At 39.0% G+C, this 71,605-nt stretch overlaps 5 protein-coding genes and 1 pseudogene across 9 annotated transcripts; 4 read left to right on the top strand and 2 right to left on the bottom strand.

Annotated features, from left to right (window-relative positions):
• Window positions 1-17,530: 17,530 nt before the first annotated feature.
• On the top strand, window positions 17,531-18,785 carry LOC148843144 (uncharacterized; annotated as a pseudogene). Its single transcript, XR_016103694.1, has 4 exons — window positions 17,531-18,070; window positions 18,153-18,268; window positions 18,402-18,436; window positions 18,480-18,785. The product of XR_016103694.1 is annotated as an uncharacterized LOC148843144 (transcript).
• Window positions 18,786-24,435: 5,650 nt separating this feature from the next.
• LOC148843142 (uncharacterized) lies at window positions 24,436-27,982 on the top strand. The gene is made up of 5 exons (XM_088959451.1): window positions 24,436-25,041; window positions 25,138-25,920; window positions 26,028-26,107; window positions 26,202-26,273; window positions 26,594-27,982. The coding sequence occupies exons 1-5, from the start codon at window positions 24,715-24,717 to the stop codon at window positions 26,781-26,783; spliced, it is 1,452 nt and encodes a 483-aa protein (XP_088815577.1). The 5' UTR covers window positions 24,436-24,714; the 3' UTR covers window positions 26,784-27,982.
• LOC148843143 (protein DMP9-like) lies at window positions 27,168-27,982 on the top strand. Its single transcript, XM_088959452.1, has one exon. The coding sequence runs from the start codon at window positions 27,168-27,170 to the stop codon at window positions 27,807-27,809; it is 642 nt and encodes a 213-aa protein (XP_088815578.1). The 3' UTR covers window positions 27,810-27,982.
• A 2,709-nt stretch (window positions 27,983-30,691) lies between these two features.
• LOC148843141 (uncharacterized) lies at window positions 30,692-31,126 on the top strand. Its single transcript, XM_088959375.1, has one exon. The coding sequence runs from the start codon at window positions 30,692-30,694 to the stop codon at window positions 31,124-31,126; it is 435 nt and encodes a 144-aa protein (XP_088815501.1).
• Window positions 31,127-31,650: 524 nt separating this feature from the next.
• On the bottom strand, window positions 31,651-43,259 carry LOC148843140 (haloacid dehalogenase-like hydrolase family protein). The gene is made up of 12 exons (XM_088956459.1): window positions 42,798-43,259; window positions 42,573-42,709; window positions 41,948-42,043; window positions 40,673-40,792; window positions 39,935-40,024; window positions 37,216-37,389; window positions 36,804-36,959; window positions 34,010-34,159; window positions 33,827-33,928; window positions 32,429-32,538; window positions 32,212-32,330; window positions 31,651-31,864 (listed from the first exon to the last, which is right to left on the bottom strand). Exons 1-12 carry the CDS (start codon window positions 43,006-43,008, stop codon window positions 31,773-31,775), a joined length of 1,557 nt encoding a protein of 518 aa, XP_088812585.1. The 5' UTR covers window positions 43,009-43,259; the 3' UTR covers window positions 31,651-31,772.
• Window positions 43,260-53,080: 9,821 nt separating this feature from the next.
• On the bottom strand, window positions 53,081-61,751 carry LOC148843139 (uncharacterized). Of its 4 annotated transcripts, none has more exons than XM_088958183.1 (7): window positions 61,415-61,743; window positions 60,637-60,782; window positions 59,188-60,165; window positions 58,857-59,030; window positions 54,848-54,990; window positions 53,512-53,622; window positions 53,081-53,390 (listed from the first exon to the last, which is right to left on the bottom strand). In XM_088958183.1, the coding sequence occupies exons 3-7, from the start codon at window positions 60,163-60,165 to the stop codon at window positions 53,294-53,296; spliced, it is 1,503 nt and encodes a 500-aa protein (XP_088814309.1). In that variant the 5' UTR covers window positions 60,637-60,782; window positions 61,415-61,743; the 3' UTR covers window positions 53,081-53,293. The 4 variants fall into 4 exon arrangements, with proteins under 4 accessions (XP_088814309.1, XP_088814310.1, XP_088814308.1 ...); XM_088958184.1 differs by having other exon boundaries at window positions 61,218-61,691; XM_088958182.1 differs by lacking the exon at window positions 60,637-60,782 and having other exon boundaries at window positions 61,415-61,751.
• Window positions 61,752-71,605: the final 9,854 nt, after the last annotated feature.

Below are 71,605 nucleotides of genomic sequence, written 5' to 3'. Positions count from 1 at the left end.
TACTGATTTATAATCCTTAGAACCCTGATACAAGTGAAGACAAATACTCCACCTATGTGGATAAACTTCCTCTACCCCTGCAACTAGAGGATCTATGGCATGAAAAGGTAGACCTAAGACAAATCGGATTTGTTCCCTTTGCCAATATATGATGATAAGATGCGCTGGCCATTTTATCAAAAGTTATGCAATGGGGCCCAAAGTGGGTCTTATCTCTTTGGTTTCTCTCTGTGCTCTCTGCCTTGGATGGATATGGCTAATCAAAAGGAAAGGGTTGACATCACTCACGAGGTAAACAGTCACTAGTCATAGACTCATAGCAAAGCTAAAGCTATGTTTTAAGGTTAATTAAAAAGCACAAGTTGCCTGTGACTGCAGTTGAAACATTTGACTGGAGCCTGAATGCAGGAATTAATCAATACCCTTTCTGTTTTGGTTGCTTGCTTCTATCCTCATCCAATTGCATAAAGCTTTATTTGTTTGGTGGTGGTTAGCTTTCAACAAAAGCCGCCTTAATAAAGTATCTAATTAGCTCTACCACGTCACTTATTTGTCATTCTCATGGTTACTGCTCAATCAAAGCTTTTGCTGTATCTATCAAACACCACCCCCCCCCCAAAAAAAAAAGCAAAACCTTTGCTGAGTAAAAGCCCTCTGAGCACTTCATCTCATTTTAATTCGAAATTCAAAAACTACTACTTTTACTTGTTAGAATAGACATTGTGTCAGACTTTCAGGAGTTGCTTCCACGGTTTTTCTTCTTTCAAGCTTTCAATGGTTTATCAATTTTTCTTTTTCCTCTTCAGCTTCAGCACTTTGAACTTTAAGACGCAGAGATGAAGTTTCATGACTACTGGTAATAGAATTAGAGCCATCACATACGCTTGTTTCAATTGGCTGGTTTGGAATTCAACAGACTTACAGACCCCAGTTGTTAAAATGTTTTAGTAATTGATGTAAAAGACCCAAAACTATGAAGGTTGATTGATGATTATTGATTATCAATCCAAACAAGCGCTATTTTTCAGCAAAAATGATATTAATTCAAATCCATAGCTTTCTGCAAACCACCCCTGAAGAAACAATCACGGCAATTTAGATTCCTGAGGGGGAAGATTCTGGGCTACCACGCTACCATGTGCCTCCCACAAGCCTGAATCTTCCTTGAAATAATCTCCATAAACAACATTCAGATTCCATGCAATGAGAAGTCTGAAGCCTGAAGACAGGTCTTAGAACGAAAATCTGTACAGGCAATATTTTGAATGCGGACATTCCAATACCAACAATGAGTGAAGATAAGAGAAGAACGAATAGCCGTCGGAGATCAGAAAAAAAACACCCACATTCCTTCACCCTTTCTTTGTTTAACTGCAGGCGGTAATCTCCCTCGCTATCACGGGCAACATCACTGCTTTAGCCGGCGACAAGGGCGGAGACGACGGCAACCGGGCGGAGAAGTTTCTTAAGGGGAACTCATCGGCCAGGGTTTCTTCAACTCCCTCGTCGAAATTGAGGGCGTAACTCAACGGGTCGTACCTGAAATCCGCGGAGTGTCTCCGGCCTTTGCCGAACCGAGAGATGAGGTGCCGGCACTTCTCTTTGAAATCCGGGAACTCGTGGGCTCTCGACCGCAGCCAAGCCGAGGAGGCTCTGATGAGTCTGGGCTTCTCGTCGGGGTCGAGGGGCTCGCGACGGCCATCGGGGAAGCAACAGGAGAGGCAGAGCGAGGAGCGGAGCTTGTGCTTGAGGGAGGAATAGGAGTCGCGTTCGTCTTCCATAGACTCAGAGAGAGCTCAGGGCAAAAGTAGAGAAATCGAACCACAGAGCGACGGAAACGGAAGGGAAGGCGTATTTATAATTTATGTATGTTTGGAGAGGCGGGTGGCGAGAGAGGCGAGGCGCAAGTGGAAGATGCACAGAGGGCGGATTAGGACGTGGTTTTAGCTCTGATTCTCCGGGCCTGAATCCGTGGGACGTGCGTGGGAGCGGTTTCGCGGAGGGTCCGTGTGATGTGGAGAGTGGGTGGCTCCCTGCCTGGGTAATTTCGTCTTTTCATTAAAAAATTAATGGAGCCATCGGCAATTTGGACGTGAAATGCGGATTTTCTTACCATCCATCTCCCAGCCCAGAATAGGCGTTCTTGAGCCCCAACTTGCCACCTGTCAAACACATTAAGTATCGAGAGTTGGGACCCACCATTTTGGACTTATTTTACTATTACTAAGCCCCTGTTTGGGAGTGTTTATCTGCTAAATAAGTGCTTATTAAGGAAACAAATGCTTATTGAATAAATATTTTCTTAAAAACGGTTCTTTTTTTTTAAAGAATAACACTTATCGGAGCTTATTTCTCAAACGCACATAAGTGTTTATTTCTCAAACGCACCCTTGTTGAGATTAAATCCGGCATCTGCTTAATGGTGTGGTCCCGGCCTTAAATAAGTATTTATTTAAATAAACACTGCCAAACGGCCGCTGAAAAGTATATAAGGGGCGCGGGGAGGAGATCTTTACTCTTTGGGTATTACAGAATCTACGGTTTCTTGGTTTTGCAAGAAATAACAGATTTGCCAGTATGAAAAGAATTGACCCGTATGGGCCCTGGTGGGTTGGACTTTGGTGAAGTGGACCTGATTCTATCAACATTTGGAGGTGTAATGAGCTGGAATTTCTGTACCGGGCACTGGATGTTGCGATTGGTGATCATTGGTGGAGTGGACTACAAAACAAAAGGACTGGGTTAAAGAAATAGTAATAGTAGAGACGCCATTAGATAAAGAAAAAGTAATGGGCCACAGCCCATTTTGTGGGATATAATATGGATATAGTAGATGTGTGATGTATCGTAAAGATGAAGCTTCTAAACAACCAAAGAATCTAAAATGTGGTAGCTTCGTTGGACGGCCCAAAAGGGCCCACGATTTTGCATCAGTACACCTATTAATCCATGGAGCAAGTTTCTATCCAATATCTTTGCAAAAGCTAAATTAACTTACCTTTAGATATGATACCTGAAAACTTTTGATCATTCCACTGTAATTATAAACATAATAACTAATTACGTGTTATTTATCAAAATTGATGATGAGTGGGTTTTGATTGGCCAAAACTTTTTTCATACTATATCTTTTTCGCATTATAGATTTTCTCAAATTTTTAATATAAAAAATGCAAAATTTTAGATGACAAAACGTAGAATTAATTACACAGGCCGAATGCTTGTAAGCAACGAGTTTGTGCTTTGTTTTGTCTTTGCTACGATGTATCATAAACTTCTTACTAGGATTCTACTTGAGCCTGGATTTGACAAACTAACGTCTCTACAAACAACAACCAGCTGGCATTCATTTATTTAAATAATTAACCATGTCAGCAATTTAACAAAAAAGTATGGAAGACATATATTTGTTGATATTTGATAGGTGACCCGAATTGGTTGCTCATAGGGTGCTAACGACGAAGTCACATCTGCCCCCACAGACTGCGCCCAAAAACGTCCCACAATACATCTCAACCGTGTATCTGGAACATCTCCCAGTGATAGGTATGGAAGATCTCAATGCACGTTGAGATGTGTATGCAGGGCAGATATGATCTCGCTATTGGCAGGAACCCCACAGCACATTGCAGTCACACATCAGAAACATCTTCTATATTTATATGTTGTTGTTTATAAAAAATACTGAAAAATACGGACAGGCCTGATGCAGATTTGTTCAGACCAAATCAGACAGTTGAACGGTTAAATTTTTTTTGTTCCTTGGTTCTTACAAAATGTTGACTTGGTCCAATTTAAAAATTATTATTTTAATCTTATTTTGATGTAAAATGGCTTTAAAAGGTGTTAGGGCCATATCCTTGCCAATCGGGCCGCCACTTTTGGAGCATTTTGGATGGATATAATTCAATTTTTGGACTGTCCAATCAGTTCAATTTTGTTTTAATTTAGATTGGTTTCAATCCAAACTCGATCCATTGATGCCTATATTCTTATCTTATATCAATGGATCAGATATTGGCTTAATTCAGCCCAAATCCAATATAAATTTATTATAGACTAACTAGGTCAAATACAATTTAATAAATATTTTGGACTGAATTAGTCCAATATAATATGTCTTGTTGGTCCGTTCAAATTGATTTTGGACTGGATGAGATCCAATCCAAAACTGGTCCATTGACACCCTTAGCCAACATGTCCTAGGGCGCCCAACATCCTTGGCCATCTCAACAGGGTAGCATGTCATGCACTGGAGTTGGCAGATAGGCCTATAAACGGTATTCAAAAATCCAAATTCGAATCCAGGATTCGATATAATCGAATTGAATTCGGATTATTCGAATCGAATATTCGGTCGAATTGGAAATACATTAATTCGATCCGATAAATATTTGAACCAATTATATATATATATATATATATATATATATATATATATATATATATATATATATAAAGGTTAAAAAAAATGAAAAATAACTAATGACTGAGTTCAAAAATCTCATATTCTCAAAATCGAACTCTCGAACCTCCTTACCAGTTACATCTCAAAACTCTAATGTAAAACCCTAACCCTCCGTCACTCTCTTCACTGCCGTCGGACGTCGCTCAAGCAACCACCATCGGTCCATCACCGGTGACTGCCCCTTATAGTCCAAGCAACCACCAGCCTTTCGTCGGACGTCATCGTGTCGTTGCTCATCTCAACTTTCCTCTTACCTCTATCTCTCTTCTCTTAGAGTCTTAGTGAGACAGTGACTCACCACCCAAGCAACCACTATCACCAACGACAGTGCCAGTGGTCGTGGTCGAGCATCGGTCACCGGCCATAGCTTAAGCTCAACACTATCTCCTTCGCCCGTTTGCCGCTGCTCAAGCTCAAGCAACCTTCAGGCATCAACCGTCCAGAATCAATGGCCTTGTGCTGCAGCCCACAACTGCTACCGAGAACCCATCACATTCGCATCGTCGGGAACCCACACCTGCTGCCGTCACCACCCCCTGCCTCTTTTTCTTAAGGTAATTTGACAGTCTTACAGATTGGTTCCTCTGCTAAAATTTTCAGATTTTTCAACACTTTTTCTAATGAGATAGAGATTACAGCCTTACAGATCGTCTTAGTGGTTTTCTCACAAGTCCTCTCAGTGATGAGAGAGGAGATTCACATAACAGCCCAATCTCTCCAGTCCCCAGTCCTCACTGGCCATAGCAGAATCATAATTTGCTTATTACATCCTATTTCATAGTACATTGCCTTGCTTGAACTGAATAACAAACACCTCCAAGAACCATTAAAACTTATTTCTATACTGAAATTAGCTTCAGCCATAAACCATAAGCCCATAGTTTTGTATTTCTGTCAAGAAATGCTCCCTAGTAATACAGGAATGGAGAAAGGCAGAAATGAAGTGAAGAAACAGATGCATTTAGGAAATGTTGTGGCAAAGATGAGCAGATTGCCTGGTTTGGTGTGGAAAAAGATATGGACGGTTGGTCGAGAAGATCCGTGAAGAGTCATTCACTCTTTGAAAGTTGGGTTGGCATTACACTAGTCTCCCTATTGTATCTGATGGAGCCACTATTTCAAGGAATTGGACAAAATGCCACTTGGGTCATTGCATTTTTCATTGAGTATATTGCAAATGAGTTGGGTCACATATTTCGACAAAGTTGGGTTGCTGTCTATAAAGAAAATATTTTTGGTAATAAAGGTTTAGGAAATTGACTAACACTATCAGTAGTATCTTAAAAGTATATCTATTTTTTTTTTGGTAATTCGGGCTGTTCATGGGTCGGACTGGTTCGGTTTTACATTTTTTGTCAACTGAACCGACCATCTCGGATTGACTTATAAGCCAATCGGAACCGATTGAAGTTAATAAAAATTGAGTAAATTTTAAATGTGCTTAAGTTCGGTTTAATCGGTTTAAAATTGAACCGTCATTCTCATCTTTTTAAACCCAAGTTAAAAAGATTTTTTCAATTTTCGCATATAGCAACTGTCTGCCTTTGTCAACAATTTTCTGCCTTTGTCAGCTTTTTTATTTGTAAATTATTGTTTAACATCTTTTGGCATTGACAATAAATATATTATCAGACCTCATTAATGTAACCTCACTTATTTTATTAAGAATATCAATAAATGACACTTATTTTATTAAAAATATAAGTCAATGATAAGTTGGTGTAAGCTTTTGTCAGCATTTTACTTTTTTAAGGTCTCTAAAACTACCATAAGTATATATGTATAATTGTACATGATAGTGGGGTCAATTCGGTTTTTATCAGTTCATACACTATCAAACCGAAATTGACCAGACCTCTCGGGTTTTTTACAATTAAGGAACTGAAACCGATTAACACTATTTAAAAATTAGTTAATTTGGGTCGAGTTGGGTTGGATTGGTCAGGTTGGTCAGTTTATTTAGTTTCATGAACAGCCCTACTGACAATTTATTAATTCCTCCCCTACCGATAACTCTTTCAAAGGGTATTTTTCAAAAATACCGTTAAGGAATTTTCCCTTTTTATAAATATGTATTTTTATTTTGTTTTTTTATTATTAATTGGATGCAAACTGCAAAATCGAAATCTAATTACATAAACATCTCATCCACATTGAGTTGTGAAGTTACAGGTATCATTGATAGGCCCATCTATTTTGCTAGATTTTTTTGTAATGTTTTATTTTTTTTTGGTGTGTTTTTTTTTTTTGTTCATTTATCAAAAAAATATAAGATTTAAATAGAGGGGAATGATGTGAGTAGTTCAATTTACAATTTAAACGTCACAATTAAATAGGGACTAAATAAAAAAATAAGTATTTTAGTCAAAAGAAAGTTTCATAATCTTATTCATAATTTTAATAGTAGTGTAAATATAGAATTATAAATGTGTTCATTTCTTTTTTACATTTTTTGTAATTTTGTGTGTAGAAATAATTTTGATGTGTCACACTTATTTTTTGTTTAATATGATAATTATATGATATTATACATGTGCCTAAATGTTTTTCCTTTTTTTTTGCAAAATTTATGTATGTTTTTCATTTTTGTATTTTTATATTTTATTAATTTTTATTATTTATTTATGACATTAAATGTTAACACATTTGACCCAAAAGTTGAACTATCGATTTTGTTCAAACAATAAAATAATTTCATTTTTGGTCAGTTCTAAATTATTTATTTCATTTTCATTATCAATAAAAAAAAATTCTTGTTTATTACACTTATTGTTTTAATTTGATTAATAAAAATATCATAAATGTGTCTAATTTTTCTACAATTTTTTAATTTTCCAAATTTATTTTTATTTTAAAAATTTTATTACCTAACTATGACTTTATAGGTTGACCAAATTGATTCGGATGGTTGAATTTCTTAGCCGCCACTTGGACAAAGAATGATTTTGTTTTTGAGTATGTTTAAAAATATATGGGTTTAATTTAAGCATAATACTTAATGAGAGGGGACTAAATGAGGTCGAAAGTAATAATTGAAATTACATTTTCAACCCTTACCATTAGAGATGGACTAAATACACAATTATGAGCATTTTAGTAGCCATAAAAATTGGCATTAAAATTGTAATAAAATGACTTTTATACCATTTCTCAAATAAAGAAGTAGAGGATAATTTTAGTTCAAAAAAAAGTTTCACATTGCATTCCCACTTTTATATATAGTATAGATTAACGGTCTGTACTTTTTTAATATTGAAAAATGAGAGAGTGGTTGATAAGTATTTATTTAGTGTTGTTTGATAGCTAGGTGCCATCAAACGCCATTAGGTGCCACATAAGCCCAAAGTAAATAAACAACTTGGTGCTAGGGGAAACCTTAAAAATGGTGTTTCACTCAACGATTGACTTTCACACGAACTGAGAAAACGCTTATTTAATAAATAGTGTTACCAAATAATGGTATTTCCCCCGATGTCTACATGGCGATGACCTAACACCGTTATTCAAATAAACAACCATAGAGCCAAACACCTTCTTAATTGGCTTTCAATTCCATTTCAAGTTGAGGTGGTTGAATATAGGTGATTAGGTGTACTATATATCAATGTTTTCAAAACCAGACCAAACTAGATGATCAGACCAAAAAAAACCAGGCACAGATCATCTGACCGGTTCCATTTCTCCCCCAAACTGCTTTTTGGCCAAAAACCATTGATTTGGTCAGTGAACCGTCAAACCATCTACCCAAATAATGGTTTTTTGCCATTTTTATTTATTTATTTATTTATTTTTGTTAGAATCAGACCAGATGGTCAAACCATTCAACCTAAAAACCAGTCCCCATAATAGTTCCCTGTCCGGTCCAGTTTTGAAAACCTTGCTATATATGAGACAGGTCAGGTCTGGCGTTCAGGTTTGGGTTAATGTTGCTTTGGATTGATCTCGTGTAGTAGTCGTGTTAAACAAAACTCATGCCAAACCGACCTATTGACATGCGAGGAGTGAGGACTAATCTATTCTACAAGCATTCACCTTCTAATTAAGCTTTCTAGTTTTATGTCCAATCCGAATCTAACCTGTTCTAATTACAATTTGAATAGAATAATTGAAAATCTGAATTATCCAATTTTAATTTGGACCACGGGCAAGTGTAATTGAAGCATTTGGTAGATGATTCATGCAATGATCCAAATTGTCAAATGGAATTTCAAAAAAAAAAACGTCTTATCATGTAAACAGACTATATAGTACACCGGTTCCCAATATTCACTTCTACCATCGCCATGAAAAATGGCACCAGTTCATTGGTATTTTCTCATAGAATTTGAAAGACTGATTGGTTAAATCATTTATTAAATAAACATTTGTCTCACTTTGTGTGAGAGTCATTTTTGGGAGAAGATTCATTTTTATTTTCCCAACATTAAGGCGTTTTTTTTTTTTCATAATGCCGTGTAACTGTCAAAAAACATAAAAATATATATATTTTTTCAATCATGTTTTCATTTTTCAAAATAAATATCATATAAAACGTTTATTAAATAAATGTCAATGAAACCAAACAGTCCCTATATTATATATAACCTAACCATATCAGTGTTTAATATCCGATATGGATGTGAAATAAAAAAAAATAAGAAAAAAAAAAACCGATGTTTAACCACCTTTTTCTGCAGGATCCACCGTCCGGATCAATCCATGATGTTATAGTTATAAAATTTTTTAAAAAATTAAACTGATAATCTATTGAATGGGTCAGACAGGTCAATCCATTGAATGGGTCAGACATTGCAAATCAGTTGGATTACATTGCAAATCCACCGTCCGGATCAATGCATGATGTTATAGTTATAAAACTTTTTAAAAAATTAAACTGATAATCCATGGAATGGATCAGACAGGTCAACCCATTGAATGGGTCAGACATTGCAAATCAAGGTTTTGAAAATCGGCCCAAAAATGGAACCGTTTTGGCCACCATTTTTCGGGTCAGAGGTTCAACCCTTTAGGTCGACTGGTCCAACCCGTGATGTTACAAATAAAAGAGAAAACATAAAAAATATTTATAAATTCTGCAAATATACCGCAAAATATTATAAATAATGAAAAAATACCAAAAAATAAAAAATAAATACAAGATAATGAAGCATATCAGGTCGGATCAAGGTTTTGAAAGTCTGTATGATGCCCCATATAACATAAAATATGACCCACAAATTGCTGCCCAAGTCAATTCGATTGCATGAGTCAATAGTTCTTTGACCAATTCAACTTTTTTTTTTCAAAAAAATGGTCTAATCCAAAATCAGACTCAGAGCCATAATTGATTCCCAACTCAAATGGCAATGTTTTCAAATCGCCATTGATCCAGACGGTCGGACCATTCGGCCTGGGAACTGTCCAGGCAGCTGGTTCCATTTTACCCTAAACCTGGAATCGGATAAAAAACCGTTGAAAAAGTCAATAAACCATTGACCTGGACAGTCGAACCATTCATTTTTTTTTTAATTATTTTTAATTTTTCTGTCATAACAGACTATCCGTTCGAACGACATGATCGGGCCGCCAATCTGAAAACTGGTGGCTAAAACGATTTCGTTTCTAGGTCGTTTTTTAAAACATTGGTCTGACTATTCGGTTAAGTCCAATTTTTAAAATAGAAGAGAGAGAGAGAGATAGAGATTTATGTTATTATCTTACAATTTACAACCACCACCACCACAAGTGAGCCCTCTTCAATAGCAAGATAAAGATATAGATGAGTGGCTAGTTCAACTTGCAAGCTGCTAGATTCCCATTCGATACTTTTTCTGGAGGACATGCTTTACTTAGAAATTTAAAAGAATCTCATATCAACCATTGATAGGTGCTGAGAATATTTTCAATTTGCTGAAAATGACCTGTCCTGTCTTATTTTTACCACATGGTTGGATGATGTGGCTAATTTGATCCATATACAGGATAGGCCACTCTGAATTAGCCACCTATTGCCCTATAAATAAAGGGATCGTTTTCAACATGTTGCAAGGGCTTCTACGCTGAAATTTGATCCATTGACAGACATTTCCAAGAGAATAACATGTAGGAACGTTTTGGGCCCAAAGGCCAAAGCCAACTTGCCACGTGGAATATCCCTTGGTCTCTAACTAGAAAAACCCTACCTGTATATATGCATTTAAATTCACTTAATTACTATGATTTCAAATTTAGTAAGCTTCAAGCCTTGTTATTTGTCTTATTGTAAAAGTTTCTTATTGTTATCCACTTATGTGCCTTGGTTGAAAGTTTCTTGACAAATGCCAATGTGGTGGATTTGAGCCCACATATTTGGTTTGGCTCAGCAGAAAATATCAGGTTTGAGTTTGGTCTTGAGCTCAATTCGAATTAGACAAATGAATTTGAATTCAGATTGACTCAAAAGATCATATGTTCAAGTTCAATAATCACCCAGACTTTATATAAAATATAAAAAGAAATTATACATGCAAAAAAGTTTATAGTAAAAAATTATATATATATAAATTATTTATTGTTATATATATAAAAATTTTAAAATATTATATATAATGTAAATTCGATTGAGCTTGTGAGCCTCATTAACCGATCCAAATTCCCTATGACCTTGATAGATGATTTGCTGTAGGTTTTATATAGTTGTCCAAAATGGGCTTGTTATAGCTATTCTTAGGATCATACATAGATCTCTGATCAGTAAACAGCTTTAACTCATAAAAATTTCAGCAAGACATATGGGCCTCTGGTGAGCCACTGCGGCCCATTTCCTAATGTCAATATAGCCATACATAGCATGGGCTCTACGCTTGCAATATATTGCCACCTAGCCCATGAGTAAAGAAAAGAAAGATAAATAAATCCCATGTTCAATTTATCAATCCTAGGCCGGGCTGATGCAGCGAGCAGCGACAAAATTGAGTGAATATTGTCTAAGCTGCGTTTGGTTGCACTAGTATAAATGCATGGGAGTACAAATGTAAAAAATGCAAATTTTTGTTTAATTTTCTTTTGGATTTTACTTTATTCTATTTCATGTCTTAATTTTACTTCAATCAAACAAAATAAGTTAAAATTTGAAACAAAATAGGTCAGAATTTATACTCAAATCATTTGCATTGCCATGGTTTTGCATTAGAGTAGATTTATTTGCATTGCAACCAAACAGAACCCTAGGCTCAGTTTGAAAAGATGCAAATACAAATATATATAATACAAAAACAAGGTTTGGAAATACAAAATATAAGATTTTGCATTGAACATATTTGTATTTAAATTTATAATTTAGGGTAAATTTCATAAATTACCCTTATGGTTTAACTAATTGAGTAACTATATGCATATTATTTGAAAATTGACTGATGCTAATCTTACTGTTTCTGACAATTGACTAACTCTATTCTTAAATACATTAGTCAAAAACAATGCAAAATGACTAAACTATCCTTCGAAGTTCAGATGTTGCTGCTGCTGGGTAGAGTTACAGAGCAACGGGTGGAGTTACAGGGCAATGCCGCTGCCGTCGCCCAGGAAGAAGAGAGAGACAGACTTTACAGTGAATGTTAAATATTGAACCGGCCGCGGTTGGTTCTTCTCTTGTGCATTTACAACAGTTGGGAAGATGGTTCGCAGTGTTTGTTCGGTTGCCCTAATTTATCGGTTGTTCTCTTCTCTTTCAAATCAGACCAGATCACAGTGTGCATTAAATCGATGATTTGTTCAGTGTGCATTTACAACAGTTGGGAACATATCACCGGTTGCCCTAATTTACCGGTTGTTTTTCCAGCTGCATTTACAACCAATGATCTGTTCTTCTCTTGTGCATTTACAACCGGTGATCCAGACCAACTAACTTAATGCACAAGGTCTAAGATCTCTGGTCCGTGATCTGGGTCTTGCGACAGAAGAGGAAAAAATGTTAAGAATGTTGAGGTGAAATCTTCAATCGAAGAGGAGCTGACGAGCGATTCGATAGAACCTCTTCTCGAGGTGGAGCCCATATTGATATTGGGAAACTCGCGGACATAGAGGATCCGAAGAATGTTTTGCTACTATCTGTAGGAACACAGGAACCTACTGGTGACTAGTAAAACCTGCGACAGAAGAGGAGTCCAAGAACAATCCGATACAATCTATAGAAATAGAAGAGTCCAAGGAGCTCAACGGTGATCCATTGAAGCCTACTACAGAAGAGGGGTAGAGGAACAGTTCGGTTCCTTAAGAATTTTTTTCCGAAGGTGTTCTCCTCTGCGAAGTGGCGGATGCAGACAGAAAAGAAACCCATGAAGAACAGAGCCGTCAGGAGCACCACCACCATCATAGCCATGGAGGAATCGAAGGTTGACATGGGTAGCAGGGGTTTTCTAGCTGCCACTACCGAGGCGATGGTAGGGGTTAGTGGCGGAACCAGGTAGTAATATCGGGGAAGAGACAGAGATTCGTCGGGGTTGGGGGCATCTCTGTCGAGAAGTTTCCGGGTGTGGGGTTTCTTCATCAATAATGGCTGACCATCTTTTGGGTGTGGGCTGTCGAGGAGTTTCCAGGTGTGGGGGGATTCTACATCAATGGCCTGAGACAAATTTACAAGTTGGATTCTCAAAGGGGTGATGGCAACATACACAGAGAGGCTTCGTGACATGGAAGAAGTGTTATTGGTAGACATCTTTTTCTATGCGATTGAGAACAGGGTAGAGTTAGTCAATTATTAAAAACAGTAGAAATATGATTAATTAATTTTCAAACAGTAAAGATACATTTAGTCAATTAACTAAATAGTTTAAGAAATTTTTGTATGAGAAAAAAAAAATTGAAGAGAGAGAAAGGATTTGGGCGCTGGGTCTCCATTTGGGTATAGGTCATATTTACATTATTTATCTTTTCATAAAAAAAAAAAAATTCTTAAACTATTCTGTTTAGCTAATTCACAAACTGTACTATACCCCTATCGTTAGGGGCCTTAATATTCCGTCAATACACAGATGACACCAAGTGACGTATAACAATTAACTAACTATACCCTTCGTCTTCTTCCTTTCGGCAACTGCATATCGAGCTTCGCCTCTGCCTCCATTTCCGTTTCCATCTCCACCTCCACCTCCACCACCATCCCCGTTCCGATGGGATCCACCTCCATGTACGTCTAAGACAAAACCCATTTCTACATCTCCAAATCCCCCGAGCCACCCGCATTTGCAGAAGCATAGCAAATGATAAAGTGCAGCTCCACTTTGAGAAAACCCTAGAGAAGAAACGGGCCGTCGATCTACAAAAAAAGGAGCTTTGGAAGCTCTTCCTTTTCTTCTTCATATTACCCATTTATACAATAAAAAAACCACTTCTGTTCTGTCGACACAAAGATGTCGAAACTCGGAAGAGGATCGTGGCCGCTGGAGCCTACCCGCATTTGCAATTAATAAAGTGAAGCTCCACTTTGAGAAAACCCTGGAGAAGAAACGAGCTGTCAATCTACAAAAGAAGGAGCTTTGGAAGATCTTCTAATTCTTCTTCATCTTCCTCAATCTAGTGTTCGCCGCCAGGTCCAGTCACCCCGCCTCCAATGTTGGCACCGGCACTGCTGGGTCCGGATAGGGCTCCTCACGCTTTCCCACCTCATCTTCTATGTCTCCATGGCTCAGACCCTCCTTTGCATCAATGAATTCAAGTACCGATGGAGATGCCACAAGCTGACACTGGGGCTGGCGACAGAGAGGTTGAAGCAGATGAGGGAAAACACCTAGCTGGCCAATGACACAATAAAAGGGAGAGTCGATCAAAATCACCCCGCCGTTGCAACTTCCAACAGCGGCGGTGATCTTCTTCTTCCTCCGCCCCTTCTCCTCTTCGTTCTCCCTCTCCACCTCCCCTGCAAGCTAGTAGAGTAATTGGAACCATCAGACGATTTTTTGCTACATGGTTGCCTGGTAGCAAAGCGTCCCTTGCTGCGAACCCTCGATGACCTGTTTCACCTTGTTTTTCAGAATGTCCAATTACGACATTGCCCTCTAACAACATTTGGTGGCTCCTTCTCAACAGAATCGTCGTCGGTTCCTCATCCCAGATCTCGTGACAGGGTTTGAAAAGGTCTTGGTCATGAGAAGTCTTGATGAACCCACAAGTAAACCGCTCATTGTTTGTCTGCGCAGGGAGTTATTTCTCCGTTCTCCGTTAGCTCCGGCAAGGGGAAAAGTTGGTCCCCGACTCATTCTCTGGTCAAATCTGAAACTTGGTGAAGGCGGTGGATAGTTATAAGCTCCGATCCCAGTGGCAATCAACCGCTCCGCTCTTGGTATTCTAGGCTCTGGTTCCTAAAATTTTTCATCTGTTCCATTTTATTTTGAAAATTTGAAGTATAGGGGAGGAAAATCTGCACGATAACAATTAATTAATAAGGGTATAATTAGTCAATTAATTAAAAAATTTTGTCCTTTCATAAATTAATATTTTAAAATATTCTATTTTGAATTGAATTGGGCCGACTTAGTTAAGACCCAACTCAGGTCAATCAGGTCTACGGTGATTTGCAAGTCTATGCAGTAACACCATTTCATTTGTTATTTTTTTCACTTCTTTATTTGAACGAGTTGAACAGTTGAATTGGACGATCGAACCGTCCATCCAGTGACCCAGTCACTAAAATCGTTCTATGTCTGGTCCAGGTCTGAAAACATTGATAAAACTACTATCTAGCCCATCATGAAGTGGGAAGTTGGAAGAGATCTGATAATAATTGCTACCCTCAAGAGAAGGAATAGAGGATCCATTCTCACTATTGAACAATAAGTATTCATGTCAATAGAGTACGAGATTACTTGAAACGGACAAGGTTTAAAATATTGAGATGCCAATAGGGGCGTATAGGGCAATATCGATATTTTTATTACTTTTTTTTTTTAATTTTTTTTTCAAAACAGATTTCAGGAGGACTGGTTTAGATTTCCTCCACCCCTGAACCGGTCAGAACCCTGAGAAGAGCTCTTTGAATAATATATATCAGCCGATACAAATTGATGTATCGATACTTTAAACCTTAGAAACAAATTTGTATTGAGATAACATTGAAAGTACACGAGGCCATGAGCCCCTCAAAATACAACTCCTCAGTTGAAACCGAGAATTGTCAAGTTATATAACTTGGATAATTCCAATAAACAAGGAAGAGTAAAATGTTCAAATTTTGGGAATAGTTCTAATGGCTAAATGATCGAAGTAAACTTCATGGATTTTGGCCAGACTTTGGATGAACCAGCAGGCTTTAAGCTCCCTAACCTCAACAAATGTCTCTAGTTTGGTGGTGTATGAAGCTATAAACTATAATCCTATTCCTACCTTCTTAGAATCAATGTACCCTTCTCAATCCCAATTTGAGTTGGCTTAGGCTGAGGACCATTCAACAGCTTGATGGAGTAAAGATAGCAAAAATGTGGCATACCCCATCTAGGCCATGGACCTCTCATGTATACCCCATATTCCCATTTAGGACTAAGGCCCAGCCTCCGGGTCTGAGCCTAGGTTAAGCCCATGGCTGACATGAATCCCTACATACACGCACCTAGAGAGAGAGAGATTAGAATGGCTACAATTACAATCATGATTACCAGTCCAATTCAGTAATAGAAAGGCTTTGGAGAGCATGCAGAGGTTAGCCTAAAATACTAAAACACTACCCCTTGTGCAGGAAAAGTTATCAGATCAATGATAGAAATCTTCTTTTACCTTTCCTCAACCATCAGTAGTATTTGATCAAAACATTAAAAAAAAAAAACACTAGTTGTTGCAATTCCAATGGTCCACAAAGAAGATTGAATCAGGAACTATTCCATGGCCAATACTAAATCAAGGCTAGCTGGTGGATGATAAGTAGAAGCAGGAGTGTGGAAAGAATCTGGTAAGTCTACATGGCTCATCTTATCATCTTCATCTTTTAAGCTTTTTCCCCACTGGGTTTGGATTTCCTCATAGAATGGTATCCACACCCACCTCACACTATGTTACAGCTGCACATCGGGAATATCTCCCGTTTTCATTCATCAGAGATGTTCCCAATGCATGGCTGTAAGTGTTGTGAGGACCATTCTATGAGGAGGAAATTCAGATTCATCACAACTTTATAGGAATTTGGATTTTGCTCTAACAAAACTGTCCTCACAGCCCCTTACAGCTGTGCATTGGAAATATCTCTCCATCAATAAAAACATGCAAATATGGAGATGTTCCCAATGCATAGCTGCAAAGGACTGTAAGGATAGTGTGTGGACAAAATCCCAACCATATGGGGTCTGCAATTACATGGGATCGGCTACATGAATCCTGTTTTGCCATTCCTTTTATTCTTTATCAAATCCTTTGTTAAATTATGAACCTTCTAGATCATCTCTTTCTATTTCATTCTGTTTTGGCACCATCAACACCACAATCCTATTTTATTCTTCTTTTTTATTTGTCCTTATATAAATATTTTATATCCAATAGCCCACATCTGATCAAAATTTGGAGGATATATTGTAGATGATTCGACCCAAATACATACATGAATTGGATATTGATCTACCTTATTGGATCTGGTTACATTCGTAGCCACTAAAGCTCAGTTTGAAAAGAGTATAAATGCAAATATGTAGAGTGCAAGTACATACAAAATACAAGGTTTTACACTCTACATATTTGTATTTGTATTCCTTCCAAACTGAGCCTAATGATCAAAATTTTGATAAAATACATCTCGTATCAGGCATAACATATCGTTCAAAGTACTTATACGCCTCTTCTATAGAGATATATTGATACTTTGAACCGTGCTAAATACATACCATGGATGTGGATCTGGATTCGAAGACTCTTATCGCCTAGGGGTGAGCATTGTTTGGATAATTAAACCGAATTAAAAAAAAAATCAATTTTAGCTTTTTTTGGTTTTATAAAATTTGAGTTTTTAGGTTTGGAAATTCAATTGATCTAAAATATCGAGTTAACCAAACTTTATTTTATATAATATATATAATACATTTATAATATCTATAATATATATATATATATATATATTAAAATATATATATAATGATAACATTTGGTTTTAATGGAAGTAATCAAAAATAGAACTGAAATTTTATATTTTGGTTTGATTTTTCATTTAAAATTTTGGTCTATTCGATCGATTTAATTTTTCATTTAAAATTTGGATTTATTCGGTTTGATTTTTAACCGAATAAACCATGTCCTCACCCTAATATCCCCTAGATAATCTATGTCTATGCTTCACTGTGTTGTTCACAACTCACAACTGCCATTGGGGAACAGCCTTTTTAGGAGAGAGAAATCAAACAATATAAGAACTATCAGATACGAAACATAAAAGTGGTTTATTTTTATCTATATATACATAATTCTTTCTTTGTGTAAAATCATTTGTTTGGGTTGCTTGTGCCAATGGCCGGAATGCTTCCTGGCGTTGAATGTGCTCGAAGGAAGCGATTCCATCAAGGAGGAAGCTCGGCGGAGCCACTAGGCATAGCTGGACACAACCGGACGAGGCGCACGTCTCTCTGTCTATACACAAGCAGCCATGAAACCCATCTCAATTCAAGCTCTTCTCTGGTACTTATTTTTGTTTTTCTTTGTTAGTTGGTTGAGATTTCAGTTGATCTAAGTGCTTCAAATGATTTGAACACAACCCCAGCAAAGAACCAGGTCGAACCAGAGTCTTTTAGATGAGAAGCTCGAGGGAGTGGCTAGAGAAGCCAAGGAGAGATTGGATAAGAAGTTGAGAAACCCAAGAAAACCAGAAAGAAAAAGGTAATTAATGTTCAAGCAAACATGGTAAAAATTCTGAGGCCTCAGTATCAGTGGTTCTGATTTCTGAATCTGCATGGATAAACAATAAAAGCTACTCACTACCTCCAGTTTGTTGTTTATATGCTAAATGCAGGCATGACAGTAAAGGGAGCTTGAAGTGTGAGGATGGTGGCCATGGTTTACACTGTTATATTTGAAAGTATGCAAACAGAAATGTTTGGATTGAAGACAGGCCACTCGAGAAAAAGATTCATTTGAGCCAAGTTGGGATGGAAGTCCTCAGAACAAGACCAGTGTGTAGTGTGCTTAGAGGCTTTCATGGCTGGTCAGACCCTTGTTCATCTTCCTTGTGCACATAGATTCCATTCGAGATGTTTGGAGCCATGGCTTGAGAACAATTCTCATTGCCCTTGTTGCAGGATGGGAATCTTATCTTAGGGCTTGTACCTCTCTTGTCTGTGAAGATATCTATCACAGTTGTTCATTACAAAGAAATGTATATTCAGTTTCACTTGTATCCTCTCTCTCTCTCTCTCTCTCTCTGTGGTAAAATCTATTAAGGGTATCCTTAGAATTGCTAATGTTGAAGTAAAACTATCTCATCTTGCTTCTAATCTTTTTTATTACAACAAATTTTGAGCACTCTAAAAGAAAAACCTCCTCAGAGGTGTAGCCACTGGATTTACTTTTCCTGCTTTTCAATTGTATTATAGAATAAAGGACCTTTTCCTAACAACCAGCTTTTCATCTGTTGTTGGGTGTGAGGAAGGAGAGAGAGAGAGAGAGAGGCATTACCAGTTAGCAACTCTCTATCCCCGTTCAATGTGCCTTTGTAGTTCAGTGGAGATGAGTGGCTCTAATGGCTCTAAAGATCACTCTCCCCTACGTTCTTTCTGCCTTGAATGGGGCCTGTTCAGAATTGGATATAAATAATGTACCAGTTTTTCGTAGGGCTGGGCCCAGTGCTCATATGCCTTCAATTTTAATGGCTTCTACCATAAAATATGATCACTGTTATTGCCTTGCAAGAAGAACAACCAGTCAGCAGTTCCCTGGTAGAAAATTTCTTTGACTGGAATTTCAGTTTGCCAATGATGTTGAGCATCCCAAGGAATATACTTGATAAAATAATTAGAACCACCTAACTGGGTTGATTTTTTAGGGCATTTTCTAGAGAAAGCCTGCCCCTTAACTAGGTCAGCAGTGACTGAAATTTTGACCAAGCCTTGAAAGTTGAAACCAGAGTCACTAAGCAAGTTTGGTCCAGTCCGACCATAGAAAAGCAAGGAGCATTTATGTGAAAATAAGACAAGGAAACCAAAATTTTGCTTTAAATCTAAACTGGTTTTCAATCAGATAGAAACAATCCGATAAACAGGTCTCTTAGGTAAGTGGGTTCCTAGTGCAATTTGCTTCAATTCTTTATTTGAAGCATGAAAGGTCTCATTTTAGTTCAACTTGATTTGCAGGAATAAATCCTACATTTGTGGTATTAGATGTAATCTTTCCAAGAATCTTGTCTACAGAAGATTAGAAGTTTAGGTTAGTTATTTGTCTTTCTCTTGAAAATGTTGTAAGAATTAGAGATTCCCCGATTCCCATAACTACACAACAAGATAAGAATTGTGAAAGGATATTTTCCATGTAGTAGTTTTGATAATAGTTGTTCGATGTTTCCCATCTCTTTCAGTTTCTTCAGTTTGTATCAGATTCTACAGTTTGGTCACCCTGGCATTATTCACTCTTACGTGAAATGCTGGGAACTCCTCTCTTCCCACCAAAAGAAGGAGATGTATCTTGTTAGTACTTAATTACACTTGAAGTGTTGATTTCGGTTGGATGTTGTTCACAAGGCAGAAGAGTCAATTTCAGGAATTTAGTGAAAATGGAAGGGGAAAGAGCAGCTGCCATTATAGACCTTTGTCTTCTGTGTGTCCTCATCTTACCTCTTGATGTTGATGGTACAGAGGCCTTACCTATGCATTGATTTGAAAACTCTGAATTGGTGTCCGCAATTCAAGAATCTACTGGTGAATAACAGCAGATCTGAAAGGGAACTCTTAAGGCTCCTAGGGCCATGTTCGTCACATGGGACAAGCATGCAGTGGGGGGGAGTAATTTTCCAAAAATGCTCAATCTGGAATGGGAAAGTTTCAGCTAGAGGCTCTGCCAGTAATCAATATTTATTAGGATCCACCACTTAATAATTTCCACTCAAGAGATTAACTAACCAAAGTTCAATTTGATTAGATGATTGAAATTGAGTAATTTTGAGTGTCCCATGAACAATGGGAATTGGGAAAGAAATCAGCTGCAGTCAGAAAATACTCTACAAGCTAAGATGCTAGAAGAAAATCCAATCACACTGAGCTTTTGTAGTGCCAACCTTTTAAATGGAACCCTAATGAAAATACTCCAGAAAACAAGGCCCTTTCCCCTTCTTTGGGGCAGAAAAAGATGAAAAGATGAGATGAGAGTCCCCTTTTTAATCACTTGATTAGTCTTTTCATGTTGGAGCTTTAGAAGCGCATGGGCACAAAAATCCAACTGTGATGAAATTCAGAAAATGCCCATAATACCCTCCAAAATTAATACAAAACATTTTTTCATGACCACTAGCCCCCTATAAGTTATTTTAAAACATGAAGCACTACCCTTTTATAATTTGAAAATGACTAGAGCATCCCCTTTTTAAAGAACCAGTTTTATCCATAAGGGCACAAAACCTCCCTATCCATGTGGAAGAAATAAGTTATGAATGAGCTATGCCAAAAGCAACCCGAATGGTGTTGCATGGCACAAAGCTCAAAGTAGAAGTGTTCTGTTTTAACCTAAGACTTTTACAATGTTACTCATCAAACCCTTTATATGGAACACTGAAACTGTTCTAAAAAGAAGATTTAAAAAAAAAAAAAATCTATGTATCTGATAGTTAGAGATGAGTTTGTTCCTTTCCTCTTTTCTTATCTTGTACATTCATGTTTTGTGTTGTTGAAGAGGCTGAGTAATCACACAAATCTTAATAGGATTGTCTTCAGCAGTTGTATCATTACTACAGTCTTAAAACAATTGTCATGGCCCATGGGATTATTCCTCATACCTGAATTACTGGGGGGAGAGGGGGTGAAGGATTGTACCTATCACTGTTTGTTTGATGTGAAACAATGCCTTCCGCTTTCCATGTTTGACTTGGAGGACAAATGAAGAGAGCTCTAAAGATTAGACTGATCAGTCAAATTCTTTCCTTGATTCTCTAAAGTGGAGAACCCATTCAACCACACCATCACAAAGATGAAACGATATCCCTTTACTTGTCTTCACCTATTCCCTTGTAGGCCATCACTCAACTCATCACAAGGCTAGTTTTTAACTCCATGTAATCTTTCTCAAGATCAGATCAACCATTTTCAATGGCCTCTTAACGCTTATGCCAACAAGTTATCAACACTGCCAACACTATGTCAATGGATCTCATCTCAACCTGGTTAATGCATGTGTGTGTGTGTGCTAGAAAAATTGTTTTTAAGTGTTCTAATAAGACTGTTTTGTCATCATTTGTAATTCATCCACCGGATTGGTTTTTGCATAGAGGATTAGAACCTGCACTCACTCACCTGAGTGAGCAAGTTCAGTTCACATTTGATAAGGGACTATTTTGAACCTTCAATGGTGAAGGCTCAAACAAATTGGACAGTACGCCAATATAGTAAAACCAGGCCCTCTATTCCTATTTGGTTTGATCAGAGAGAGAGGGAGAATATCCACTGTATCATATATAGTTTTCTTGTACACACCAACCCTTTTAATTCTCATAAGTATTTAGGAACTGTTTGAAGAGCTGGAATGACTTGAATTGAATGATTTATTGTTTTGTTTTCTGATGAGAAAGGGGTTGTGTGGTTTACCAAAAAAAGGGGTTGTATTTGATAATGGCTAGACTTATTTATTGCCCCCTTAAAGTCAAGATATTCTTGTTCTCTTAATGAGGAGAATGAAGACATTAACAATATAATATTATCATCATCATCATCGTCATCATCATCCATCTTGTCCCGGCCGGTTACATTAATACTATTTCACCATTCCGTTCTATTCAATATCATATTCATTGTTAACCATGAAAAGACAAATCAAGATATGATCATGAGAGTTAACAGAAGTTTTACAAATGCGTCAGTACTCAGTATATCCCTAGAAAACATCAGAATAGTCCTTAAGGCTGCATTTAAAAATGATGTAAATAAGTGTGAATGCAAATATGTAGAGTGTAAAATGATTCATATAAATTGCAAAGTTGGGTTAGTTTTGTATTGACAATTTTATCTTCTTATCAAACAGATTTTTACTTGTAATGGATGCAAAGATGAAAATTTTACTTCTTTTATTGGATGCAAATTTACTTCTTTTTTGTTGATGTACTTTTGGCTTAGTTTGGAAAGAGTACAAATGCAAATATGTACAATGTACATGCATACAAAATAATATAAAATATAAGATTTTATACTCTACATATTTATATTTGTACTCTTTCCAAACTGAACCTTTACATCTTATTATCAATGTAAATATGCATTGATCTATCATTTGTCAATGCATAAATATAATGTTGTCAAACATAAGCAAAAGTGAACAGAGTGCAATTTTACCCAAAACCTGGATTTACACTCTATTTGCATCGTTTCCAAACACAGCCTAAGTTCCACCTACATCCATTGGAACAATGTGATGAGATTATATTGAGTTATCACTATACATATAGATTGATGACCGACTTTTATCTACACTTGAGTGTGCTCTTTGTAGTATGAAATTATGAATTAAACTAAAAAATGTGTAATGGTGTGGTGTGCTTCAAAGCCAATCAATCCACAGAATATCCACAATATAGAACCTTGCCTAAATTACTTATTGTTTTGTCTTTTAGTGGATATGATAGTTAGATAGTAATACCTTCTCTCAGCCTGCAGACAAATAAACAAATAATAAGTCATTCAATTCAGCCTCTTCAGCCATTGTCAAACAGCTTAGGTCGATTTCTATCCCTCTAAATGTTTATCCACTCAAAGACAAAAAGTAAAAGTCCTTCACTTCAGCCACTTGAACTGTTGTAACTTGTAAGGATAAATTACTTATACCTCCCTTAACATTTTATTCAAACACTAAGACCTCTCCTCAAGTTTACTTGTTCACTTTCCCCCCCCCCCCCGCCCGACCAAAAATTTCCTGGAGATTTATTAGAAAAAAAATAAGAGAGAGAAAGAGAGAGAGAGAGAGAGAGAGAGAATCAGAAATAAGTACATTTATCAAAATACCCTTAATAATAATATTTTATTTTTCCTCAAAAATGTACATTTTGATATTTATGAAAGTAATTATCTATGAACGCCAAATAACTTATTACCATTTTCAAAATTTTATCTTATTTTATTTTTGTTAAACACATTTTCACTAGAACATTAATTTGTCGAGTTTAGGTTTCCTACTCACACCCACCTTACAAAATACATTGCTGGCTTGCAGCCACACATTAGGAACATCTTCTATAATTGTATGTTTTCATTTATGGAGAGATGTTCCCAATACAAGATTACAAGTGACTTAACCCTAATCTACAAAGGACCAGATAAGATCTCTAAGACTAACCACAACACAACACAAGGGCCATTGGTGATAGGGATGAGCCCGTTCCAGAAATTTTGGGCTTCAACCTGGGTTTTTTGGGGGTGCAAATTGGATGGATTTCGATTGGGTTTTTGTGAAAATTTAAATAGGCCTGGCCTGAAACAGTGTAAATTCAGGCCAACCCGAGTTGCACCCCTATTAAGTTTTATGTTTATTTATTTAATAACATATTAATATGTATGTACATACATACATATATACATAAGTACCTAATATGCATATATTCTATGTATAAAAATAAAATATTATACATCTAAATATAATGAATGTAACGAGAGCCCCAAAGCCTGGCCTGGCCCGGCTGATATTTTAAGGCCTGGGTCCGGCCAGGCCCGGTCCGCCCCATGATCACTGGACCAAATAACCCAATTGGATTTGATCATTTGATGCACCGCACAGCGCGCACTGCACACGGATTATGGCTATTTTCGTAATTGCCCGCAGAGGGGGTTTCATTTTAACGCATGGTAGAGTGTCGCTCGAGTGATGCTCAACGGAAAGCCCTACAACGGCTAGTTCAAGTTACCGTTGCTGGTACTATTCAAAAGCCAAAACAAAAAACAAAAGAAAAACGAAAAAAATGGATGACCTCTTTATAGTACCTCTCTGCACAGAAAGAGTTTTTTCGTTTCAGAGAAGAAAATTGTATCAGAGAAGAAAATTGTAGAACCAAGACAGAGCAGCTCTGCAACTCGAAAATCTATCTTTTCTCCCCTGTAATTTAATCGATTCATCAAACTAAGAAAAGCAATCTAGGATTCACAATGTACTCCTACACCCCAACTTATTATTCCTCTGTCCACGACACGATTACTTCTCTCTGCAAAAACATTCTCCCCTTCTCCATGAAGAAGAAACGCTTGACGGGTCTCACTGCCGATCAGAGGCTCGCCAGGCAGCAATCGGAGAATCTCAAATGGCAGCAGGAATCGTTTCACCGGATTCTCAACCTGATTGGTCTCCACAAGGAAGGGATCATACCACAAGGCGAGGTCACTGCCTTCCGAACTCAACTCCTTGAAATTCTCATCGCTTCTCCAGCTGATCTGGAACACCCCACAATCATCAGAGACAAGCTGCTTTTCTTGCAGGTAAGACCACAGATGAAAATGGTATCTGGTAAATTTACTACATTTGGTGGGGTGAAATGAGTTTTGAGTCTCTAGCTGTTTTTTGTTCTTGTTCAGGAGCTGTTCTACGCCAAATGCATTTCTATGGACGAGTATCACTCTTCGAAGAGGCCTCTGCTACAGAGACTAGCCGTTCAAGGAGCTGAGATTGAGGCTAGAGACGTAATTGTTGCTAGTCAGGCAGAAAATTCAGAAGAGGAGTGGTCTGTTATCGAATTGAAGGACGAGGAATGCTTGATGGATAAAGACAGATTGCAATCTACAACCAAGACCAAGTACAGGTCCCCAATGAAACCGATCAAAGAAGCTGCTTCCATGATTGGTTTCATTATTCCTCATAAATCCGGGAAAAGCAAGGGAAAGAATCCCAATGGGAACGGTTCTGGGGCTCTGAAAGAGAACTCATTTTGGGATTTCCCTTCAAAAGAGAAGGGAAGTGAAGCCAGATCCGTTCTTATGCCAGAGAGTTCGTCACGTTTACCCATTAAGGTTGAGAAGGAAAGAGAAAGCACTGAGAAGGTGAAGAAGAAACCGTTTCGTACTCTGTTTCAGAGAGAACAGAGAGACGAAAATGTGGACGATTTGGAGCCAGATCCGGATGAGAGAGCATCAAAATCAGCAAAGAAGCAATGTGGATTTGATGGGTTTAAGAAGTGGAAGAGAAGTAATCCAGAAGATGAAACAACTCCTCTTTCTCTGGGGGAAAGATCTGACGAACACCATGCCTTTTCAACTCCTTGCCCACTTGTTGATAGCCCAATTGGGGAGGGCCCAGACACGAAGTTGATAAAGAAAAAGATACACCCAGATGGTTCTGCATCAGATTTCTTCATCGATAAGGTAGAGAATTGCAGAAATCAATTATTTTTTTTCTCGTTTTTCCTATATCATGAAAACCATTTTCTGGAGTGCAGTTAACTGTAGTAATGGTGTAAATCTCTATGAAGGTATTGGGACAGAACATAAAGAAAGAGCTATCGCGAATCCAAGCAGAACTCAACACCACAAATCCAAACCTACAATTCTCGTAAACACCAAACCCACTTTTTTTAATGTCTCTTTTTCTCTCTGAAATGCTTGTTTTTCAAAATACTCACTCTGTTAACCTCATGGATCTACAGGAATGACCAAATTGAAGCAATTTCCACCAGGCTGCCAGTCGATAAAGCTGACCTGAAAAAATTTTTCCCCAAGTAAGCACTCTTTCTCTTTATTCTATTCCCTTTTGGAACAATTTGTTCATAAATATTCGGTTGTTAAGTAGGCAATGACGAAAACATGGTCTAAGATCCCCACTCAGTCCATGACCGTGTTTCAAACCCACGAAGCTTCTGCAAGTTCTGATCGATAAGATACTGTATGCAGACTGAAAGAGCATATCTGCATTCACTTGCACACACTTTACATTTATATAGCTGAGATTTGAGATGGGTTTTATTTTAGTTTAGATTTTGCACAAATTTTATGTTTCTTTTAGATACTTATTGCCTGTAAATTTTTTTTGTTTTGTAAGGCCATGGTGTGACAGATACGGTGACATTGTACTGGACGTCGTGAAGAAGGAATTCAAAGATCATGTGGGTGAAATGGAGAGCATGAGAAATGCTGCCAGAGAGAGACGTGGGAGCTTGGCCAAGTGGGTGACATTCGAAGAAAACAGCGAGAATTCTCATCCAAATCTCTTTTCTGGCCATCGCTTCTGATTCTTTATGTAATTATGTGTAGAGATTCTAGAGAGCTTATTTCTAGTTTTTCAGGGATCATGACAGCCTCACCAGCCCTGTATGAGGCTCACTCTCCCACGTTCAGTTTCCTAGTAAGTCCAGGCACGAATAATGAAAATTTCTAGATTTTCTCCTTTTCTGATCATCTCTGATAACTGTATCCTGCCTAATAATTCAAGATCAACCCGAAACATGGGCGAGTTAGTTTCCTGCAGTTGCAGAACTTCACAACTTCAAAATTGAAATTCAAATCGGTAATAATCCGTCTATAAATCTGAACGCAACCATCAAACGAACTCCTTTTACGCCCCCCACCTTCCAATTCCTCTGAGTTTTCTTGGCGAGTTGGAATCTTGCCGGAAAATGGAACAAGCAGAAGGAATTGGAATCAAAATCTACGATGCGGCTCCGCAGGAGACACCCTCACGCCCCTCATCTCCGCAGTTGGTCCCGGAGACCGGCCGGCGAAAGCGAGCAGTGGCGAAGGGAGTGCAGAAGACCCTGTCCAAGACCTCAATGCTTGTCAACTTCCTCCCTACAGGGACCCTTCTCACTTTCGAAATGCTTCTGCCATCAGTCTCCGGTGACGGCCAGTGCTCTCCGGTAAACACCATGATGATTGAGGTCCTAATGGGCCTCTGTGTCCTCTCATGTTTCTTCTTCCATTTTACAGACAGTTTCAGAGGGCCGGACGGGAAGGTCTACTACGGGTTTGTGACCCCAAGTGGATTATCTCTGTTCAAGTCAGGACTGGGTGTGGAGGTCCCCAAGGACGACCGATTCAAGGTTGGGTTTACAGACTTCGTGCATGCGATCATGTCTGTGATGGTTTTCGTGGCCATTGCCTTCTCTGATCATCGGGTGACGGATTGTCTGTTCCGGGGACATGTGAAGGAGATGGATGAGGTGATGGAGAGTTTCCCTCTAATGGTGGGTGTGATATGCAGTAGCCTGTTTCTGGTCTTCCCAAACACTCGCTATGGCATAGGGTGCATGGCAGCCTGAACCCTTTTGGATGTCTGTCTGTCATCTCTGTGTGACTACTGACTGTGTTTGTAGAGCTGTAATTGCACCACACTTGGGCTAGTGTTAGGAAGATCTTCTCATTGATTTCTTGGGTCAATGATGTTTTTGTTTTGTTTGTATGATTAATAAATCTGCTGCTGCAATTTCTTTTCTTTTTTCTTTTGATCAATCAGTTTCTTCAAGACTTCAACATCCAGGTTTTTGTCTTGTTGGTAGTTGATGTTGAATTCCATCATTCCATGCTCTACTGAAGCCTATTGCATTCATGTGTTTACTGAGGGGTGTAAACGGGTTATACGCGACCCTATGGGGTAATGGTTTAATGCTGTATCGTAAAAATAAATACAAGGGTAAATAGCATTTAGGGCCCGTTTGCTTTGTAGTCGGATTAGGAATCGTAATCCGAATGATCTATTCCCTTGGTCTGTTTGGTTCAGACAGAAATGGGAATAGAAATTGAAATCAGCAGGAATGGGAATTTCACTCCCAAGGGAGGGGCAGGGAATGGCCATTCCGATTCTGATTCCAGACCTCTATTCATGTGAACCAAACAGCACCTGATACACCAAATATGTACAGTACTGCAAACACAAATATGTACTGTACATATTTGCACTCTTATGAAATTGAACCTTAAGCTCAGTTTGGAAGGAGTAAAAACACAAATATGTACTGTACAAATATATACAAAATAATACAAAATGTAAGATTTTGCACTTGTATTTGTACTCTTTTCAAATGGGGCCTTAATTTGGTAAAAAGTACAAACACAAAAAATAACAATACAAAACCTTCTATATTTATATTTTTAAACCTTGTATGATGGGCCCATACACTACTTCCATGATTGATGGAAAAAATTGAAATTCTGATGCTATTAATGTTATTAATTATTATCGTCATCCTCACCAGTTATTGTTATTATCATCATTCTATTTTGGTAAAATCCATTCTTCCCCCTCATTCTTGAAAATCAATGTGGATTATGAGTTGAAGTGGTAAGTATGATGGGAATCAATTTATACTAGGAAAATCTATGATATGAGAAAGACATGGTATTGGAAGAGTTTTGATCAATTAAAACGCACCCATGAATTTTGATAAATAACACCCAATTGGCTACCAAATTTATAATTCCAATTGATTGATTATTAGTTTTTCAGATATCATTTCTTTCCAATATAATAGAACCCATACTTTATACTAATAAATAATATGAGATTTTAGGAATTATTTAGCTAAAAAGTGCTTTTTTTTTTTGCTACTAATTTAGTTAAAAGAGTTATATGCTGAGAATAATCACTAGTAGAACAATGCTGATTATTATGCTTAGCATTTTTCTCAATAGTAATCAAGGGGTAAATTTGTCCTTGAAAAATAAGGAGACTCAATTGCTTGCTTCATACTGATATAATCAGATCCATTTCTTACTATTCCTGTCCATGAAAACCCATCAATCACAAATGACCTCTGCCTGCATAACAAGGAATTGGCCAACTCATCTTTCACAGCAACCAAAATGTAATTTAACCTCACATTGATAAAGTAGATCATCCTTCTTCCTATCTGATAACAAGAATTCTTGGCCTCCTGTCGACATAAAGGAAAAGAACAGAAATCAGTTGTGCTTTCATCCCACCTGATGAGATTATCCACCAGCTATGAAGCAATCGTCCAAGGTTCAAGTTCAGAGTATGTAGTAGTATGGACTCTTTATATATCAGAACGATTAGACCTGGCAATAGGGTCAGGATGGGTTTGAACCGGTCGAGGCATTTTTTGTGTCATTTAGGATCAGGTCAGCTTTGACATTGGGCCAGCAAAGGTTAGACCCTAACCCTAAATATATAGATTAGGGTTGACCCATTGGTCAGATGGGCCAATGTTTCAACCACCTAGGTCAATGGTTTTTTATCAAACCAACGGTTTGAACAGTTTAACCATCCAAGACATCACCAGTTTGAAAACATTGGCTTGAAAATAACTGACCCGTGACCAATCTGAAATCTTTTTTGGTTGGGCCCGGTCAGACCGCCTTCTAATTTAGGCTGCTACATTGGAGACCTTAACCCACTTTTCATGTTGGGTCAGTTCAGATTCACAAATTGGGTCGACCTTTTGCCAGGTCTGTGTGTTATTGAGTTCAAGGATTAATAACTAACTTAAGTATGATTTCAACTAAAAGGTCGTAGTAGCATAAAGTCCTCATATCTGACTCTGAGAGAGAGAAAGACTGTCACATTCACACAAGTTCCAAGCACACCTTCCACAGAGAGAAAAAATCTCCAACTTCAACTCCATTCACGCTCTGATAAGTGATAATAAAGATGTATGGCAAGCAAAACCCACCCCGTGAACAACCAAACCAGTTGATGTTTCAGTCCTGTCATTTACAGACAACGAACTACCATTAAATACCACTTTTTTCCTTTCATTCTTTCACAACCACAAGGCACAAGCTTAAGCTTGAGGCCTAAAACACTCTGAACCCTTAGTTTCATGCTCTACCCATGTCGACATTGATCCGAGCCTCCACTCCCAACTATGCAATGGCTTTCTCAAAATCTCCTTATCTTCTTTATCTTATTAACTGTTCACTTATACGCTCCTTCCACCTAAAAATGCTCCTCTTGAGCAGTACTATTAATTGAAATGGTCTATTTTCAAGAGGAATGAGTAGTTATCAATACAACAGTACTCATAATGTCATTCATTTCTTTCTTGTGAGTTGTGACGATCTTGTAAGCAATTTTCGACAATAAAAGACATCAACGAGTGGAGCAGACAGTCCTAGATTCAAATATCTTTCCTATAAAACCAGCCCACAAACTCACCAAACAGCAGCTAGTCAGCTACTAACCATGGCGTCAAGAACCAGGGCAAGGAGGCTGTCCTTGGACTTGATCCAGAAGGCGGTCTCAGACATGTCTTCTGAAATGGGCATATCCAAGTACATGGACCTCAGGATCCCCTCTCAGTCCGCCATTACCGGTAACGATGTGAGAGAGGTCGAGTGCGAGTGCTGCGGCCTCTTTGAAGACTGCACCGGTGGCTACATCCGGCAAGTTAGGGACCGGTTCTGTGGAAGGTGGGTATGCGGCCTGTGCTCAGAGGCTGTTAGAGAGGAGTCTCAAAGAATTGGCCAAGCACACAATTTTATACATGAAGAAGCTCTATATGCACACATGCAAATCTGCCAAAGGTTCAACAAATTTATCAGAGCGAACCCAGCCATGTCCCTTGCTGATTCAATGACTCAAATATTAAAGAAAAGCTCCAGGAGGAATGATGTTTAAGCAGTAATAAAAGTAGCATCAAGAGGTCTGTTACAAACTAATAGATAATTAGATATTATTTGACTACTAGTTTTTTCTCCTTTGAACGTTTGGCGTGCATAAAGGAGTGGAGGATTAATATTGTAAGAATGTTTGAAGGTGCCTTGGCCCTTTCTTCTTCTTTTTTTTTCCCTCTCTTTTTTGCAGGTTATTCAGGATTTGATGCCCCAAGGGTGCTTTTTTAATCCTTGAATAGTCCGTAAACCCGTTGTTTTGAGTGTGAAGATGTAATAAATATTCAGCCTTTTTCTCTAAAGTAAGCTTATTGTTCTTCATCCACACTGAATTTTAACAAGCAGACCCTACACAGTGACAATATGTAGCATAATTTTCAGTGTAAATAAGATATTACTTTCTCACAGTAAAACCCATTTATTGTGAATTGCAATCAAGATCAATCCTTAAAGTATGTAGCATACGTTTTCTGAATAAAAAGTACCGATGAATTTCCATCAGGATGCGAAAGCTTTTTACAACCCAAATTCCCTTCTTAATCTCCAACAGTAAAACCCATTTTATTGATAATCAGAGTTCTTTCTGTCTGTATATATTTTCCTGTTGTCTAGAAATAACCAGTCAACTATATTACAAAAGATCATACATGGTCTCAGATTTCCAAGAAGGACCCAACTGTTCTAAACCCATGATTCTCCGGAAGAGGTCCATTTCCTGGCCGGATGGAAATTATCACTTCCAAACCTGAAACATGGAATGGAAGCCAAATATTAACAAATGGAAAAATCTGAATGAAAAGACAAAGACCACCTCCTCCACCCCCACCCCCCCACCCCGAATTTTATAAAAAATGCAACTAGCTCATTTCTGACAAATGACTCTAATGCACATAAGGTCATATATATATATATATATATATATATATATATATATATATATATAGAGAGAGAGAGAGAGAGAGAGATGGTTAAAAATTGTTCTTTTTACTTTCCAAAATGAGAGCAAATTCAACATTTTGAAGTCTGAAAATTAACCTACTATATAACACGACAATAATTGCTACACAATGAAAGCCACCAGTAACACATTACCTGTTGCCTTCGCGGCCACTGCTTCCTGATACACATCTGTTACAAATAAGATCTCAGAGGGCTTGTCTACTCCCACCGACTGGGAAATCTCAAAGTAACTCCGTGCTTCTCTTTTGTTTCTGCACAGAAAAGTAAAGGATAAACCAGTTACATTGAATCAAAGTCCAAAGTATCAGACATGCACCTTAAAACTGATAAATACATTAAGCAAACCAACCCTATTGTGGTATCAAAATATCCACATAAATATTTTCTCAAGTCCCCGTAATTTGAATTGCCAAAAATAAGTCTTTGAGCCTCTCTACTGCCACTAGAATATATGTACACCTGAAGGAAGAGCAACAGTAGAGATAATAAATCAGCAGAATAAAAGTATATTTAACCTATATAAAGTAACAGAAAGTTTAAAGTTTTCAGTGAAAGTCATTCATCTAACTTTTTGCTCCAAATTTCACACAATCATCAAACTATAGAAAACATCAGTCTGAAGAAAAGGCTTATATTAGAAATATTAGCACCAGTAGAAATACTACTTTTAGAAAACTGAGTAAATTGAAAAAGAGAAATCAACATTTAAATCTGAACTAACAGCTTAAACTGTACCTCCTGTCATACCTGTGGACAAATATGAGTAAAAATAAGGCTAATGGTGGTTTCACCCCATAGATGCGAATATAGTACTGGACTAAGAGGGTCAAACCCTCATGTAGGGTTGCAACTTGGGTCGACCTGGGTTTGAAATTTATGGCCCATTTGGGAGGGCTGAGCTGAAATCAGCTAGGCTCAAGATGCTTTGAAGCACTCCAAATAAGCTATTTAAAGAGGTTAAAGCGGACAGCCAAGTTGGTCCCTCCCAATTGTTTACCAAACATAGCTTATAGGCTGTCCGTGAGGGGTTCACCAAAGAAAGCTAGAAGCAGCTGTGCTTCATTCCTTACAAACGAGCACTTATTAAAATTTGAATGGACAAATTCCTTCAGATCGGGTACCCAACTTGCAACCACTACCCTCAAGACATGTATTCCAAAGAATGACCATATAGAAACAAGGTAATGCACAGAACATTCCTGGGAGAACAAAGGAATCTATTGATAGACAAGGTTCAATATTGACAATTCATGTTTGTAGGCAAGGCTGGAAAACTGTTTCATATGGAATCAAATAAAGCAAGCTAGCAGAGTTCTTTATCCCTTATTTCCCTTTTCACCTCTCTAGCAAAGAAATAGTAACACGGCATTGCAAATGGGAAGTCAAAAATGTAGAGGTGCAACTTGGGTTGACCAAGTTAGCGTTTTACATTGCTTCAGGTTCGAGCCTTCAGGCCTGGCCCATTCAAATTTTGACAAAAGCCCAACCCAAGCCCACCTAAGTTGCACCCCACAAAGATGACATCCCATGTTGAAATAAGGACAATAAAAGTTGAAATAGTTAATGATGATCCATATAAAATGATATAATAACAGTATTTATTCATTTCAAGTCATGAATACCATTCATATGTAAAAGTTATAACTTCCTAGTATTTCAGCATCCTAATATCATCATTTCAGTTCCTTGTTTATGAAGATAAATGCGACTAAATCAACGAAAAAGGATTTAGTGAAAATGTGATGACCTTGATGCCCAAAGCATGCCACTTTTCAAGAGCCTCTGGTACATCATCAAAAACTATTCCCTTCAGTTCATTATTTTGATATCCAGTACGCCATATATGACCCTGCAGACAAATTATGCGAAAATAAAATCAAGATTCTAATAAGCCCTTCGGACTGGTTTGATCAAATTGTAGTTACTTTACCTGAAGTTGCTTCAGGGCAGTAACTTTCCTGTCAGCCTTAATCATTGCTTCCACATTAGCAACCAAAGATGCAATCACCTCCTCCTTCCCTGCATCATAAGGGGGAATAGGCACAGCACCAACAGCACCTTTTTCCAAGTCATCTTCAACCTGTACAAAATGTTAAACCCATTTAGCATCCGTTATTTTAAATTTCCAGTTCTGACCATTACATTTTAACCTAACATTTAAGCAATGCATGAACCAAAAACTCTTCAGTGGTTTGGCCTACATCTGAAGACTAACATACCAATCGAATGGAAATTTGAATTAAGCATGGGACTTTGCCATTTTTGTGCAAAACAAAGCTCAGGGAAACACATTTGAACAACTCTTGAACCAAATTAGGTACTAACAACAAAATGAATGCAAAATGACATGTTTGGTGTGAGTAATACTTACAAGTTCAGTGGAGATGGCATACATAGACAATATAGGCAATGAATTGCATACAGCAATCAGGAGAGAAATGGTATATTATTCTCTTCTGTATTCCCCGTATGAACATATTTACATAAAAAAAAGAAAAAAGAACTTTTGCAACTTTTTAATCCCATTGCTATCCTCAGGGAAGAGGCAGTGTTTTAAAACCTAGCCCAGAGGTTGAACAATTTTCCGTCTGGATCAATAGGTCAGTGGTTCAACCATTTAGGTCAATGGTCAAATCCATGATGTAACAGGCCTGGGCCCAGGCATTCAGGCCCATGATCTGGGCTGGGCCAGGCCCAAGCCTTATCATAGGTGCTAAGCCCGGCCCATGAACACCACTACTCTGGGTGTGAACTACATGGCACACAAATATAATTGGTAACCCACTTATCAAATATATATAAAACCCTATACCTCTTGCTAAGGTTATCCTCTGTTATGTATTTGTCTAAGGCAGTTGTCCATAGCAAAAAGGTCACTGGCAACCCTGCCTTCCAAACTGTGCTGGTGAGGAAGGAAACAAAATCCACAGGTTCCAAATTTCTCAACATGACCTAACAGGAAAGGTCCCCAAACTCTCCGTGGCCCACCTCCAAATGCCTGCTGTCTCAAGTTGGGATCTGGCTAAACAAGCCAGCTGTAGGAACTCCATGAATGACTGAATCTCCAAAGGTTGGCACTTCTTCTGAACTTAGGGCACCAGGATACTACGCCAGTCAATCTTGTAGCAATCCACCACTTTCGCATCCCTGATGCAAGCTACTGCAAAAAGGGTAGGAAAGCTTATGTTTAAACAATGTTCCCCCACCTGCCAAAATCTCACCTTGTTACTACTACTAACCTGGTACCTAACCCCTTCTGAAATTGACCATAGCCCTCCTGTACTCCCTTCCACACCGCAGACATAAGAGGAATTTACTTCACCAGGATCCCACTCCATATTACTGGAACCATATTTGCTCAATATGAGTTGTCTCCAGAACCATTTGCTGAGGAGAGCTAATTTAAACCATCGTTCAAAGTACCGATACACCTCTGTGTATCGGCAGAGGTGTACCGGCACTTTGAAGGACACTCCCCCCTTTTCCTTAGTGTTTTTTTAAGTTTTAGTTATATATATACACCACTGCCAGCAGTTGTTGGCATATTGTTTCCAGTTTGAGATTTCAAAAATGGATTAGAGAAAATCATGAAAGCAATAGCTGTCTGTGGACTTTTAGAGCCCTGAAAGGGAAAACAAAAATAATAGAGATTGTGACAGAGAGCAATGCCTACATCATTCAAGTATGGATTAGACAAAATCATGAAAGCAATAGCTATCTGGTGATTTTAGAGCTCCAAAGGAGGGGAAAAATGTTATAGAATGTTTAGACACAGTAGAATCCTAGAGAATCATCCACACAAATCCTAATTTCCTGAACATACATGGCTTACTAAAGAAAGTAAACCATAGGATTCTTCAGAAGAACCTTAAATCCAACCCTAATTGTTCCAGCTCTTTAAATTCCCTACTTTATTGTTGAACACCCAATGAATGAAGCTCTTAAACCCTAATCTGTTAGGGCCCAAACTTACACACTGTACTAACCCTATATCACCCTTTTGGTAGTCAATGGTGTTTTGTGAAAGTTTAGAGCAATTTCAGAAATTTCTTCACAATCTTCAGCATCATATATAAAGTGAAGTAGTACTATTTACTATTAAAGGGAATCCCAGTGCATGAGGCCCCCACCAATGCAGGGTCTGGGGAGGGATAGATGTATGCAGCCTTACTCCTGAACATACAGAAAGGCTGTTTCCAAGATTTGAACCCAGGTCACCCAGGTCGCAATGGAGCAACCCAACTGTTGCACCAAGGCCCGCCCTCACCACTATTTACTATTACTTATAAAAAATCAGGTCCCTACTCCCTACTACTAACAGACCCTCAATTGCCCAATGTCTACACATATCTGGAGGCAAAAAGATGAGTCCAGAGAACAATCTGTTCAACAAAGCACAAGGTCAATAATAGGATCAAAAACAAAACCTATGGTGCAACACATATACCACTGCCACAGTTGGACTCATGTATTGGGGTTTGGGAAACTTTTGTTAGTTCTCTTCTTGACCTGTTTTTTTATGTGTAACCAAAGGCTTCTAACATACCCTTGTACATATTTTATATTTGATGCATTTTCCAGTTAACAACCAGAAAACAAACTACCATAATAGAAGCTACATAAAGGGAAGCCCAGTTTATGAGACTGCCACCAATGCAGGGTATATTAGCAGCTACAGAAGAACCATAAATTAAACAGCAATAATGACATCAATAGAACCTTACTTGAGCTCGCAGCAGTTTAATATCATCTTTAGTTTCTTCAGCTTCATATGTTGTTGTTAAATGCTTCCTCACGTTATCTCGGGCATAGGGAAAAAGAACATCCATGACAAATGATATAGGAGTTGTTGTCCCTTCAATGTCAAGAACAATATAACGCTGCATACAACAAACCAGCAAGATATTAAAGCAAAGCATAACTTCAACTCTACAAACTATTAACCAAACAGATAAGGACCCCTAACCGTGTTTACTAAGGTTTGAACCTTGCATTGAGTACAAGTTTAACAACTAGCAATTAGCAAATGCTGATTAAAAAAGTCTAACAATTATTAAAACTAAAAATGGAGTTAATTATATGGTCCATAGAAGATTGACATAACACAAAAGGAAAAGGATGGTTTCTGAAACTTACTCGGGATGATTCAACTGCCTGGTTTAAATTCAAAGTCCCTGCCTTAACAGCCATGTTTACACTCCTATTGCCACCCCAAACTCTATGAATTGGACCATGACTTGGGGTTGACCAATCCAGTCCCAACTGATAAAGTTTGATAGCAGCATCAAAGAGATAGTGATAACACTCAGCCTGATACGGTAATTCACAATTAGAATAACAAAAACACAGCAGCCAGTTTCCTTGACATAAGGTAGCAAACTACATCATTGGACACATGTGGATTTACTCAGTTTCTTATATACAAACTAAAACACAGTTATATATGTATATGTGTAGGAGTATTTGTAATTTCAAATTATATACAACCATATATACATAATAATTAAATAAGTAAACATTTCAAATATGAGCTTTAATAAAAATCTTCCAGAAAGGCATGAATAAAAATGTGCATGCAAAATAAAGAATATAGTCTTTCGGATACAAGGTTCTTATTTGAACATGCATGCCATTTCTGAGCTGGGAGGAGGAATCTTCCTAGGGAGGTCAAGGCATTCTTCTCAAAATTCTTACCTAAAACCCATTTAACTCAAAAAATAAAGAGCAACATCTGGCAGAGTGCTATACCACAAACCAGCCTTCATTTCCAGTATTTCAACATGCATATATGATGAGATCATATATAAACATCATGTCCACAATATCACAAAATAAACACACACAAAACAACTATATGATGCAAAAACAGTAAGAATATAAGCATCATATGCATATATATAATAATATATTCTAGACGAAATATTGGCCACAATATTGATTAAAATGGAATGGTAAAATAATAATTATCTTAATGGAATCATAGAGAACATCATATATATTGGAAATTGTGTTTGTGCAAAGAGGGGTATTTCTGTCTTTTGAATTAGTCTGATATGTATGAAGGCAGTTAGGTGTTTCTATCTTCTCATTCACTTCTTTAAAAAAAAAAAAAAAAAGACAAACTTTCATTGCAAGACGAAAAAGGAGGGAGGGGTGTAAATTAGATGATTTGCAAACAAAAAGAAAAAGAAAAAGAAACTTCCACCTCAAACTTGGTCAGAGCATAATGATTCAAGTCCCTTGGAGTCCATCTGAGAACAGTATAAGGGCGCTGATAATTCTCTAATTTCATTGAGGATTTAGCAATAAACAAGCCCACAAGGAGAGCCCAAATCACAATGCTCTCAGAATTGAGAAATAGTCCCACTAAGGACACTTCCTTCCTTCCTTTCTTTGCTATCCATAAACTAAACCTGCTTATTGAAACTTCATGACATAGGTATCATAGCAGGTTTAAATATTGAAATTTATCTAAGAATCTACTTCTCTCATCATCTGCTCTTGGAACCTTCGCTTATCTGAATCTGAACATATATTGCATAGGAAATTCAAATCTGCAATTCTCTTTCTTCTTTTTCCTTAAATCATGGTAACCATAGATGACTACAAAGTGATGATCATGGTGGTGTGAGACCCTCTACTAGAAGTTATCGAAGAGGTCTAGTGTATGCTCATGATAGGGATCTAATTTGAAGGCTTGGTGGAGATCACCTGTATTGGTAATGCCATGTCAGTTCAGTCATGGATTGTGATGGTACCCCTAATGTATAGAAGAAAGAAAATTTTTAATTCCCTACTTAAGCCAATGGTATATTTTTATCAAAGGTAGATGGGTGGGAGGAGCCAAAAAGTACATAAAAATCATTTCATAAAGTTTACATAATCAATTTCCTGATATGATCATCTTAGGGTTGGCCAATAACATCATCTTCTCATAGTCCACCCATCAAGTTTTAGAGAAAATTGCATATACAAGAATCTATACAATAAAAAAGATCAAGGTTCCAACACAAAAAGATTCGAAAACAAAATGAAGGGAAAACAAAGATCATATCCCAAGAATTACCATGTAAGACATAATGTCCAGGAACCCAAGGAAACAAGTATGGAGTTACAAAACAATAAAAGAAAGGTATGTTTTCCTTTTATTTACCTCTAAACACCATTAATTTATATCAAATCAATCATAACACTGTGAAAGGGTTGCTTCAAGCATGTCAGTTGAAGCTACTCTAAAGAATGGTTTTTATGTGCCTATGGTTGGTTTACATTAATTGATAGTAAGTTCAGGACTGATTAGTTTTTAATTGTTTTTCCTCCTAAAAGAATGCCAATCTTACCAATATATACGTAAATAGTGAGCATTCTACTATTCCCCAACAGTGTAATATATATAAAGCTTGTGTATGCCCTTGGAATTCACATAAACATGCAAAGCAGCAAGGTTGTCTCTTCTCATGGTTATCACTTGCAAGTTTACATTCTAGTATTACTCTAATTATTTGTGAACTTAAGTTCAAGATGAGCTAATCTTATCGATGAATTATGTATAATCCATGCTTAGTTCACCAAATGCTGCTAAAAAACTTGACACAGGCAACATAGACATATACAGCTATGTAGTTTCTCCACAAGAAAACAAATAAATAAATAAAAATAATATTTACTCTAGAATTTTTTTGGAGCATTTAGAATTTCTTTGACTCCAGAACTGATAGTTAACTAGTAAGACTTCAGTAAATATTCAAAGTCTAATTACATAATCCTTGAGCAGTAGGACTAGATAATTTGAATTGAACAATAAAGATCACACAACTGGATAACATCATTAAGATTTTCTCTAAGTTGACACAACCTGAGTCTTAGCACTGATCCATGAGTCTCCCCATACATATATCCCATGGTTGCGAACAAGTACAGCAGTTGCTTTTGGATAGGCTTCAATCTGTAACACATCAAAGGTTGGTACAATAACTCAATAATGTTAATTCACAGATAACTATTAATAATTGGAAACAATAAAAGGTTGATGCAAGGAAAAGGAAGCACAACTTCAAACAAATGGGATTAATATGATTTTCCATAGACATCATGTAGTTCAAGATTCTATGCAATTACGCATGACAAAAGCAGGACAGACACCTTTTTTCAATGTGGAATAGAAAATGGGTTAGTGGCCAGTGGTTAGTTGTTAGAAATCCCATCCTCGGTAAGTGAAAACTTTGCTAAGTGTGCATATGTGCATTTGATGTTGAATTTTTCCAGAAGGAAGGCTGAATTATAAATCTATCATGCAATGCACAGTGCTGAACCAGAAAGAGTTAGTCAGTTATGTTAGGGTCCATTTGATAACTGCTGAAGTGGCAGAATTGAATGACTTATGGCTTTGTCTTTTATTAGATAAAATAATTTTTTATGGATTTAGTAGATAAAATAATTAAATAATAAAATGTTCCAAGGGACAATAGTGGTAAAGACAAATTTCAAGAATTAACCTTCGACTGCAGTTGTTAGTTAAAATAAAACGAGGAAGACAACAGATTATGCATATAGAAAATAAATATAAGAAAAAGAAAAAGAAAAAGAGACATACTGCTTGACTAAGAGATTCTGTGAGTTCACTCTCACGAGCAGTATTCTCTATTATTGGGACCACAAGCTCATCATGATAACCATGCCCTTGAATTCCTTTTATCATCTCCATATGAGTGATCTGCAAAGTTACAATGGAAAAACTAAACGAAGCACAAAAGATGAAAGATGTAGCCAAACACTAGTTGACAAGACAACCATGAACAAGTACACCAACCCTTAAGCTTTTTTAATCAATTTAAGCACTGAAATAAGGATAAATTAAAAATCCCAAATGCACAAAGAAAAAAGATTCAGAGAGGAAGAAGTTCAGGAGGAGAAGACAAGACGTTCTCTCAAACTAAAACAAGTAAAGAATCTTGGTTAAAATATTTGTCTATTTTGTAAACATAAAAATATCACACTGCTGCAATCCAGGCTTTAAAGAAGGGGGAAAGATAAAGTAGAATTTGAATGAGATGATTTTATAATTTACAGTTACATACCATAAGGAAGGAAAAAAATCTTACATAAAGCAACAAGGTTAAAACTAAAAGTACTCAATTCAACTCAACAAAGCCTCATCTTAACCATATTGGTCGGCTAAATGAATCCCAATTCACCATTCTGCTTTATCGAGGGAAACACCCATTGTTAAATTGTGAGCACTCAAATAACTTCTCACTACCTACATTGCATAAGTTCTGAGTCCGGGTGTCAGGTTTGGAGCATGTCCAAGTTTAGGATCTGCACGATAGACAGATCCTAACAGTTTTGCCTCTACAATGAATTGCCCTATACCTATATCCATGTCCAAGTGTCCACGTCAAGTGTCAACATGGGTACCTTGGGATAATAGAAGGATCTGGGTAAAACAGCTAACTCCAACCAAGTCACAGGATGCTCACTTGGGCACCCAGGTAATTGCTTAGTCTTGCATATTGGAACCAAGATGCCATGTTCTACATGCTTTCTCCTTATTAAAAAGCCTTTACTTTTCTTGAATTTCTTATACTAATAATGGAAAAAAGAAAATTGACTATTTTTCACCACACCAAAGAGGGCTACCCAAGTTGAAAATTGTTAAACAGAAAAGGAATGGCATGGAGAAAAACATGGCATGTGAAGGCTGTAACTCAGCCTGACGTATATTCATTTTCTTTGATAGGCAGTTATTTTTCTTCTTTTTCTTTGCCCGGATATACCTCCATCTTCATCTTCAATATAAGCAATAAAAATGTCTTGATATTGTAAGCAATCTAATAATAACTTTCAAAATAAAAGTGTAGAAAATTACTCGGAACTCCTTTGAGAAGGGATCGATCATTGTTGCAAGGCAAGCCTCCATTCCATGGCTGTGGATGACTGCCCCAGCATTACGCATCTCATAAGCCTGGAAAAGAATATATATATATATATGTGTGTGTGTGTATGTATATTCAGGTTAGTAGCCGAAGAAGAAGAATATAAAATTCATATGAACAAATCACCGATGACGAGAAACACTGGAGAAAGTCCAACTAGGATCATGCTTCCAGATTGAAGGAAAAATAACAAATCAAAGAACTAACTTTTCAAGCTGAGTTTATACAGACTTCTTCGTGATGGGGGTTGCCCACATAAACAGATACCTTCCACTTAATTTGATGTTCTCACCATCATTTACATCATCGTGTAATCTCGGTCATCGCTTCCAATCACACATCAGTAAATCCCGTTAAAAACCATGAGAATGTCACAGATAGTGTCTGTGACAACATGGTTTATAATTTTCATGCTTTGGAAGTAGCACTCAAAAGAAACCGCTTTAAGACAACATGGTTTATAATTTTCATGCAATCAAAACAGAAAAAAAAAAAAAAAAAAAAAAAAAGATATAACTAAGATGAATAAATAGAAGTGCAGAGAGGGAGATTAGATACCTTCATGAAGAGGGGAGCACACTCAGAACACTTAGGAGGCTTGTGGGGATAAGGCTTTGGAGAAGGAGCGGAGAGAACAGACCCACTTGAAGAAAGCACATACATGTCCTCGGGAAGCATTCTTTCCTTCTGAACACCTACTCATTGATTAAGAACAAACCAGAGTTACATCAATTAAATTCAGTTACAAAGAAGAAGATGGTGATGACGATGATGAGTAAGTACCAGATGGAGACATGACGACGAGCTGTTGGGGTTTAGGAATGGAGTCATCATGGACCTTGATGGTGATGCTGCCTCCGGTGCCCGACACCCACCCAAGCGTGTAGAAGTGGCGGCAGAGCTCGGACACCAGAGCCCTCGTCTCCTTCGCGCCTTTGCTCTCCAGGTATGCCTGTGATACCCCGTTCACTACTGCATCTGAGTTTGCAGCCATGTCTGTGCCTTATTTCCCTCAGTGAAGCTAGGTGCTGGGACCAAAGACAATTTCGGCCGCTCTCTCTCTCTCTCCCTATTTGTTCAAACTGCAAACTTATATGGCGGACGCGAGAGAGAGAGAGAGAGATTCGATGCCAAGATCAGAAAAACGAACGATTGACGAGGCAGAGAGAGAGAGACAAAGATGCTAGTGGCACGAGTCACTATGCGTAGGTAATTAATTTGCGACGACAAGCGTCGTTCATTGGTAGGCGTCCACGGTCCGGCTGCTTTTTAACTATTCCGTTTAGTGTTAAATTACTGAAATAGACCATTGTTTTAGTGAAATTACTTCCAGAGACTTTCGGGTTTAAAGGTGTAACTCGGGTCAAATTTTGACAAATGCTAAAACCCGAGTCCCGAGCCCGCCCAAATTCCACCGGTAACTCTAAAGTTTGTTCAGAAAGCTAAATAAAATGACATTTTTCAGGTCTCAAATCTAAATATGGTAGATATGTTTCTCTGCTCCGAAAATATTGGAGTGTTTGTGTTGGGTGTCCATTCAATATTTTATAATTGCTTATTTTATCATTTTTCCCTTGCAATTCAGTTGATGGGTTTTTTTTTTCTATAAAATCAAGGAAAAAGGGGCTATAAGCACGTCCCCATAAATCAAAAGAATTAGCTACTTGGTTATTATCGGCCCGTATTGTGATAATTGTTTTTCGGTATGTCTCTGTATCGGGTCAGATCATGGTTCAGAGGGTAGTCGGGACTTAAATTGATATCTCTAAATTAATTTTAAAAGAATAAATAAAACATAAAAAAAATATCAATACAGGTCAACACGTGTGTAAATACTTTAAACCTTGGGTATGACAATACTTCATTTCACCATCCAACTTCATGAGAAAAGACCTACAATCTTCAATTATTGATTTTAATCTCTATAAGAGCTTCAATCGGTTATTCAGACTAAGGTTTAAAGTATTGATATGTATCAATCGATATGTATCGTACCAATGGCTTACCAATACGCCCCTCCAAGGGTTGTATTGGGTCAGCCATCAGTTCAAAAGGTAGCCAAGCCTTAAACTGATCCCTCTAAACCAGTTTCAAAAAAATAAATAAAAATGTATTGACACAGGCCGATACGCCCTACCGGCATATCAACCCGCATTGATAATTAGAATCTTGATTCAAACAGTTAATTACCAATTTAGTATTATTGTTGTTGAAATTAAGAGTCACATTATGGACTTCCAAGTAGCCCATGTTTTAGCTGAATCGATGGTAGAAGAGCCAATGCAATAAGCCTTAAAATCAAGGATTTGGCCCAAATGATCCCTATACACACAAACAATAGCATAAGATCCATTGATGAAAGAGGCATTAAAATTGATCTTAATAGCACCCAATCCCGGACTTATCCATCTAATTGGAATACAAGTTTTATCTTTGTTAAATCACGGATTAATGTCCATGTACATGACCAAATTTCTAGAAAATAATTTTGGGCTCTTTCAATAATAATAGGGGTGTATTTTTATCATTACAATTCTTCCATAACTGTCAAAGCAAGATGGAGAATTTCTCTCTAATGAAAGGGTCAATCGGCATTCCAACTATCATGGTGTTTGTAAGTGTGAGTGCTTTGAGAACGATTTTTAAGAAAAAATGCTCATGCTTTCAAGACTTGTTTTCCACAAAAAAACACTTTTGCCATATAGGCAGTGAGCAATACTATGATGTTTGGTAAGGTGATTTTCACCACCGTTTTTCATGTATGTACTAACAAGTAAGAACCACATAGGATGCACATCAGTCAACCGTTGGCATTTCATGCATCAGTGGGGTCCCGATTTTTGAAGCATGCCCGATTTTTTAATAATCAGCTGAGCCAAACAATGAGATATATGGGCATCTGTTGAAACACCTATATTGAGTAGTTAATCCTCATCCTCCACACACACACTATGACTGAGTTTGGAATAAGTGCAAATGCAAATATGTAAAGTGTAAAACCTTATATTTTGTATGTATTTACGTTGTACATATTTGCATTTATACTCTTTCCAAACTACTAAGCCTTATCAAACACTCTAGAAACCATTCTTCTATTTCTCATTCACCCTATGGTCCAAAATCAAACCTAATTGCCCAAGCTACCTAACAGTTTTATCCTCCGGTAGCAAACAGAGATCACAGAACCACCAAGGACCACCTCCTCCTCCTCCTTCTTCTTCCCCCGCCATGACACCAAACCAACAGCATTAACTTCCATCTCCCCCCCCCCCCTTTCCTTCTTATCCTTATTATTTTCTCATTTTCTCTCCCTTTATCACCCCTCCGTGACCCATTTTCAATTGACAAAATATAGTAGAACCATCATTCTTCTTCAATCTCCAAACATTATAGAGCACTTAGGACTTTGGTTAGGCCCTGAAATATATCTAACCATGTTAGGCCATGTCTTACCATTTCAAACCTTTTTTTTTTTACCAAATATGTTAAGACCTAAATACAAGCATGTCATGCATCTGAAAAGCATGCTTTTCAAACATTTAAAAAGTCTTATCAAGCACCACCTAAGTTTCTCCATGCCTCTTAAAGAGATGACCGGAGATGAATAGGCTCTCAGTGCCCATTTGGGAGAGCTTCAGCTTTGTTTGAGGATTTGAGCTGTGTTGAAGAAGCTACTAAGAACTAGCTTAAGGGCTTCTACATTGATCAAATTTTTAAAAACTGACCTGAAAATGAAACTGCTTTGACCACCAGTCTTAGGTCAACAGTTTAACTGTCTAAGTCAAATGTTTGATTTATAACATTATAAATAAAATACAAAACATAAAAATATTTATACATAATAAAATTACAAAGGGGGACTAGGGTGCGGGTGGCCCGTGCAAAGTGTGGGTCGTGCCGTGTTGGCCCACAAGTCATTACGGGTCGTGCCGCCCTCCTCGGTGAAAATTTTGAGATCGGCCCAGGCCCGTGTAGGCCCATGCTATGCTGTGCCATGAATCGAGCCTTGGGCCCGATCGGGCTAAAGCTATTTATTTAAAAAAAATTGACAAAAGCTTAAAATTTTAATTTTATATGAATTTCGTGTATACAATTGCTTGTATATACAATAATTGAATAAATTAGTATAATAAAATTAAAAAATATATATTTTATTAATATATTATATACTATATATTATTATATAATTATAATTTATATAATATTATATAATATATATATATATGGGTCGTGCCCGCAAGTGGCACAGCCCACTCAGTCATATCGTGTCGTGCCGGCCCATGAACCTAAAACCCCAAACCTAGCATGGCTCGCATGATCGTATCGGACTCGGCACAGCCCACGAACCATCATGCCGAGCTGTGCCAAATCGATCGAAATTCGTGCCAGACTGTATCAAGCCACGAGAGGCACAGCCCGATTTACACCTCTAATGAGAGAATGGTAATCCAACCCAATTTATTGGAAATTCCCTCTCACTATTGTCATAATACAAACAAGATAGGGTGAAAATTCCACGGAAAAGTCAAAACCAATGCTTAGAGCTTGGTGATGAAGAAGGTGATAGAATCTCACTGCCTATTCACGAATCACGAAAAGATATTGCAGAAGATTATGATGCTTCTAAGGCTTGCGGTGGAGATGTATCTTTAAATGGTGTTTGAAAGTGTGGGCTTTTTTGGACCGCTTTAAAAAAAAAAAACGCCCATGTTTGTTAAATCCGTTTTTCACAAATAACTATATTTACATGTTTGGTGTTTCTGCCACGTAGGAACAGGCATGTATGTGCACACACTATTTCATACGATGGATACACATAAGCACCACATCATATAACCGTTGGGAGCAACGGTTTGTCGATGCATTTCATGCAACGGGAGGAATGTGATTTACGATGCATGCCTATTTTTTACCGTTTTTTCAAAAATCACCTGAACCAAACAGTCATATAAGCGATGAAAAGTGGAATCACCTACATGGATCCGATGTGGCACCATTTTTCAGAAAAAACATCCACGATACCAAACATTCGCTTAATTTTTCAAAGGAATTGGAAGATACAATCTACTTCTCTCCCTATTAATCCACCATTGGAAGAAGATGTCGCCACTTCAAGTAGCTTCACTTGACCCACAACCGCTGCAGTTCAACTACTCAGCTCAGCGGTTTTCTGACTAATTCAACCTTTTTTTAGTCCAAAACCAGACCCTGAGCCATGACCCATTCTTGGGTTGAACAGTCCAACTGTTTGGTCTGGCCCGGTTTTTAAAACAGTGACATTGATTAAGCTATATTGACTAAGTGTTTTCAAAGAAGCTATCAAAACTAACTTCACCGAAAAGGTGATTTCTCAACTCAACCACAATGTTTTTTGGCTTTACGGGGTTTCACCAAACATATCTTCACGGCTTTCCATGTGGGGTATACGTTGCAACACCAAAAGCTACAATGAGAAAGCCCTCCCAAAAAAGCACTAAAGCTAGCTTTGCCAAAACTTGGATTTAATAGCTCAATTAAAATGTATTCTGGCTTTTTGGGTTCTTCACCAAACATAGGTTCGAAGCATTCTATGTGGGGCCGACATTGCAAAACTAGAAGCCACTACATAAAAACCCTCACAAAAGGCACTTATTTTAAATGCTTAATCAAGTTGGGAAGAATTCTACCCTATTTTATACCTTTTCTATGGGGTGTTTATAGTTACAAGTGGCTGAACTGAACTGAAAAGAAAGAAAGAAAATAATATATTTAATAAAAGATAAATATATACATATACAAAATTAGGTATCACATTAATAAAGTTTTAAAATATCTGTAAATTAAGTAGAGCCATTTTTATTTAGAAAAAATGGTTATAAATGTAAAATAAAATTTAAAGAAAGGTATCAAATTTAAAAGAACATGATTTAATAAAAACTAAATAATATAAATTAACTACGAAAGAAAAAATATATAAGGAAATTAAAACATATGATTAATTTTATTTAGGCAAAGTATTGCACCATAAAATATATGATCAATTTTAACACAAAAAAAGAATATAAACATAAAAATTGCTATAAAAATAAATAAATTGTACCCTTAATGCATAAAATATTACAAATAGTTTTAGTATGTATGTAATACTAACTAATTTAGATAAACAAAGCTATGAACGTAAAACAAAATAGAAAATAAAATTTTAAAAAACATAAATCTCATATTAAAAAGAATATGTATATAATAAAAAGAAAATATATAAGTTGGATATGAAATGAAATAAATTGTGTGTGTATACACACATTATATTTATATACTTAAAAATAAAAAACCATATTTATACTTTGAGGTTTACACCTAGCTTCTTTAGCGCTCAACTAAATCTCATAATAAAAAGAATATGTATATAATAAAAAGAAAACATATAAGTTGGCTATAAAATGAAATAAATTGTGTGTATACACACATTGTATTTATATACTTAAAAAATAATAAAAATTATATTTATATTTCGAGGCTTACACCTCACTTCTTTTCTTTAGCACCCAACTGCCTTGTCTCCACCTTTAGTCTTTTAAAACCTTGGGTGAAAATAAAAAGAACTGAAAGATGGGCAGGAAAATAAACCTAGGAGACCACCGTGTAATTCAACATCCATAGCTATCGCAGTGCTTGCTTCAGATATAATTCACCAGAAAATGTGGGATTGGGTGGATCAGAGCCATGACACAACCAACTAGGGGTGTCAATTGGATTGGATTTGGTCCAATCCGATCCAGTCCAATGTGAATTCATTATAAATGGACCAGGTCCAATCCAATCCAATGAATATTTTGGACTGGTCCAATTGAATGTCTGGACCATCCAATCTGTTCGAATTCGTTTTGGTTTAGATTGGTTTCAACCCAACCCTGGTCCATTGGCACCTGTATTCTTATCTTTATCAATGGATAAGATATTGGCTTAATCCAACTCAATTCAATATAAATTTATTATGAACAGACCAGGTCCAATCCAATCTAATAAATATTTTGGACTAAATTAGCCAAATCCAATATATCTTGTTGGTTCATCAAATTCGTCCAAATTGATTTTAATTGGAGGGAGTCCCATCCAAAACCAGTCCATTGACACCCTTAACACCAACTGAACATGTAGTTAATATAGAACACAATTGGTTCTTCGAATCTCCATGACAAATCCACATCGAGAGACTGCAAGCAACATACATATACTTGTGGTCTTGTAGACTGTTGAAAGGGATACAAACCAGAATTGACACCACATCTCTATTGAAGCTATTAGGAAAATGACACCATTTTGCTCAGTAAGTTTCCTTTTGCTTTGCTTAAATGGAAAGTAAAAAATGATATAATCCCCAAGCGAAGGTAACAGAAAGGTTGTTACTTTGGTACGAGTGAAACCCCAACTTTATATGAGAGAATCAAATCAAAGGAGGTAGTGCAAATTTTGCATCACTTATTGGAAGAAAATTTTGAATTGCATGAATGCCAACTACAAATGGGACAAAAATTGCAAATTCCACAGCGGGTAAAAGTACAACTCAGTCAAACGCAAAATGGGATTGTTTGATAACAGTGAGGATGCTAAACCAAAAAGCTTAATTATAGGCTGAGTTTGGAAAGAGTACAAATGCAAATATGTACTGTGTAAATACATACAAAATAATGCAAAATATAAAATTTTGCACTTTACGTATTTGCATTTGTATTCCTTTCAAACTGAGCCTTAATGGATGAAATGGAAGTTGGGTAGATCACTACATCCTTTAAAATTTTATTATTATTTGATAGTTTAACAACTTCAGCTATTATCAAATGGCCCTTAGCTCAGTTTGGAAGGAATATGAATACAAAGATATACATTGCAAAAACATATAAAATAATATAAAATTCAAGGTTTTGCACTATACATATTTGTATTTGTGCTCTTTCCAAACTGAGCCTTTGAAAGAATACAAATGCAAATATGTAGAATGCAAAACCTTATATTTTGTATTATTTTGTATGTATTTGCGTTGTACATATTTGCATTTGTACTGCTTCCAAACTGAGCCTTAAAAACAAATTTCAAGCACAAGCTGATAAAAGTGGTGTTAAACAAATCTCAATCACAAGCACAATGTAAGATCATGATACATGAAACAAGTAGAAGTTGTGTGAAATCTGAAGAAACAAAAGAATGGGAAAGAAAATGGATGCCCACATACATCCATGAGCTGCTGCTGCTGTGTGGAGTTCCTCCTCTTCATGGTCGGAATTTGCAACAGTAACCGTTGTAGGTAATGGAGTTCCTCCTCTTCATAGATCGCAAATACTTTTTGAAACAAGATTTAATAAAAGGGTAAAAGTGATATTTCATCATTTCTATTAAGATTTAATGATGATAACAATTGCCAAAAAAAAACTTTAAGGTACTTTAAGATAATATGTAAATAGTAAGAGTAGAATTGGTCAATTTCCTAAACCTTAGGAGTACTTTAACAATTTTGCCTTTTTGTTTTTCCTTGGAGCAAAATACAAAAACCTCCCCTAAAGTTTCTGACAATCATAAAAACCTTGCTTTAGCTTCACTTTGACAAAATCCTCCCCTCAATTTAAAAAAAAAAATCAACAAAAACCTCCCTTCTGTTAACGAGACAAAATACCCGTTTACCCTTTTGTAAAATGGGAACTGAAATCAAATGCCCGAGTACTGAAATAAAATACATGTTACTGTTACTAAAGAAGACTTTCCTATTGAAAGCTGCTCTTGCCTTTCCATTGGCATCTCTCCGCAACTCTGGCCAAGATTTAGAGCGTGAGCGCTCAAAAATATTTTTCCTATGATATCTCTCTTCATCCACATCTCTAGTGCCACAGTGTCATTGGCGTGATTTCTTGGAGACTTTGCTGTCACCACCACCAACGACAAAGTAGCTTTCGGAAGGACCTTCGCAGAGATTAGCCATAGAATGAACCAAGTGAAGTTCTTTGATTTGTAACTATTATATCAGAAAGATGTGAATGCTTCAACTTTCATATGGTTAGAATCCCTTATTTTGTATGTTTTAGGATAATTTCCCGATGGCTATGTGGATTTTTGCGTTATATCCTGGTCTGTATTTTCTTTTTCTTTTCTCTTCTTTTCTTGTTTTTTGGTAGAAATCCGTTACTCATTTATGGTTGAGGAAGAATTGCTCACCCGGTCCCGTCAAGATGATCAATAATGATGATTGGTGCCATAAAATTTTACCTTCTAAAAAAATCAAAGATAACTAGTGCAGTTGAATATTTCAATTAATATCAATCAAAAGAAGAGGAAAAAGAATGAAATACACTTGGCATATCTGCTTTAATAAAAGAAATTCACTTGGCAAGAATCATGACCTCTGGTTTCCTCATCAGGGATAAAAGGTAAGTAAATGGTCCTCACCGGATGTGAGGATGGCCTCAAGCTACTACATGCCAACACATTTCACATCCTATAATCCTCTAGCATCAACTTGGTCGAGGTGGGCATTGAAAGGGAGGTGGTTCCATTTCTGAAGCTCAATGGGAGTAACATTAGTGTGTGAGTTCAACATAATTGAAAGCAAGGTCCGAATATTCTAGTGCTAGGGCTTTAGCTTGAGAAAGGATGAAATTTGTAGCCGTGGAGGAATCAAGGTTTGAATAAGTTGCGTTGATTTGCAAGTATTTCTGGAGTCTACTAATCACCCACCCCCAATGGATACAACTGAAACAACGATTAAGGGCTTTTCTGATAAAAATAATAGAGCACGCATCCTCTACATTCAGTACAGAAAATTTAACAAAAACAATGATTAAGGGTTTTTCTGAAGGGAAAAATAGAGCTCACATCCTCTATATTCAGTATAGAAAATTTATTTATACTTGACCGAAGGAAGTTTTAGGGAAGAAAGAGTCTATGGTGGCTGAATGCTACGTCTCTCCGTAACTCGATGGAGTTTCACGATAGGAGATTGAAAATAGAAAGAAGACAACAAAAGGGTTATTTCAAGTTAAAATTCAAAGGGTAGAATGGATATTTTGTAAAATTTAATGCATCGATTGAAAGTTTTCCATCTGGATAAGTGATGGAAGGGAAGTATGTGTAGAGTTTTTCAAAAGATTAAGAGAGGTTTTTGTTAAAGTAAAATCTAAAGGGAGGTTTTTATGATTGGCAGAATTTCAGTGGAGGTTTTTGTATTTATTCTTTTTTTTTTCCTAAGCATAAGAACTTGGATCCAAGGTTCAAAATTTTGATAGGGCCCGATATGTCTGTATAGGGGGTGTTTTGAAGTTTAACCTGGTTCAGGGGGTAAATAGGCCTTAAACCAACCTCTGAGACAGGTTCAAAAAATAACTAAAAAAAATAGGGAAGCAAGCCTCAATACAGTCCAATATGCCCGCCCAGACAGTATACCGAGCTGTATCGGTATTTTGAACCTTGCTTGAATCCATCATGGGCAAAGTTTTCAAATTCATGGTCTTGGTATTTCAATGACTTTTCCCATCGAACAAGTAGTCAAAGTAGTATCGTGTGTTCCTCATTTGAGTGCAGAAATACATAGGAAAGAAGAAGAGAAGGTAGTGCCAAACAGCCTCACGTTTTTTTTTATTTTGGAAAATTCTCAGAATTTGTTTCTTTCAGAAAAAAAAAATGAATTCTGAAAATCTTCTAAAATTGATGCCAAAACAGGGCCTAATCAACTGTCATTCATTCTTACGTGTTTCTGATTGGTTAAAACTTGTCAGGTACCATACCATTCGGGTATCATAGATATGCCATTTTTCTGTCAAGGAAAATAACAGCGGATTCACAAACCGAGCAAAAACCAAAAGTCCAGTCCCTTCATCCATGTCAACCCGGTACTCTCATCGAACGTACTTGAATAAATTGAAACCAAACCGACAGTGGACGTCACTTGGGCCATCTGTTCACGGTTCAACTCATGCATCCAAATCAAATGGGTCAGTAGACGATGCCAGTATTACCTTATAAATGCATTATAGAGCTCCTCCACGCCTCTACCCCGGAGGATTGAACGTAACAAAGAGAGGGAAGCATCCAGGCATACAAAATGAGCCAGTGTAATGTAGGAGATTCTACGCAAGATTTGTAAAATTTACAAGGCTGAGAAATTATAGCGGTAAACATGCTACAACATCTAGTTGCCGGGTAACTACATAATACAGACGCCACTTCAATTATTTTTGAGAAGAGATGGCGTCCAACATATTAAGAGTAAACATGACCTACTGCTCATAGGATGTGTACATATGTATACAGTTGCCTCAAATAGAAGACACCTGTGGGTTTGAAGCAGAGCCCTCCGCCAAGCCACCCCCACCCCCACCCCCACAAACATCTCCACGGCAGAGAGGGCACACCCTGTTAAACACCAGTAACAGGCAGGCAGGAACAATGAGCTTGTTGTGACCCACACAAAAACAAACAAAGAACACACCGAAATAATTGTGAACAGAAACAGGGAAAGGTAATGTTATGGTACCCGTGTATCTCTTTGAGCCATTTATCAATGCATGGCATATGGTACTCGTGATGGCAGGGAAGGACTCTTATTTTATCCCCTTCCTCGTATTCGGCCAGACATATATAACATCTGCAGCACATTTCATTAATTTACAGGTTGAAGTAAGCAAAAACAGTAAGGTGAGAATTACGGAACTCATAAAAAGGGAAAAAAGAAAAAAAAGAACCATGTCAGCTAACCCATGCAAAGCTAAGTTACCCTTTCCGACATGATGGTGACTGTGATAGTAATCACATGGAGTTATTTAACTACAGATGTCTGATGACTTGTCCTCAGCCAGATAAAGATGGGTCTCCTAGCATTTGTATCATTTTATGGTTTGGTCTCAAATGGCAATATATAAAAATCCTGCAACTTCAAGTGATATACATCCTTTACTGCCGCAAGAGAATTTCCCTTCAGGGGCTAATTAACTAGTCTACTAAATGTGCTCCCTGCAAGTCTGAAACAACTCATTTGCCTAAACAATCCCAATATGTGATTATCTCAAAGCATGCTTTCCATGCACCTAAAGCTTGACTTGATCATCATCAAGCACTTTTCTCCCACAACTGGCAATTTTACAGCCCTTGCTCAACCTCGATAAGGAGCAAAGTCCAGTAACAAGAAGCCAGGCCATCTGTAACACAAGTGTGTAACCATGCAACAATGGTCCAAGAAGCAAATCTCCAAAAAATCAAGCCAAATTACGAAGAGACTCAAGAGCCTAATGCAGACTGACCCCAATATGCACGACAGCAGTTGATTTTTTCTTCAAGTTTGCACCAAAGTCAAATTGGCAGAAACACACTTGCCTAATATGCACGAGAGCAGTTGATTTTTTCTTCAAGTTTGCATCAAAGTCAAATTGGCAGGAAACAAACTGGACTAACATGCCACCCACCAAAAAGTGCAAGCCTAACTAAAAAGGAAATGCATATTAGTTACCCACTATATTGGAGTCAACCTGCCTCAGACTGATATTGTAGGTCCTGTTTGGTTTACCGGAATAGGGGTCTGGAATCAGAATCAGAATGGCTCATTCCAATTCCAACTGTTTGGTTGGGCGGAATCGGAATCCCATTCCCACCTGTGGAATGGCATTCCCCCATTTGAGGGAATGGCCATTCCCTCCTTCCCATTCCGGTTCTTGTCTGAACCAAACAGACCATGGGAATAGACCATTCCGATTCCAATTTTTCCATTCCAGTTCCAATTCCGGTTCAGATTACAAACCAAACGGACCCGTAGTCTCTTCTACAAGGAACCATGGACTCATAATACTTCAAAAATCATAATATACCAACAAACTTACTGTTCCACATCAGCTCCAGTCTCTGCTGTGTTAGCTTTCTTGTGACTCTTAAGAGGAAGTGCATTAACAACAGATTCTGGAGCTGGGACTGAGACCATTGATAGTGAAAGGGGCACAGGTTGGCGGTGAATTTCATCCAAAACCTGCAAATCACATCAGAGACCAAAAATATGAAAACAATCAGAATCTATGGAATATTTTAGGAGGGAGCTTTTATTCATACAGAAATAAATAAATTCAAAGGAACATTGCTGTATTAGCTTGTACAAATCTGTATTAGAACCAAATTCTTAGGGGTAAGGTGCAACTACTATATGTTTAAACATTAGAACCCCTCCTAACATATTAATCTTTGAAATACTGGGCTGGAAAAAATTTAAAAAAAAAAAAAAACATCACGGGGAATCAGGAGAGGGAACAGAGCAGGATGCATGTGAAGCCCCTGGACCATACCATGGAGAGCCTGCAGTTCTGTAGGCATGAACCTGCACCTCCTGAGTGACCATCTCAACTACTGGGTCATTGGCTGCAGGCACTAAGGTTAAGCAACTCTTGCTGATCCTCAACTCAACCTGACACCTCCTGAGTGACCATCTCAACTACTGGGTCATTGGCTGCAGGCACTAAGGTTAAGCAACTCTTGCTGATCCTCAACTCAACCTGACACTGTGCTAAGCATCAGCTTCTAAATCAATCCCCCACCACCACCACCAAAACAGAAGATAAACGAGGGTGTGGAGAACGAATTGGGATCTGCTCCTCACAGAACACTCCTCACACTGACCTCACAGCCACATGGCCCACATCCCACTGTGTATTGGGATTTGAAAACATCTCCCATGAATAATAACATACAAGTACAAGAGATGTTCCTGATGTGCGGCTGATACATGCTGTGAGATCACTCGTGGAGAACTGAGTTGGACTGCAAGTTCAACTACATATAAAGAAAATTGAAGTGTTTTCTTGAAGCACCAAATTCTTTGTTACCATTAAACCAAATAATGCATTTATTCAATAGGAATTTAGGGAGAATCATAACCACTGAAAGAAATATTAAGAGAAGGAAGCATGGAAATTCTTAAAAACTTTGGAAGGATGTTGAGGCTGAAGGTTAATCTTCACAACCAATCAGAAAATACGTTAGTCTCTACCAAAGTTTTAAAACACAAAGGCCTAACAAGGCACCCCACCACCCAGAGGTGTGAAGTGTAGTTCAAAATGCGAGTCTTCTCCTGCGTTCAAGGAGGCATAAGCCTCCTCAATAGGAGGTGGAGGAGTTTTCTCTTCTTGAGGCATGGATTAGGTGCATGAGGTGTAACAGGCATACCAAAGGTGTTTGAGGCATACGCCTCAGGGCATTTTTTGAATGCTTCGTGCCTCCAAGCATACACAATACACCTACATGCTTTTTAAAATATTGATCTCTACAAGAGTGTGATGATTGGAGTGAATGATCAAATGGAGGATTTCTAGCATGCTGGAAATGGAGTGTTAAGTAGGAAATTTTCCATTTACATATTGGGTAACTGGGTGTTCCCATTGGAGAAAATGTATTTGCTTTCTCTATGTGGCAAGAAATGATAGATAGGGTGGAGAATAGATTAGCGACATGGAAATGCAGATATCTTTCCTTCAATGGCAGAAATACTCTTAGTAAGAGTGCCATTAAAGGTCAAGGCAAAGGTTGTGAGCTTGAGATATTTCAAAATGACTTTTTATGAGAGGGCTGGGTAGAGGGAAGAATTGCAAAAAGTAGGTGATTCACGAATAAGGATTAAGGAAATGAATAGAGCCTTATAGGAAAATGTCTTCGAATATTTGGTGTTAAAAGAGATGCATTGTGGAGGATGGTGGTGTGCAAGTATGTGGTTGCTAGATTCAATAGAATACAATGGAAGTTTCAGCTTCCCATGGGATTACCATGTGGAAAGGGATTATGAAGTTTCAGGCAAGATTTACAAGATAAACAGTTTTTAGTAGGTAGATTAAGGAAATGAATAGAGCCTTATAGGAAAATGTCTTCGAATATTTGGTGTTGAAAGAGATGCATTGTGAAGGATGGTGGTGTGCAAGTATGTGGTTGCTAGATTCAATAGAATAATGGAAGTTTCAGCTTCCCATGGGATTACCATGTGGAAAGGGATTATGAAGTTTCAGGCAGGATTTACAAGATAAACAGTTTTTAGTAGGTAGATTAAGGAAATGAATAGAGCCTTATATGAAAATGTCTTCGAATATTTGGTGTTGAAAGAGATGCATTGTGGAGGATGGTGGTGTGCAAGTATGTGGTTGCTAGATTCAATAGAATACAATGGAAGTTTCAGCTTCCCATGGGATTACCATGTGGAAAGGGATTATGAAGTTTCAGGCAGGATTTACAAGATAAACAGTTTTTAGTAGGTAGATTAGGTGAGATTTTGGGAAGATAAGTGCTGTGGATTAGGAAAGTTATGCAACGTATGTCCCAGATTGTACAGGTTAAGCATCAAAAATCACACTCAATTAATATTTTGAGAAGAAAGGATATGTGGTCTGGTTTCCAGCTTTCACAAGACCATTGTTGGATAGAGAACAGGAAGAATGTATTATGTTGCTCTCTAGGTTGGAAATAACAAACAATGATCCAACTGAGGATGACATAAGATGGTGGAAGGAGTGTATTCACATAAATTTTACTATGAAGTCCTATTATGAAGGCATCATAAGAGGACAAGAAACAGACTCAGAAACTTACGGAATATGGGGAAATCCCATTATACCTAGAACTGAAGCATTTGCACAAGTAGTGGCACTAGACAACATTCTAAACTCTAGACCATTTGAAAAAGTCTATCAGCTTCCAAGCATATGTGAAATGTGTAAAATTCAAGAACAAGATGTCAGATGTTCATTCATCAATTGTCAATGGACAGATTTCATTCTGGATTTCAACATTTTTGACGTTCAAAAAATTTGTTACTGGTGCCAAAAGAAATTTTCTCATTATGACTTAAGATAGGAAAAAGGCAAAAATCATTTGGCATTTGATAGCTCTTGTTGTTTGCTGGATTGTGTGGAAGGAAAGAAATAGATTGAATTTGTGAAGACAAGTACCAATCAACGGAAAAGCCAGTTGCTGACATCTCACATATAATTGCTGATTGGGCTCTTGTGCATCAAGATTTTAAATAAGTGAGAGGAGAAGATTTAGAAGATATTCTATGGATATCTTTGGGTTTAGGCATCGTACTGGGATGAGTTGTAACCAAAGTTTTATTTGGTCCTTAGTTTTCTATTTGCCTTCGTTAAATCCCTTCATCTAGATGGTTGTGTTCTCTTTTTCTCTTAATGGCTTTTGTCCTTTTACTATAAATAATGAGAGAACTTAACAAATAGATGTTACAATATCATGTGACCACATGAAGACTTTTTCCCCTTTTTTATTGCATCACAGTTATGTTAGATAAAATACAAGAATTCTCTTAATTTGCATCACAGATATCAATATCAGGTAGAAGTGGACTGCCAGACTTAAACCCATACTCTTCTTTTTCCCCTTCCATTTTGATGTGTTTCAAACTCGTATCCTATTACACCTAATAAATACTACTAATCACCAAACCACATTATTCAGATCCTTGTGATTTAGAAAAGACATTCAAAACATCATTGTCAAACCCATACCAACAACCTTAATCAACTATTAGTGGGGGGAAAAAACATGCTGCCAAGGTCATAAAACTCACAAGCAGGCAGTTCACCAACAAACCCATGCCGCAAACAAAACCAACCCTTCAATGATAAAATCGGCCACAAAGGCACAAAAGGCAATGAAACTTAAGAGCAGACTGCTTACAAGTCTCATTAACTACCACAATGGCATTTCCATGTGATAAAAGAAAATTGATGCTTGCATTTTAGAAAGTTACAAAATTCTGAAATGAAAGTATTAAGAAAAGAATATCAAACAATTACTAAAGCCAAAAAGCACACCAAAGACCAAATCATTTAATTCAATGGGATCTACCTCAAATAATGCTTCAGCTAGCATGACTATTCGTGAAATACTTGCACGAGTACCAGACTCTTCAGCCACTAAGAAACTTCCACATGAACATGTACCATCAGGATGTAGTCCAGATGCACAAAAAGTTGTTCGCCTGCCATTCTCATCAAAGCCACCACGAAGTCTTTCCCAGATCTAAAAAGTTAAATGTGCATTAAATTTAATGAAAATAAAGGAGAACAGAAAGGCCAAATGAATGTCAATAACAGTTCTGTTCACCCATTGCATTTTCCAAACAGAAAAGGAAAATGGAAGGTATATAAGACAACAAGAGAGAGAGAGAGAGGACCACCTCAGATCCTGAGTTCCATCGCCGTTCATAAATTCCATGGCTTCTGCCTAGGTATCCTGATTCACCTCCAAACCCATCTTCAAAAAGATCGCCACTGAAGTCAAGGAGCCATCTGTCGGGAGATCCCAGATCGTCAGCATCTTCAGTTGAGAAAACTATGGTTGGGGAATCAATATGTCTTCTAGAACTGCGTCTGGAAAATGCATCCCAAAACAATCTTCTACTGTTTCGTCTTGCCTCACGGTTACTAATATCCCCAGAGCTACTAGATAAGATGTTGGAAGAGATACTCACCACATCAACATGAAGTACACTTCCGATTATTCCTTCCTGATGCCTATCAGACATGGCGAATCCTGAACCTGTGACTGATGCCTCATGAGATGGATCATCTGCTAGTGATCGCAAAGTAACTTGTGAATCCGAAAGAACAGGAGCAGAATCTGCATCAGAATTCTGGACACCCAAAGGTTCACCCATACGATTTTCAACGGCTGATGTAACATTTGCGAATGAATCACCATGTTCATGATGAGGGGAACTACTTGAACATGTCTTCTCTGGATCAGAACAATTCTCACTTGTAGAATTATTAATCTCAACAGTCGAATCCAAGCTAGATTCTTGATTTATAGAGACTGCATGTATAGGTTGCAGCCCTTTAAATGAGGTACTAGCCACATCTAATGGACCAGTATCAGCATTTGCCTGACAAGGAACTAATTCCTTACTCTTTGAGTAGTACTTAGTATTTTTACATTTTTCACCATTTCTTGACCTGCATTCTAGACAAGCATTCTCATCAGGACTATTGTTGCTTTCAGATGATGCTCCATCTTCAGTCTTGGAGCTGGAACACTTGGACACTGAATCAAATATTGGTGAGGATTCCATCCCTGAGTTTTGGATTTCATTAATAGCAACCAGATCATGAGCTTGTTGAGAACTAGACAGTAATTCAGCCGGATGATCTTCCATCTGCAGTTAAAGAACATCTGCATATGTCAAATCTCACTTTCAATTACATGTGGCATCAGCATGCACAGAATGATTTTAATATCAGAAAACCACAGATAGAGTAAAATACTGCCAGTAAAAAAAATGATGATCATTGCATAAAGTAAAGCACTTCAATATCAATCTGTACTACAACTGGCCATAACACTGTAACTAGTAACATTTAAAGATGAACTGATCCAGTTCCTACTTGAACTTCAAGTATTAGTCCATGCTCAAATAATATACAAACATTTCTTGGATGTACAAGAAACGTTTAAAAGATACGCTCAAGTAATTCTCCTGAGAGGCCACTATTTACCAGCAAACTCTTATCAACAAGGAATAGAATTTTCTAATGCTGCTAATACAATTTTGAAAAGCCCAAGCATGGTTAACAGATAAACAACCACACTGAAACAAACAAAAGGGCTTGCATGTAGCAATTATCACCTTCAGAAAACTACACCATCCAGGATCCAAACATATGACTCTGTAATTAGCACCCAAGGACAAGCCTGTCTATATCTACCTGGAGCATCCTATATTCAGTACCAAACTCGCTTCAACTCCTCCATTCCACAGTTAAAAGTTGAGTCCTATCAAGCGTAGGTCAGAATAAGTTGGGAGCTTTACTAATACAAAGCGAATTCCTAACTCCACTGATAGTTACATAGATTCTACTGATAAAGTTTATCATGTACGATTTTTAACTTCAAGCCTTCAAAATCAATTATTCCAATCCAAATTTAAAGAAATGAAAGACAGAGTTCATGAAGACCTGATTAACAATCAGGGTCTACAGGATAACAGGACCAATTGTACCCGTTTCGCAATAAACATTATTTTTAATCCGAATCCGTGGAATCTACTAAAAGAAATGCATATAATGTGTCTAATCACGTCCATTTCACCCTGAAACTCTTAAAAACAAATAAAATTCCACCAAATGTTGCCCATTAATTGAACTTCAAATAAACGACTAATTAAACCCTAATGAAATAAACAGAAATCAATCCCCAAATTATACCCACAAGATTGTCAATCTTCCACATCAATCGTTCGATCTCCGGCTATAAAGAAACCGATGTTAGGGTTCACATCTTATCTATAAAACAACATAAATAAAATCGAAGCAGCTGAAAGAGCTCCATAGCTCAAGAAATCGATTAGAACAATTGGACCAACAAAGCATGCTTTATTTTCCATTTCCGGTTCTTGACAACATCACCTCAGCCGAAGCGTGAGAAGAGGAGCCACCGCAAATCAACGAGGAGAGCCTTCTCGTCTTCCAGCGGTTTACTCGCGACCGAGAAAGGCGGGAGCCCAAACGACTGCTGCCCGAACCCATCTCACCCCAAATCCTTCACACACACGCACACACAAAGACTCGCAGAGAGAGAGAGAGAGAGAGAGAGAGAGAGGGCCCTCTTGTTATATATGCGAGTGGGAGTACATGGTAAGCTAAGCTGACTACAGCGAAAGAGAACGATATGACATATGAGGAGAAGCACCCACCCTAGACCCCGTCTCCTTTTAAAATTCTAATGGAAAATGGAAGCATCTTCGATTAAAAAAAAGAACAAAAATAAAGAAAATGAAAGCATCAGCCGGGGTGAGTGAGTCACCCATTGTCCAGAATGGCCATAAGGATAGCCACGTGGCAAATCAAAAACCGTTGACCTGAATTGCAAATTTGCAAGAAACCCTCTCTTACCACGTGTCGCGCATTCCAGTCCCCGTTAATGTGCCGTCCTCCTATTGATGCAAACTTTACAGGTGGCACGTAAGAGAACAAGCTTTTAATACAAGCGGTTATGTTCCTCCACGTGACTATTACAAGCCACGTCAGTAACCGGGGATTCTCCGCAGTTGACTCAATTGTAATTTATTAATTTTGTCCTTTTTTTTCCTTTAAAATGAACATGAAATCTCAAATCTGCTCTTTGGTACCATACCTGAAAAGTTTAAAAGCATGTTGCGTCATACGTGATTCTTTGTTGGGGAGCGTCTTCTGCGCAAGTGCTTAAAAAGGTCAATAGCATAGTTCAAGGAAGAAGCGGATGTAAAGCACTCGCTCGACTCACGTGAAGGAGTTTCAGTATTTTTATAATTATATATTTATTTTAGAATCATTTTGAAAATATTTCCTGTGAAATTGCCCTAATCCTTGCTTAATTGGAGGATGTTGTCTTTTCTTATTATGTATTAAGCGAGTTTGTTGTAATGCTACCGTCGGTGCCTCGAAATCAATCAATTGATGTAATTAAGATATGCTACCTTGAGTTTACTTTTAGCGCCAAGCCGTACATTTCATGAAAGATTAAAAATCCGATGGAAATGAGATCGGCTTCTATCAGGGCAAATCTGTGCCCACACCATTTTAACAACCTTTTTTAAAGCATTCAATTACAGAAATATTCTCAATGCAAGACAGAAAAAGCTGCCCGAATGGGACTTGCCCTAATCGAAGCCAAATTGGATGGAAATAATAGTAACTATTAGGGTGATGTTTGAAATTATCACCAATAAAACGAATTTGATTTCTTTTAGGGCAAAGCCTGATCGAATAGCCCTTATAATAGTATTGTTTTATTTTATGGGGAGATATTTGTAGGCATGAGCTTGCCCTTATGGAAGCCAATCTCCAATAAAACTAGCTTAATGATAAAGTCCGTAATAACATTGGTGTCCCACAAGCTCCTCATATGCACATCTCTGCAGGCATTGGAAACATTTTCTGGTTGGGAGGGTGATGTGGGGTGTTTGTGGGGCGCCTGATTTCATCTTGTAAAAGTTTTAAATTAATTATTTGAAATATCCTTGAACTATTTGATAAATTCTTAAAAACCTCTAAAATTCAAAAAGTTACTTAAAGTACCCCAAAAATTCTAATTTCATTAATGCCATGTTTGATTTCATTGCTTTTAAGTACTTATTTCTATAAGTCCTTAAAAGAAGTGATGGGACCACACATTAAGTGGAAAATAAGCACTTATACATGTTTGGCAAATATGTTAGGTATAAGTGCTTATTTTTGAAAAAAAACACTTAAAAATAAGCATGTTCAATGTTGCTTTTTTAAGCACTTGTTTAACAAATGCTTATTCGAAAGTTTTGGGTGGTCCAGTCCCTAAATGTTTTTCATAATACCCAAACTACCCTTGTGAATGGAGAAACCATTGTCTTCTCCATTTGCACATTTTGAACAAAGCATTGGAGAGCAGCTAGCCACACTTTAACAACCTAAAATCGAATAGTGGGTGTGTCACTTAAAGTTTCAAACGTTCATCTACAATCTAAAATAACGTCTCTATGTTTTTTGAAGTATTCTAATGCCAATTTTCTTCTTTGTGTTTGATGCGGCACGATCCGGGCACTCCTAGTTGGCTGCTGATCGGCTCCTTGTTGACAATGGATGACACCTGAGAAGATGAAAGGAAGGATTCCCGAGGATTTTACCCGGTGGGAATACTCTGATGCTTAAGTTATAATGCAAAAAAGAAGGAAAAGAAGAGTCGGTAGCTAAGAGTGTAGGTCGCGCTTTATCACTATACTCGAGAGGTTAGAGGTCTCAAGAAGAAGCTTATCTTCTGCCCTGAGGGATTTTATAGGGGCGTTCTTGTGAGATCGGGCATAACCACCATTGGGCCCCTGCCACAACCGTTACCTGCCAGGGCTGCGCAGGTGGCCGTTGTGACATACTCCTCGCCCGGGTGAGTGACACGTCTCCAAAGTGACAAGCACGCCTCCGCCTGTTGAGAGACATGGGTGCAAATTGTGGAAAGGACAGGGACTGCACCGTCAGTAAGGGACGCAGCACAATCTAATCGGTATGGCCTGTCGAGTAGAAGCTTGCTGAGGAATGCTCGTGCGGCCCATTCGCGAGCTACTTTGCAACGAGCTCGGGATACAAGAGTACCCTTAGTAGAATTGGTCCTCGGGACGACTTGTCTACTTGGGAGCTCGGGTGAGCTAGTTTTCTTAGCTCGCAATCTAAAGTTGCCTCAGAATATCCCTTTAGAGGTAGCTCGGGGAACACAGAGCTCGTGTTGTGGCGAGCTCCTCCTTTTGCGCACTACAATGTAGCAAGCTGCTTTATGGGCCCGTAACTTAGTTGTACTGAGCCACAATGCTAAGTTGTTGCTTATGCTGAGTCAGTGTCTACGTGTCATCGTTTCATAGGTTGGGTCAAATCATCCTTCATCAATTGCCCCCCACTCCTCGAGCTAAGAGTACCGCCTTAGCGCAAGGAGTTTATGAAGTGCGATGGACTGATTTAACCGAAATTCAAACTTGATTGACTACCCTCATTAAATGCATTTGTGGGAAACAAGAGATTTTATGACTTTCCTGACTTTTTGAATTCCAAAAACGTGCCTAGGTGGCCTTTAACTCCGAATGTCATGTGGTTGTGACTACCTTAATTATGGAAGACATGCCGCCAATCGCCTTCAGTTTTCAGAAGGCGTGCGGTCAGAGCACCCGCGGACCGTTGGATCTGCTTTGATCCGAGCCGTCAATTTGAAAGAGTGAAACTATAAATAGGGGGCCTCCTCTGGCCCTATTTTCTCCCACGCCATCTTGCTGTCTTTGGATTCTGAGGTTGCGCACTTCACCTAGTCTACCCGAGTTCCTCAGTCTACTCCATTTCGTCTACTCTGGTGAGTCCCAATCGCTGCCAACCATGTCTGGGTACCCATACCATACCTATCACAGGGGCGATAGTCAGGATGATGATGCTCCCTCGAGCTCGGGGGGAGCTTGGGAGCAGATCTCAGAGGCTTGGGAGGCCTCTGATGATATGGTGTCTACTTCTAAGGGGAGGGAGCCTGAAACCTTTGGCCTTTCCTTAAGGATAGCAGAGAGACTCAGGTCTCTGATCCGCTACTTTTGCCTCCCTGGGGACCTAGTTTACAACCTCCCTACTGGCAATTTCCCTTGGGAGCATGGTCCCAATGACATAGTAATCTTTCAGGAACAACTCGAGACTGGCTTGTGTCTCCCCCTGCACCCCTTGATAATGGAGGTGTTAAATCACTTCAACGTCACCATTGACCAGCTTCGTCCCAACGCCATTCGAAACATGGTTGGGACTATATCCCTGTGTTACGAGTACTGTCTTCCTTTGGACCTTGATATTTTTGTCTCTATCCTTTGTATAAAGAACGTTGTGTCTGGGGTTCTTCCGGAGAGGCGCTTTTATTACCTCTCTCCCCGTTGTGGCTATAAGCTCTTGTACGAGCTGTCGAATAAGATTCCCGCCTGGAAGCAAGATTACTTTGTGGTCCGTAACCCCGAGGGGTGGCCCTTCCCCACTACTTGGAGGGGCGCCATCCAGGACCCTAGGCCGAGTTGGACCGTGAAAGTCAGAAAACGATGCTGTCCTGGGCGTCGATAGGCTTCCTTTGCTCAGACTACTTGACCGAGGAGAAGCTCATGCAGGCAAGCTTAAGCCCAGGTAGGTCAGCCTTTTAGGTCGCGTGGTGCCTTGTGACAATATTGTGTACACATGTATTTTTTTCTTGTCGGACTAATATTTTGTGGTCTTTTGACAGCCATCATGTCCAGTGCTGATTCACGCCACCTTCTCTCGGGCAACCAGAGGTGCCATGCGAAGAGGACGCGCCCTGACCGGACCCCCCCTCGGGAAGTACTGAGTTCGGGTCTGCCGAGCCGGTTCTACCCTCTCCTCCTCCCGAGGTTCCGATGCCCCCACCTGAGGGGGCTAGTGGGGTTAACCCTGGGGGAAACAAGCTCCCTCAGCCGGCGGGGGAGGCTCCCTATAATCCCCTTAAGCCTCGTCCCTACCCCCAGTTCCAATGGGAAACTGGGAAGGGGTAAATGATTATCTGGTGGCTCGTCGGATGAGCCATAAGGCGATCACTAATGATGAGATCACCTAGTGGGGAAACATGGAGCCCGAGGACCTCTCCGCGTTCGCCTCTGCCCATTGCATGGTGGTAAGTGAACTTTTTCCTTTTTTTTTGCCCTTTTCCGCTGCCTTCTGATCTTCTTTTCCGTTGATAGGTGAATTCTGCCATCCATGTCATGGCTCTCCAGACGCGCATCCATCGCGTCGACGCCCTCGACCAGCAGGCTGCCAACCAGAAGCTCCAGGGCGAGCTAGACTAGATCTGGGGCGAGCTCCATCACACCCGCAAGGGGAGCGAGTCTCAAGAGTTGCTCGTCCACAACCAGGAGGCTCAAATTGCCCGGCTTTCTGAAGAGAGCACACGTTACAGGGAGGAATCGTCGAGGATGGCGGTGGAGAGGGAGCTCCTTAGGCAGTAGATGCGGGACTTGGAGTCCACTCTTCTAAATCGGACTCGAAACATTGATCAGATGGTGGAGGCTGAGCGAGAGAAAGCGATCTGGGATTTTAAAGACTCCCAGGAATTTCAGGACCTCCAGGCAGAGTACGGTTCGGGTTCGTACCGCTCGGGGTTTAAGCTTTGTCGGTGGCAGGTTCGGAAGAAGTTCTCCGGACTCAACCTCGACGGCATTACTATGAAGGGTTTGTCTCCTGAGATGGTGGACCAAGCGGAGGAAGGGGAGTCTGACTCTCTAGAGGATGAGGAGGCGGATCCTTGAGGCAGCGTTTCTCTGGGCTTCTGGTGGCTTCTAGGTGCCATAAACCCGGTCTTTCACAAGTCTTTTGGTTGTGCGGTTGGGCCCTGTGATAGTCAAACTTTTCCCGAGCTGTTTAGCTCGGCTGCCGCACTTGTTATTTTTCTTCTTTATTTTATTTCTCTTTTTTTTTAAGGTGACAATGAAAGTTCTTTCCTTCTTCTGAGTATGATGAACTCCCTTTATTTTTGCTAAAGCAATCTCATCATTTGAGCTCTTAGAGCTACATGCCCGAAGTAGGACTTTTCGGTAGTCGTTATCCCAATCCATCCTTTAATGTTTAAGGCATCTCTATGGTATACCGCGAAATGATTACCATGTATGCCTGAACTATGCATTGGTTGGTTATTCCTCAGTTCAACCAACGTATTGAGACGAGCTATGCTTCGTAAGGTTTAAACCCGAGCTGCTTACGCCTTTGATATTTCATACTTTGCCTTCACCACTGAAGTGGCCAAGTCTTTCTTGATGCTGAGGTCTTTGTTAGCTAGGTGTTTTAACCCTTAGGCTCAGGGGGTGATTTATAGTCTGCCCTTAAAATTTGCCCATGCCATGGAGGCGACTGGGTCTTATAGCGCCGAGGTCTTGATAGCTCGGCATTTTGGCCCCTAGGCTTTGAGAGCGGCCTACAGTATATTTTTGATGTTTGCCCATGCCTCAAAGGCGACCGGGTCTTAATGTGTCGAGGTCATGTTAGTCGGCATTTATGCCCTTGGGCTTTGGAAGCGGCTCATGCCTACTCGATTGCTATAGATAGTATTGTCTTAAGTTGACAATATTCCATGCCTAAGGTACTTGTTTCCCTTCGAGGGTATTGAGCTCGTACGTTCCTTCCCTGAGCACTCGCTTCACTCGGTAGGGACCTTCCCAGTTGAACCCGAGCTTGCCGGCGCCGGGCTCGGGTACCATAACTTTACAAAGGACCAGGTCACCGACGCGGAGGTTCCGCCTCTTGACCCTGACGTTATAGTATTGGGCTACTCTCTATTGGTAGGCTGTGGTCCTAATGTAAGCGAGGTCCCTTACTTCATCGAGTAGATCGAGGTTGGTGCGTAGCTCATCTTTGTTCGTTTGATCATTGTATGCTTCTAGTCGCAGCGTAGGCACTTCAATCTCTGCAGGGATTACTGCTTCGGTGTCGTAGGTGAGATTGAAGGGTATTTCTCATGTAGCGGCCTTCTCCGTGGTCCGGTATGCCCATAGAACACTGGGTAGTTCATCTGCCCACAATTCTTTAGCTCGGTCCAACCGTGCCTTTAATCCGCGGAGGATGGCTCGGTTCGTTACTTCTGCTTGACCGTTTGCCTTAGGGTGTGCGACGAAAGTAAAGTTCTATCGGATTCTCATGTCTTGGCATCAGTCTTGGAATTTGATGTCTTCAAACTGTTTGTCGTTGTCGGAAATCAATACTCGAGGTAATCCGAAGTGGCATACGATGTTTTTCCAAATGAAGTTTTGGACATTTCGGGTTGTTATTGTTACGAGGGGTTCGGCTTCTACCCACTTGGTAAAATAGTCCACTGCTACCAATAAGAACTTCCTTCCACTCATTGCTTGCAGGAATGGCCCGAATAGATCGATGCCCCATTGTGCAAAGGGCCACAAACTGGTGAGATACTTGAGGTCGACAGTGGGTTGGTGGTGGATATTGGCATGTCTCTAACATTTGTCGCATTTTCTAACGAGTTCAATGGCATCTGCCTTCATTATTGGCCAATAATACCCTTGTCGAAGCGCTTTCTGGGCAAGAGCTCTGCCCCCCAAGTGCCCACCGCACAACCCCTCATGAGTGTCACGGAGTACGAGTTCAGCTTCGGTAGGCCACAAGCAACGCAGATAGGGGAGCGTATAGGATTTCTTGTACAAACGCTCGTCTATAATGACGCATTTGGCTACCTAGCGCTGCACCCTTCTGGCTACATTGCGATCTGTAGGGAGGGTCCCGTGTAGCAAGAAGCTCGCAAGCGGGTCAATCCAGCTCGACTCAGCTTGGATGACGGGAGCGACCTCCTCTGCCCCCCCTAGAATGCTAGGTCGAGACAGGTCCTCTATGTACACGGTTCTCATGGTGATGTCGCTAGTGCTGGCTAACTTGGACAGGTAGTCGGCCTCAATGTTCTCCGACCTAGGGATCTGTCTGATGAAGTGTGACTGGAAGTCGAGCAGGGCCTCTCTAACTTTGGTCAAGTAGGCAATCATGGTTGGCTCGCGAGCTTCATACTCGTCGGTGACCTGGTTAACCACAAGCTGGGAGTCACTGCAAATAACTATGTGCTTCGCTTTTACTTCTCTGGCTAGGGCTAGTCCAGCTATCAACGCATCATACTCTGCTTCATTGTTAGATGCCGCAAACTCAAAGCGTAGCGTGTATTCCAGTTTTGTACCGCTTGGGCCGTGCAAAACTATTCCAACACCGCTGCCCTATTGGTTCGAGGAGCCATCTACGTAAAGGATCCAAGTCTCCTCATCCCAGCTCGCGGTTGGTCGAGCTAAGAGAGGTGCCACACTGGCTGCTACCTTACGAGGTTCAGACTCGACCGACCCGGGAGCTTCGGGCTCACCCGAGGTGGGAGCCTTGCGCTCAACCGGCCTGGGAACTTCGGAGCTGAATTTGCATTCGGCTATGAAATCTGCTAAGGCTTGGGCCTTAATGGCAGTTCGCGGCTTGTATTGGAGGTCGTACTCACTGAGCTCAATGGCCCACTTTGTCAATCGACCAGAGACCTCGGGCTTAAGCAACACCTGCCTCAGAGGTTTGTCGGTGAGGACAATAACAAGATGAGCTTGGAACTACGGGTGGAGCTTCTGAGCAGCGATTATCAGCGCGTATGCTAGCTTTTCCATCTTGGAGTATCTCATTTCTGCTCCCTGCAATACTTTACTAACATAACAGATGGGTCATTGGACCCGATCTACTTCTTTTATTAGTACCGAACTGACCACTTTGTCGCTCGTCGAGAGGTACAGTTCTAAAACATCACCCTCCTCGGGCCAGGTTAAGGTCGACACACTAGCAAGGTATTTCTTGAGCTCGTCGAACGTGAGCTGGCAATCTTGGGTCCATTTGAACCCTTTGTTCTTAATTTCCTTAAAAAATGGTAGACAGCAGTCCGCCGATTTAGACATGAAGCGGCTCAAGGCGGCTATGCGACCATTCAACCTCTGAACCTCCTTCAGCTTCCGGGGTGGTCTCATATCTAAAATGGCCTTAACTTTATCTGGGTTGGCCTCGATGCCGCACCGGTTAACGATGTATCCTAGGAGGCCTGGTTTTTTGGGAGGTTTTGGGGGACCTCTGCTTGGCCTGAGGGGCGCTCGTCTTGGCAGCGAGACTTAGCTTGCTGTGAGGCTAGGTGCCGAGGCAGGAACTGCAGCTGCTGAAGTTGAGGTTGAGGCAACTGGGGGAACTGCTGTTGATACTGATATTGGGAGACCTGGTGCAGTACGTGTTGTTGATAGAGCTGAAGTTGTTGGAACTGTTGCATTTGGGCCTGCATGGCCCGCATGCACTGCATCAAGTCCTCTAGTTGGTTTGAGCAGGCCGCTGGGGGCACGACCGAAGGTTCGGTGAATGTCGCTCCAACTGTAACAGGGAGTAGGGTGACGACAGGTGCCACTGTGAGAGGCACATTCAAACTGGGGATTCCGTCCACAGAGAGGGGGACGGTGAAATGTCCGATACAGAGAGTAGGAAGCTGGGGTTGTTCCCTGGAGTTGTCCATTTTTGTGCTTCATCTGACGTTGCTAGAGGAAGCCATGAGCGTTGGATTGTTTCGAGGAAGATAAGAACTGAGAAAGTTTAGAGAGAAAGGCCTTTTGAAGCATTTCCCACAGACGGTGCCAAATGATGCGGCATGATTCGGGCACTCCTAGTTGGCTGCTGACCGGCTCCTTGTTGGCAACGGACGACACTTGAGAAGATGAAAGGAAGGATTCCCGGGGATTTTACCTGGTGGGAATACTCCAATGCTTAAGTTAGAATGCAAGAAAGAAGGAAAAGAAGAGTCGGTAGCTAAGAGTGTAGGTCACACTTTATCACTATACTCGAGAGATTAGAGGTCTCTAGAAAAAGCTTCTCTTCTGCCCTGAGGGCTTTTATAGGGGCGTTCTTGTGAGATCGAGCATAACCGCCACTGGGCCCCTGCCACAGCCGTTACCTGCCATGGCTGCGCAGGTGGCCGTTGTGACGTAATCCTCGCCTGGGTGAGTGACACGTCTCCAAAGTGACAGGCACGCCTCCGCCCATTGAGAGATATGGGTGCAAACTATCGAAAGCAAGGGACTGAACTGTTAGTTAGGGATGTGGCACAGTCTGATCGGCATGGCCTGTCGAGTAGAAGCTTACTGAGGAATGCTCGTGCGGCCCATTCGCGTGCTACTTTGCAGCGAGCTCGGAATACAAGAGTACCCTTAGTAGAATTGGTCCTCGGGATGACTTGTCTGCTAGGGAGCTCGGGCGAGCTGGTTTTCTTAGCTCGCAAGCTAAAGTTGCCTTGGAATTTCCCTTTAGAGGTAGCTCGGGGAACCCGTAGCTCGCGTTGTGGCGAGCTCCTCCTTTTGCGCGCTACGATGTAGCGAGCTGCTTTATGGGCCCGTGACTTGGTTGTACTGGGCCACAATGCTGAGTTGTCGCTTATGCTGAGTCGGTGTCTACATGTCACTGTTTCATAGTTTGGGTCAAATCATCCTTCATCAGTGTTATTTTTCCCATATCTGAAATTTTGGTTGGAAAACGCACTAGAAACTCATCGGCGACCACATGTAAGGCCTCGTAATCCTACTACTCTAATCG

Source organism: Nelumbo lutea, chromosome 8 (assembly GCF_056320005.1).
Source record: "Nelumbo lutea isolate HS-2025 chromosome 8, American lotus-T2T, whole genome shotgun sequence".
Taxonomy (NCBI): Eukaryota; Viridiplantae; Streptophyta; class Magnoliopsida; order Proteales; family Nelumbonaceae; genus Nelumbo; species Nelumbo lutea.
Note: the sequence above shows the minus strand (reverse complement) of the source record. Positions and strands in the feature narration are given on the sequence as shown.

What these genes read in the sequence shown, in the direction of transcription:
- LOC148843142 (XM_088959451.1), top strand. Translation starts at nt 24,715, where the DNA reads ATGTACTCCTACACCCCAACTTATTATTCCTCTGTCCACGACACGATT. An exon ending in ACAAGCTGCTTTTCTTGCAG is followed by an intron (nt 25,042 to 25,137) that starts GTAAGACCACAG and finishes GTTCTTGTTCAG; the next exon opens with GAGCTGTTCTACGCCAAATG. An exon ending in CTGAAAAAATTTTTCCCCAA is followed by an intron (nt 26,274 to 26,593) that starts GTAAGCACTCTT and finishes TTGTTTTGTAAG; the next exon opens with GCCATGGTGTGACAGATACG.
- LOC148843143 (XM_088959452.1), top strand. Translation starts at nt 27,168, where the DNA reads ATGGAACAAGCAGAAGGAATTGGAATCAAAATCTACGATGCGGCTCCG.
- LOC148843141 (XM_088959375.1), top strand. Translation starts at nt 30,692, where the DNA reads ATGGCGTCAAGAACCAGGGCAAGGAGGCTGTCCTTGGACTTGATCCAG.
- LOC148843140 (XM_088956459.1), bottom strand. Translation starts at nt 43,008, where the DNA reads ATGGCTGCAAACTCAGATGCAGTAGTGAACGGGGTATCACAGGCATAC. An exon ending in CGTCGTCATGTCTCCATCTG is followed by an intron (nt 42,710 to 42,797) that starts GTACTTACTCAT and finishes ATCAATGAGTAG; the next exon opens with GTGTTCAGAAGGAAAGAATG. An exon ending in CCTTCTCAAAGGAGTTCCGA is followed by an intron (nt 40,793 to 41,947) that starts GTAATTTTCTAC and finishes GTAACTTTGCAG; the next exon opens with ATCACTCATATGGAGATGAT.
- LOC148843139 (XM_088958182.1), bottom strand. Translation starts at nt 61,534, where the DNA reads ATGGGTTCGGGCAGCAGTCGTTTGGGCTCCCGCCTTTCTCGGTCGCGA. An exon ending in TAGCTGAAGCATTATTTGAG is followed by an intron (nt 54,991 to 58,856) that starts GTAGATCCCATT and finishes TGTGATTTGCAG; the next exon opens with GTTTTGGATGAAATTCACCG. An exon ending in TGGCTCAAAGAGATACACGG is followed by an intron (nt 53,391 to 53,511) that starts GTACCATAACAT and finishes GGTGTTTAACAG; the next exon opens with GGTGTGCCCTCTCTGCCGTG.